Genomic DNA, 72,089 nt, shown 5'->3' with positions numbered 1-72,089 from the left:
AGGGATGCTAGAGAGAGGGTCTCCTGGCAAAGCACCCAATGAAGCCACATGGGGGCAGCAGACGAAGTTGGCTTTGCCCTGGCTCTTTGGGGGCTGATGACCACTGGCACTATCAGTATCTATGAAATGTGCAGAGAGCTAATCCTCATAACAACTTTGTGAGGGGGGCGGTCTATAAGTATTATTAACCCTGTTTACAGGTGAAGAAACTGAGACTCAGGTTTAGCAACTGGCCTCTAGTCATATATCTGGTAAGAGGCAGAATTTGAACTTATGTCTCATCTAACCTCACATCCAGCACTCTACTGTCAGGCTGCTGTCTCCACTTCTTCAATTGCCGTTTATTCAATCCTTATAGTCCCTCATTTATTTCCTTGTCTTTTTGCTTCTCAATTTTATTTTTTCTTCCTCTGGTTCTTTTTTTTCCTTTTAAAGAGTCATTGTTTAGATGACAGGATCTGCTCTCTCCTCCCTCTGTCTTCCCTGCTCTGGGAGAATGCAAGAAGCATCCATCCGGAAATCAGTTCAGTGTCCCAATCCCACCTTTCCCATTAACTAGCTTTAGGACTTAGTCAGAGTCCAATTACTTCTCAGGGCCTCAGTTTCCTCACCTATAAAATGAAGTGGGCTGGATGAGATCATCTCTTCACATGTTTTCTCCTCTTTAAAATGGAGGAATTGGTCTACATGGTCTCTAAGGTTCTTTGTGCCTCAAAATCTCAGTCTTCTGCCCCACCCCAATTCTAAAATCCATCAGTTCTACCACTTCTTACCAAGAGATATTATTCTGTTCATGATTTACTCAATTTTCTCCTTTGATCTGGTGCAAACAAGAAAGGTGGAAGTAGAGAAATAGTGACTAAGGAAAGGTAGTCTCTTTATCAAAAGTTAATGTCATGTAAGTATGGAGGGGCCCCAGGGGTCACCTCTTCTGTCTGTCCTGAGAACCCTGGTTGCATGTGTCCTCCTCCCTCCTCTGCACATATTATGGATTTACTTATCAACACTTATGTTATTTTACTGCCATATGTAAATTCCTTGAATAAAAGACTGATTTCATCTTGGCCCTTGACTCCAATGTTTAGTATGGCACATATGGCCATCAGCAATGCATGAATGAATGAATGCATAAATGAATGCACTATGGAAAGAAGACACTGGAAGGAGAGGCATGGTAAACAATGCTCTCAGGTTAGGAAGCCTAGTGGATAGGGTTTTGCATGTGGAGTCTATGTCCAAATCTTTCTTCAAAAACTTACAAGATATGATAAGGATCAGCCCCTCAACCTACCTCAGAGTTGGTTCCCTCATTTTTAAAATATAATAATAGCAATAATAATAGCATCAACTTTGTAGAATTGTTGTGAGGATTAATATGACGTGCTTTGCCAACTTTAGAACACCATGTGAATGCTAGCTATTACATGTTAATATTATTGCAGAAATTCACAATGATACAGATCCCAAAGCTCGCTGACCTGTCAGATTTTGAATGCGTGGTATCTTTTTGTGGACCCCTTTGTCAGTTGGTTGACATTTATAGATTTTTCTCAGAATTATGCTTTTAAATGCACGAAATAAAATACATAGGATTACAAAAGAAATCAATTATATTAAAATACAGATACCAAATAAAAATAATTTTAGGGACACCAAGTTAACAACCTCCAATGTAGTCCAATGTCCTCATTTTATAGGTAAAGAAACTGCGGCTCAGAGAGCAGGAACTTGCCTTGGGAGGGTTGCAATTTGAACTCGGATTCTCTGCCTCCAAATCCAGCCCTCTTTTTGTGATTCTACACAGTCAATCAGTCACCCCAAGGAGGGACTGGATCGTAGGTCCCCATATTGTTAAAATGACTAAGGGTAATCCATTACACAGAATGACAACGTCTCAGGGTTGGAAGGAATCTCAGTAGCAATTGAGTCCTGAATGAGAACCCTGTACTATATAACACAGTTTTCTAACCTCTGCTTTAAAACTTCCGCCATGAGGGAGGGAACCTTCTCAGGTTGTTCTTCCTACCTTAGGAACACATTAATCACGAGGACATCAGGCTGAAATCTGCTTTTTTGCAGTTTCTTCCCATCCCCCTTGCTTCTGCCCCTTGGGGCCAATCAGAACAATGACAGTATTATACATCCTTGAAGGCAACTCCTATGTTCCCCCTAATTTTTTCTCCTCCATGTTGGAAGCTAGAAAATCAGCTCCCACTAGTTGGATACCTGCAATGGCCCAGCTCACTTGTTTTTGCATGAATCCGAAAGTCTCCTCTCTGATCAACAGGCAACTCTTCTTATTAGAACCATCAATCCCCGAGTGGCTGCTGTTTTCATTTCTACTCCCAGGTCCCTCTAGGATCATTTTTCTTCTCGGCATTGTGGCCTGCAATGTCCATCTGGCCAAGAAAAGATTATAATGGGGTGTATTTTCAGCATGGACAATTAGACGTGCAGCTCCCATTAACAATAACAGGACTCACTCTCCAGATTCTTCCTCAATAAATCTGGCCTTTCCCCTTATGAGCAACAGATGGGTTTTCCATAATGGCTCATTACCTCCTGGCTCTGATATGGTGCCAGAAATGAAATATAAAGTTATTTATGGAGGGAGAAAGATGCACAAGTCAATGTAGATCGTTTCTAGCCATCCTTTTTCGTTTATTTAGTTAGGATTCTTTCTCCCTCCCTCTGAGGATTAACAAGTTAGAGAAGATGGCAGTGTCCCCATTGGGAATGGAGATGGATGGCCCTTCAGTCAGGTTACTTATCCTGATGCGGCCATCCTGTCTCTGGGGTGATGCTACAGTTCCCACAAGCAATGGTAATTGGCATATTTCCATAGAGAAGAGACCCATTTCTCAACAGAATCTCTGGCCTCTGACAGGCCATCTCGGTGAAATCTGGCCAGTGGGGGTGCAAGGTAGTGCTACTTAACCATGTATGATAAAGTTGAGAAAATAAAACAAGTCACTTCTTTAGTTTTTATTTCTTAACTCTTTTAAAGAATGCCAGCATTCTGCAGCCCTTGGTGTCTCAGAGTGAGATTATTTCTCTATCAAGTGGGGAAGAAGGAGAAAGAAGAGAAAAGGCTGACATTTTAGACTATATCTTAGAGTAGTTAACAAATATGAGATGAAAAGAGACAGAGAGTGATGGATACATACAAGAATGCAAGAACTGGACTGACTTAAATGATACATAGAGTTTATAAGTTCATGCTGGATAAGCTTCTGATGGTTAATATTTTTGCATTCAGTCCACAAGGGAAAAAAGGAAGCTAGTATATTTGCATGACTCAAATACATACATTATATGAATAATTCTCTGGCCAATTCTGATGTACAAAGCCTGGTACTGAATGTGTCATTTAGAAATACAACCATTCCCTGAAATTCAAGGGAAGGGCGCACCATATTTGTCACTAACTGTTAAGCTGGTGACAAGAATGCTTTCTGAAAGGCATACGAACTACAACAATTTGGGTTGGCTATTTTGAAGGACATCCCTTGGAGCAAATAGTTATGAAGAGGCAGGCATCCTAATAGGAGATTAAATAGGTATTAACTAATAAGGAATGCTAACAGGTCCTATTTTTTTTTTCAAAACAAGGGATCGCATTGATGGCCATATCCTAAAATTATCTCCTTAATAACAGCAACAATGCATTAAACAGGATCTTCATCTTGTGGGATATTTCTCTAAGAAGAATGATGGTATTAGAACTGAAGAATATAATTATTAACGTATACCACAATAAGTAAACTGAAGACATTGAGCCTGAATCTCTGAAATGTCAGACTGGGTCAACAGAGGAAGGAAATACCATAGAAATGCCATGGTCTCATCTAAGCAAAACCCATCAGGCAACAAGTTGTCAAGGAGAAAACTGTGGGTGAAAATGTTAAGAAACTTACTGACATCCTGAAATCAAATCTCAATAGGAAAAACATGTTTAGAACAGTTAATGTCTCTGAAATACTTACTTTAATGTATATGTCTATGCATGAAAAATAGACCACAATGGGTTTGTAAAGCATCCTAACAAAAACCAATACAATATTAAACACAATGCTTATTGCCCTAAGGAAGGTCTAGAAAAAGTTACTACTTCCTCATCAAAAAGGAAAAAAGAATATAGACATTCTCAGATCAAGAGATATACACGTCCCATATTTCAAGATATTCTTTTGGAGTCAGCATACATCACTTCATTCAACAATAGTAAGCACTGATTCATATCGTTGGATTTGTGTAATCATTAGACATTAGACTATATCGAAACCAAATGTGTCTGACTTTCAGATGGAGCCATGAAGATATAAGAATGAAATCAAAAGACCATTGACAAGCTATATCCCCCTAGTCAGCACTTTGTAAACAAAGCAAGATTGGACAAATAGATGAATAGTAATGTCGATTTCTTTGGAAATGGTATGGTAGTAGCTCAAGAGTAGGTAGATCATTGTCATCAGAAATTATATGAGTTATCCATAAGAACGCTGGATCAGTGTAGAATATACAAAGAACCAATGCAACAGAGACCATTGGTTCAGGAAGCACAACTTGAGCAGCCTCTGAATACATAGGAAGACATGACCTGAGGACTAGAACTGTGTATTAAAATCTTACTGTCCTTCCTGAACTAACTTGATGTGATGCCTTAGCTCATAAACACATATATCCCTCAGTGATTCTCCCTGTTTCTGAGACACTACGCTACTCCAGGCTGCCGTAATCTACTCTCTTTTTCTCTGTTCCACTGATGTCCATTCTGCTCCTTCTTCCCTCAGCCCCTGAAAATAACAAATCCAGGAAACAGCAAAAACCAGTTCTTTGTGCTCCCCACTTCCATGTATTGAATCCTTAAAGTCACTCTCCCCACATTAAGTGAAATGCTGAAAACAAAATAAGCCAACAAAATTGTATGACTCTTTTCCCCCATGGGATAACAGAGCTTACTGGATCCTAAGAAACTTCTGCCTCTCCTAACCAAGTCATTTTCTGACAAAGTTCTGATGATTTTTGCTTCTGAAACACCTTTTGTAGCATAGCAATCCCCTAGCAAATCACCTAGCCTCTCATTTCTGTTCCCTCCCCAATATATTCATTTACCCCTAAGTACAGAATGTTCTTCTCGATGAACAACAATAATACTAAGTAGCATTTTATAGTGCTTTATGGTTTGCAAATCACTTTAGAATTCTCTCATTTTATCCTCACAACAATGATGGGAAGCAGGTGTTTTATTATTATCCCCATTTGACAGATGAGGAAACTAAGGCAGACAGAAGGGACTTGCCAAGGTTCATATAGCTAGTAAGGCCAGATTGGAAGAAAGGTCTTCGTGACTCCAGATCACTTTACCCCTCTGATCCAAAATCTTCAGCAGCTACTTTTTCTCTACTGAATCTGAATTTCTCTGCCTGGTATTCAAGGTCCTCCATGATACAGGGTCAGCATACATTTCCAGCCTTCTACCACTCTCCGTTATATAGTTAGTATACATTTCCCCCTTCTAGCATGAACTCTAAGCTCTGACCAGACTTGGCCATTCTTCTCCCATCACCCATACAATCTGGTGCTCCCACTGCAGAGCTTTTGCTCTTACTATTTGTTCCTTGAGCAAAGACTTACTTTTTTCTTCCTGTCTACCTGTTGGTCGCCTGTCTACCTCTCCTTGGAAGTAAAACTCCAAAGTCACTTCCTCAGGAAGTCTTCCTTTCTTTCATCTTCCCAGTAGTCATATATTCCACCTTAAAGCTCAGATAGTTTAGCAGTCTGCAACGGGCAAGTCACTTAAGAGCTCTGTGCTTTTACAATGTAAATAGAGGTATGGGATTAAAGTACCTTTTACTCTGATCTACTTACCTTGGCAGTGTACTTTCCAGGGATGTACACATTGACACTGAGGTTGATGCATGCATTGCCAGAGCTAACTCTTTGTTTGGGAAGCTCTGAAGAAAGATTTGGGAGAGAAGACTACCAAACTGAAGGTCTACAGAGCCATTGTGCTGACCTCATTGCTACATGCTTGTGAAACATGGACAGTCTACCAGCACCATGCCAGAAAACTGAATCACTTCCATTTGAACTGTCTTAGGAAGATTCTGAGGATTACCTGGCAGGATAAGCTACTAGACACTGAAGTCCTTGCTCAAACTAAACTGCCAAGTATTCAAATTATGCTTCAGAGAGCACAACTCCGATGGGCTGGCCACGTTGTTTGTATGCAAAGTGTATGCTTGCCAAAAAGACAATTTTATGGAGAACTTGCATGGGGCAGGTGATCACATGGTGACCAGAAGAAATGATACAAGGATACTCTCCAGGTCTCTCTCAAGAACTTTACATTTGACTGTGCAACATGGGAGACACTGGCACAGGACCACCCAGCATAGCGTGCCCACATAAGAAAAGGTGCTGCACTCTTTGAGCAAAGCAGAATTGAGACAGCACAAAGTAAATGCAGGAAGTGCAAATTTAAGCTATCCACCCCAAATATTCACATGGACTATCTGTGCCCAACCTCTGGTAGAACATTCCGAGCTCGTATTGCTCTGATCAGACACACTGAAACTTCACTTTATCATGGTGATGTCATTTTGGTCCTCTTTGAAGGTGAAGGACAACAACCAGCCAACCAACTCTGGTCTATCGTCCTATCGTCCTATAATATGATCTTAAATAACATTGTTTATGATAACCATTTGTATTGGTGTTGTGTTTCTTCACTGGAGTATAAATTCTCTGAAAGCAGTGACTCAGTTGAATCCATCAACAAGTATTTATTAAATGCCTACTATGTACCAGCCCCTGTCAAAGGCACTGGGGATACAAATAAGGTTTATGAGGAGGAACAATCATTCAGTTGCTTGTATTGAATTAGATTTTTCCTGAAGGTCTGATTCCCTCTGGGCTTTTAGGCCCCTTCAATGAATAGCAATGAAATACCTGTCCGTATTTTTCAGCCAAGGGTGCTGACTAGTTTCTGTTACACACACACACACACACACACACACACACACACACACACACACACACACACACACACACACACACACACCCAAGTTGAAAACCATGACCCACAGCAGGATTCAGTCAGTCCTATGTTTTAAGTGGCTGATACATTATTTCCCATGGACGTTGAGGAGCTCAGCCAGACTGGGCTACTGGGAGTACTATCAGGTGGATTGTTCCCCAGATCAGCCTGGGAGGTCATGATAGGACAAATCAAGGCATGTCCTCAGTGATGTGCCCTTCATTAAACTAGAGGCTGTATGACTCAATGCCTGGTGCACTTCAGAGAGAAGCAAGACATCTGGACTTTATTCTACCTCTGTTCAATGCCATGGGACCTTCAGCTGGTCCTCAAACATTAGGACCATACAGTTGGAAAAGACTGTAGAAACCATTCCTTTAAAAGATGAGGAAATGGAGGCCTATTGGACTAGTGACTTGCCCAAGGTCACGTGGACAGTTTTAGATGAGAGATTCGAACTCAAGTTTTCTAAAGCTGAAGCCTCTAACATATCACACTGGAACTTTTGGCTCAGGGGAGTGCTGGAGACAACTCAAACCCAACCAGTTCTTAAATTTTCAGAATAAGTTTGTTATAGTTCAGAAATTGGCAGGGCTTGGTTTATCGTTTTGTTGATTGATTGTCTAGACTTAATGGATACATTTGTTTTTCAGGGAACCCACTGTTAAATGGCACAGAGGCCTCAGTTTCCTCCTCAGACAGGATTGTAGCCAGTGCTCTTTCTACTGTACCATGCTTACTTGAGCTCTCTGTAAGAGAGGGATGGCAATACCTTTCCCTCCTTATCCATCCAAATAGAAGAGAAAACATTTGTGAATGAGCAGAGGATTTTGTCAAAAATAAAAGGTATCATCATGGAAGGTATTTCATTAAGTGGATTTTCAAAGTGAAATTTTACTGTGCTCCAGAAGAGGATAAAAGTACCCTGTCAAAGGACTTTTGGTAGGTTTCTGGCAGTGGCTGAGCTGGCAGAGGAGTGCACAGGTAGCTGGGTAACAAACAAGAGAAGTTATCACCTCTTGGGTCACTCCCTGTTGCAAACCTGAGAACCACAGTCTGACAGTTGTTCCCCGGCTCATGATTCTAAGATGAGATGCTGGTCTCAGGCTGGTTTCAAATAGAAAGCTGTCCTAGATCACAGAGGGATGATGCCTGACATTGTGGAAAAAACCCAGGGTTGGAAGAAATGCAGAGGCTGACAGGCTGGTCCCACATGGGCTCCTTGTAAGTCTGCTATCCATCCACTGCAGTGTCAGTGGCTCATTCCCTCCCCTGGAAGAATCTCTTGAAAAACACACTAATATGATCAATAGCATTCTAGGTTCAATTCATTCCTCTGCTTTTGACTCATTGTGTGACCTTAGAAAAGCCACAAACTCCCTGGCCCATATGAAAGCTGGATTATTATAATGACCACGCCTGGCTTTAGAGAAGAGAGAAGAGCCTCTGAGGGGCAGAGCCAAGATGGTGGATTAAAAACAGAGACCTGCATGAGCTCTTCCCCTAAGCCCCTGAGAATACCTATAAAAATGACTCTAAACAAATTCTAGAACTGTAGAACCTGAGGCAAATCTCCATCTGTCACACTGGGCACAGAGCAGAGCACGGTTGGGCATGGGCCATACCAGCACAGACTGGGCTTGAGAAGGCCTCAGGGGACTCAATCACTGGTAGCTGTGTCAGTTTCCAAACTTTTCAATCCACAAATGCCAAAGACAGCATAGGTCAGTGAGAAAACTGTTGGATCTGATTGGGGGAATGGCGCAGTTTTATTGGGGTCTGACCCCAGCCCTAGGGCTGAGGAGGAGGAAGAGGCAGCTCTGGCAGCTGTTACAGCAGCAGCAGAAAAGAGACAAAAGACAATCCCTGCCCTTAAGGAGCTTACAACCTAATGGGGGAGAGAACACCCAATGAAATATACAGAAGATTCTTTCAAAGATTGAGTTAGATTGGATGGTTGATGAGATCTCTGAAATTCTAGAATTCTGTAAACCCTCTGAGAAACACTAGAGATGGTTAATGAACTGGGCCCAGAAATGAATAGGAAGAAGGTAAAGGCCAAGAATTCATTTGAAGTATTGTGTAGTGCTTGTTAATAACCTCCATCATCTCCCTAAAATAACAGCTCATCTTTAAAAATCAATATTCTTCCACTTACACCATATGGCTGTGAATCTTGGAGTACCACATTCTCCAAGAAATTAAAGCTGTGGATTATCCAACAGGTGATGGAGAGAAGGATGAAGGGCATAAAAGGGTGTTGTGCATTACCAGTGAAAAAATGCTCATAGGAACCAAGGTGAGAGATACCACTGAAGTGATATATGACCAGAAATAGTTGTGTGCTGGTCATATAGCTGGAGTGGTGACAGAGATAGCTACTCTACTCCAGTGGTACATATAACATGTCAAGAGATGTATAAGAAAGTTCCCAAAATTCTAGGTAGACTTCCTACAGTGAATTTATGAGAGCACATGGAGAAGAGTCACACTGGATGAGAACTGTTCACTGAGTTATTGTGAAAGAATGAGTACACTATTTCTGCTTGGTCCCAGAAAGCAGAACTAGACTTAGTGGTATGGGGAAGGGAAAGTAGAAAGGAAGAGTGTCTTTCATTCATTTTCTCCAAATAGGACAGCAAAAAATTCCTACTAGCAAAAACTTTGCCAGACTTGCTCAAGTTTTCTTTGCTACTGATAGAAGGCTTGTGAGGCTGTGGAGATATGAGTCCAAACAGAGAGAAAGATAACCCCAAATGCATTTTCCAATTAACCTTGGATCTTGGAGGCTCCATTGGATCATTCAGCATTCCTGCCATCTGAATTACCCTTTTCTGAGCTCCAGGGATGAAAGCCAGACATTGCTGAGATGGTGTTTCCTTGGAATGATGTTTGTTAGCAGCATCAACTGACATGGACACAACTTTCTGGGTTACAGATTTCATTAGGGCACCTGAGTCTACTCTGTTAACTCTATCATGGCCTCGTCAGCAGACATTTGCAGGTCTAGGTTTTCTCCATTCATAACTTCTTTAAGAAACAGCTCTCAAGATAAGTGACCCATCCTTTGATAGTCCTTGTTGAGTGCTTACCTCATCTTTAGTTTTCCCAAGTCCCACTCTAGCTTGGACCCCTAACTCTGACCCTAACCCTAGCCCTAATTCTGAGCAGAACTTTGTTTCTACTTCAGGATTACATGATTTCATTGTATATCGAATCCGTTCCATTCCCAAGAACAATGGTTTCCTTCACTGAAAAGAAGTTGCCATTTTACTGGCCAATGATCACGTGGTGACTCTGGTTCATACTATGCAGGCTGGTCCTCAAACAACTGACACACAATCTGTCACTGGGTCAGGACACACTGCCTTTCATACTTAGTAGGACATATTAGAGCTTGTCAGTCAGCCAACAGTCAGCAAGCATCTATGAAGCACCTAAGATATAGCAAGTCCTGTACTTGGGTTCCAAGAGCATGGCTTTAAAAGTTCAGGGTCACCTCAGTGCCATAAGAAGGAAATTAAGGAAATCTGTGCAATCAAAAGTAAAACTCTGATTTCTTTAAGAAAGATTTTAGCCACAACTCATGAGCAACAATGGCAAAAATGTAATTGTTAAAAGCATATTACCAATCTGCAAGCATTTATTAAGCACCTACTGTATTTAATGCATTATGGTAAACACTGGAGATAGAACAACAAGATTGAAATAGTCCCCGTCCTCAAGGCACTTACATGCTAATGGATATATAGCACAGTAATTAATGCTACTGGTAACAATCATAATCATAGCTAACAGTTATACTTATATTTACTGTGTACCAGGCACTATGATAAGCCCATTACAATGATTCTCATTTAAATCAAGAAGATCTGGATGCATCATGCCTTGGACACTTAATTGGTAATATCATGGGTAAGTCACTTCATTATGTTCCTTAGTAAAGACTTTCTGACCAACTGACTTCATCTTCTAATTCCCAATTAAATTCTCTTAAGTACAGCCTAGTCAATGAATCGAGGGAATTTCCACATGGGTGAACAAAATAAAACTAGATGAATTTCAGCTTCAGTAATTTCAAAGTGCAAAAATCAGTCTTGACCTTGAAATTGTCTTTCTGGGGAGTTGTAATGCAAGAGAAAACATAGTCTGGCAATGGAGGTACCTCATGGTTTCTCCTCTGCACTAATTGTAAAGAAAGCATGAATGGACAGAGAATTAGCAAGGAAACTGGCTGGCTCTTGACATGGGCTAGTGGTCTTTCCTACTATTATTTCACCCCAGCATCTCCTTGACTTCTTATGGGATAGCTGAAGAGGATGACCCAAAATAATGGCAAAGAGAAGGTCTTCATGTGGATCTGATGATCAGTAAGGCCAGCAAAGGAGAAAATGATGTATTTTCATTACTTCTTTGAATTACATTTAGGTGTTTGGGTGCTTCAAGAGGGAAGGAGAGTTGAAATTCACAGAGCAAGCTTGTCAGTCAAAAATATCCTAAGAAAAGGGCAGAGGAATCATGTTTGAGATCTCAAATGCCAAAAAGGACTCCTTTTTACTTTTGAATTTGATCACTCTTGTTGTAATTATAGGCACTTTGTAACCTATAATTAGTTTTCAATAAAGTATACTGAATGTTCCTATCAGGATGCCCTTTTAAGACATTGATGTCACTGGATCTTATATCTAGAGCTGGAAGGATCGCAGATGCCATCTCATCTAAATAACTCATTTTAAAGATAAGAAAACTGAGGCCCAGGGAAATGAAGTGATTTCCCTCAGGTCATAAAAATTGTAAGGGTCAGAGGTAGTATTTAACCCCAGGTCCTCCCTTTTGACCCAGCAATACCACTTCTAGGGCTATATCCCAAAGAGATCATAAAAATGGGAAAAGGACCCATATGCACAAAAATATTTATGGCAGCTCTTTTTGTGGCAGTCAAGAACTGGAAATTGAGGAAATGCTCATCAATTGAGGAAGGGCTGAACAAGTTGTGGTATATGAATGTAATGGAATGTTATTGTGGTATAAGAAATGATGAACAGACAGACTTCAGAAAAACACTGGAAAGACTTATATGAACTGATGCTGAGTGAAATGAGCAGAACCAGGAAAATATTGTATGCAGTAACAGCCATATTGTGGGATGACTGACTTTGATAGACTTAACTCTTCTCAGCAATGAAAGGACCTAAAACAACTTCAAAAGACTCATGATAGAAAATTCCAGTGACATCCAAAGAAAAAAATATGGAGTTCTCTTTTTTGTTTTGTTTTGTTTTGTTTTCATGATTTCGCCTATTCATTCTAATTCTTCTATACAACATAACTATGTGAAAATATCTTTAATAAGAATGCGTATGTAGAGGCTATATCATTGCTGATTAGAAGGAGAGGGAGGTGGAGAAAATGTAAACCTTATTGGAAGTAAGTGTTGAAAACTAAAAATAAATTAATTCCAAAAATAAGCACAGGTCCTCTTCTTTACTGTACCAGTGCATTTCCTTCATGCCCTGATGTCTTATATTTTATTATGCTATTCTAAGATTTTAACAAAATTTCTTCTCCTAAACTCCCCTCCCTGTTAGTGGGGGTTTAATTTTTTCTGACCTCTTTTCCCTCCTCTAGTGGAGGTTAATAGCTTAGTTGATAGAATTCTAGTCAGGAAAACCTAAGTTTAAAGTGTATGCTTTGGACCGTGTGACCACTTCCTCTGTCACTCTCAGTTTCCTCATCTGTAAAATGGCTATAATAGTAGTGCCTATTTCCCAAGGTTGTTTTGAGGATCAAATGAGATAACATTTGTATTTAGTACAATTGCTTCCCCCTTCCCCAGAAACCTTAAAATTTGACAGATGAGGGAACTTAAGTTAGTGACAGCACTTTATTTCCTCTCCTGATTTCTTGGTTTCCCACATCTTCTCATCCTTCATGGGCTTTGAGTACAATGCTCATAGCTGATTAAATTTGTTGGTTGACTGATTCCATTGGAAATTCTTCACAAGACAGTCATCCCTCCCATTTGTTAAAGAATCTAACACGCTCTTCACCTGGAAATTCATGTTGGGAGTGACCACCAGAGCAATTCATGGGAGGAGTCCCACTAGGTGAAAACCCTGTTTTTTCTTGTGAGAAATTTAATAAAGGTTATTAAGCACATGAACAATCAGGGGAAATTCATAACAAATAAATACATCTAAAGGACTTTAACATTATGAAATTATAACCCTAAAATACGGGGCACATAATTATTTTCAAAATAAAGATTTTAATAGATTTTTCTGTCCTGAGCATTTGGACCTATTGACAGGGAGGGAGGGGGAAAAAGGGAAAGAGGGGGAAGTAAGACAGTGGAGAGGCTGAACTTTGGCTTCTGCTTACCACTACCACTTAAAAATAAAAAGAAAATATAAAAGAGACTTCTGATCAATTTTCCACCAGAATGCAAAACAACAAATGAGTCACTTTGTTCCGTATTTATTCTCTCTTTACCTGAAAAGAGAAAATCCAGAGAGCACTCTCTTCTCCTGTCTGATAGACAGAAAAGAGAATGGATATTAATAATGCCTAACATTTCTTTATCACTTTAAGGTCTGCAAAGTAATTTGATCTCTACCACACTCTGAAAAGCGGGAGATATATGTTAATATTATCCCCATTTTACAGATGAGAAAACTGAAGCTGAGAGAGATCACATGACTTATCCAAGGTCACACAGCTAATAAAATACTTGAAGCATTATTCAGCTTCCAAATCTAGTGCCCTCTCCACTGCAGAACCAAGCTGTACCTCAGTGAACAAGGGTGACTTCAAAAGATTTTAAGCCTCACCTACGACTACCAGTCAACCAAGTCAAATGAGAGTTCCCTGCCTCCTTCACTCTGTCCTCTGAGAACCAGAGGTGACATCACCCTTTTCTACATTCTGAACTCTGCCAGATTTGAAATTCAGTAGGAGTGCCCTTTGTTTTCCAAAGAAAGTCATATTCAAATCAAGGGGGTCCTGCTCTATTGACATCAAAAAGCCTCCTTTTCAATACTGTCAACATGAGCCACTGGGAACAACGTTATCTTGAGATCTATTTTCATGGCAGAAATGGGGGTAGAAAGATAAAGGTAAGGTTTTACTTCTTCCTCCTCCCCCAGATTTCAAAGAGCTTGAAGGTAAGTGGATATGAAGGTAAATGGATATGGATATAATTACAATATAGTCAGGGATGGTTAAGCAGGCAAGCTTTCAGAGGCCAAGAAAGAATGATTTTCTGATTTTTTTTTTTTTGCATTAAGAAGAAATAGTAAACCATTGTCTTTATTTTTATTACATATAATTAGGACACTTGAGTGTTTTTCAAATATCATTTCATGTAATTCTAATTTTGAAACATTCAAAAAGAAATAGAATGGAATGTTTTTTTAACGTTGTGGAATCATCCCTTGAGGTGTCTTCTAAGTTGCTTTGTAAAGTCTGAGCAACATTGACATGGCAAGCACAAACATGGACTGGTCTTGACTCTGATCTAGAATATAATCTCCTAGGACTTGTGGTGCCATACAAGTGGTCTGGTCCCAGAAAAGTAGACCTGCCCCAATGAATTGGAGGCTCCCTAGGAGAATGGGATAGAATTGACTCCACATTGAAGCACAAATACCATGGTTCAAGGTTCAATGAGTGACTTAGTGAAAGATGAAGGATGTCCAGGAATCATCTTACCCTTAGAAGATTGGAGATCCTCCCTGAACTTGAATTCTTCCTGAATTCACGGAACAAGAATTAATTTGACATGAATTCCAGGGGACTGAAACAGGTCCCCTGAATCTACAGAAGATATTGTCATATTCACTGCTTATTTCTAGACATTCCATTTGTGATGCCTCTTAGCAGATGGAAAGCCCTTCAAAATCAACATGATATAGAGGAAGAATGGGATTTGGAAGAATCCCAACTCGTTACCTGGATGACCAGAAGTCAATTGCTCTCCCTAATGGGAACTCAGTTTCCTCATTCGTAGTATGAGGGGGTGGTAAGCCTTAACATGCTCTTTAACTCTAAAGTCTCCAAAAGGATCCCAATCAGGGAGCAAAGTTTAGGGGCTAAGGAAAATAAAATTTACTCGGTTAAGTCATACCTGTTACCAGTTTTTCTAGTGTATGAGTTTTATATATATTTCCATTTTGAATTCTGTGTTTATATGAGAGGATGAAGATTCTTGTAAAAAGCCAGGGTAAGTTTCCAGTGGTGATGCCCCATGGACCACTGGATCTGGAATACCCATATAAGCTGGGTTCAAAGCCTGGGTTGGTATTAACTTAATAGACTTAGATGACCTCAGTCTAGGGACTTCAGCTTTCTGGGGCTTTCTCCTCTGTCAAGTGAGATGGCTGGACTAAGTGATCTCTAAGGAGTTTTCCCATTCTAAACCTTATTGAAAGAGATATAAGAATTCAACAGAAAGATGACCTAACTTGGAGTGGAAGCACTTAGGTTAAAATCCTGGTTCTACCACTTACTTCATGTGACCTTGGAGAAGTGACTTAACCTCTCTGAGAAAGGGCACAGTGGAGGGAGAACTAGAGTTGGATTTGCAAGGCCAGGGCTCCAATCTTCTTGTATTGCCACTGTCTGGATAATCCTTTGCTTAGTTCCAGCATTGAAAGCCACTATCCGACATCCATTCCCCACCTGGGTGACCCTAGGAAAGTTGCCCAACTCCTCTAGGCTTCCATTTCCTCATCTGTAAAATGAAGGGTTGAGTCAAATAACCTCTAATATCCCTGTGGTCCTGGCTCTATGATCCATGTTACGATCCTCTATAAAAGAATGACAGGAACATCTCACATTTATGTTTCAATTTAAGGTTTGCAAAGGTCTTCACACCCATCATCTTATTCAGGCTCCACAATAGTTCTGAGAAGACAGGTATGAGGGTTCCTACTCTCCCCACTTTATAAGATACTCAGTTCAATATTCAGCTACACCAGGTCACTCCGAATAAAATATCCCTAAGTTTAAAATATGAGAACCAGGATCCCGTCCTCTCTGGGTGCTAGAAGGATATGAAATATCAGCATTCCCAAAAGGAGCTCAGTTCTCAGGTATGCTATGGCTTGACTGGAAACAGACAGTTCAAAAAAATAAATCTTCAGGAGAGATTCTGTTCTTGAGAAACTTTAAGACCAATTTTATAGTCTCTGGCAGCATGGATAAAGTGGAGTCTCTTGTAGTCTCTGAAGGGTTTTACCATGATTATTCCTGTAAGCTTCCAGAGCATCACTCCTCCGAGAGCCTTCAGGCACTTTATCAACTAAGTTTTAATCCCCATAATGCTTCTGGGTTGCCTGGGTTTCGCCTCACTTAAACTTCCAAGGATGGAAAGTTTCCCCAACTCCCAATGAAATCAGTGATAGAGACTGTCCAAGGATGTGTGTGGATGAAATTCAATTTGTCTGCCATGATTCTGTCCCAACTACAATGTCATCCTTCACTGGAAGCCTTCCCCATCCTTTCTTAATTACAGTACCATTGTCTCCTATTTATCCTATAGATAGCTGGTGTGTTTAGATTTGTTTTCATGTCTCCCCCATCGGATTGTAAGCTCCTTGAGGGCAGGCACTGTCATTTACCTCTTTCCATATCCCCAGAACTTAGCACAATGCCTGGCACATACTTAAAAAATGTTGACTGATTGATTTACTGACACATGAACCGTTAGACTGTCTAACATGTTTAACATGACTTGATCATTCAGGATGTTTTTAATTATTTGCAGCAACAGTAATGACAGAGTAGCCAAGAGAGTGAGGAGAAGTAGCACATCAGAGGAGGATGGGCAGTGGAGTCCAAAAGACCTAGCTTAGTGTTCCTGGATTGAAGTTCTAGAAGCAGAAGGGACCTCAGATAGCATCTAGTCTTTAGGAATTGAAATGTCTTGCCCAATGTCACAGAGACCATTTGCACCAGAAGTGGAATTTGAACCCACATCCAAGTCCTTAAACACCAGAGCCAGTGTCCTTTCCACCACACCAGGGGTTTGTTTTAACCTTTCAGGAGTCATAGACCCCTTTGAAAGCCTGGTGAAGCCTGGTATTTTTTAAATCCCTAACATAAATACATAGGATTACAAAGGAAATTAATTGTACTTAAGTAGTTTTTTTTTGTCGGGGTGGGGGAGGCAAGTTCACCGACCCCAGGTATAGACTTATTTGCCAAGTTGTATGGTTCAAATCTCCACCCTGACATACTGGGCAAGTCATTTAACCTAGACAGCTCTCCAAGACTGTACACATTGCAGACAAGTTGTTGATGAGCAAAACTGGGGGGAATTTCCACATCCCAGTGGAGTTAGGAGTAAGAACTAAAAGCAAGCAAAACCAACAACCAAGTCCAGCAACTGTTCTAATTCCCCTTGGAGTGACGGACTCCTGAGGTTTTGTCTATAGGTATTGCCCTCTATCCTCCATGCTACCAGTGGGAAACTCACAAACCCAAATGTGGTGACATTGTCAAGGTTGGACTCTGAGTCAGTTGCAGAGATGGAATGGAAACATCTTGGAAGGTTGGACCCTGTGTTTTAAATACCCCTTAGGGGAGAGCTATTCAAAGTTGTAACAACACTGAATTTGGACTCCTCTGGAGCACACGCTACCTCTGTGACTCTAAGCAAGACACAGAGACCCTAGAGTCCATAGTTTTCCCAACTATATAGAGGAGAATTTAAGTCCTTCCAAGTTCATTTCCATTTGGTCCTGACTCTAATAGAGTATTCCAGGAGTCTCGTGATCCCGCTCTGTGAAGGTCCCCTCTGCCCCCTGTGGGTGCTTTCAGTGTTATTTAATCATTTACGGTACAGATACAACTCCAGTATGCACAGAAGTGAAGGGTATTTTCTTGTCATTGTTTATACCTCCCAGTTTCTTCACTGCAGAATTAATCTGACTTGGAAGCTGCCAAGTTTATGTCTCTTAAAAATTCAGGGCACACTTTCAACCATAAAAGAAGAAATCAAATCTATCCTACCCTGGTGCATTTTAAAAGTTGATTGAAAGTATCCAAAGAAATGTCTCCTGAAGTTCAGCTTTATTACAAGGGGGAGGAATGTGGAGTGAGGACTTGGTGGGGGGGAGGGGAGACCCTCCAGTAACAAGGTTTTTCACAAGTCATTCTGATCTGAGACAAAGGACCTAACAGAATTCATTTCCCCAGGACTACCCTCACCTCCAGTCATTAAAGGGTTTTGCTCTGGACACGTCTCTAATAACAATCTTGCATGCCACCATATTGGTTTCTACATGGAAAAAAATTCCAGTATAGAATGTTCAATGATGTTTGATAAACAAAGGGTAATTAACTTTGGATTTAAAACATCATTAATTTTTTTTCTTTTCTTTTTATTTTTTGTGTGGTCCAAGGGTTTTTAACCTGGTATCTCATTTCCCCTGTGCCCCTTTATTTAAAAAAAAAAAGCTATTTTTAGTTTTCAACCTTCACTTTAATATGTTTTTGAGTTCTAAATTTTCCCCCTCCCTTTCCCTCTCCAAGAAGGCAAGCAATTTGATATAGGCTATACATGTACAATCCTGTTTAACATATTTCCACATTAGTCATATTGTGAAAGAAGAATCAGAAAGAAAATGAAAAACCATGAGAAAGAAAAAGAGAGAAAATAGTATGCTTCAATCTGCATCCAGATGCCATAGTCCTCTCTCTGGATGTAGACAGCATTTCACATCATGAGTCTTTTGGAGTGGTCTTAGATCCTTGCATTGTTGAAAAGGTTAAGTCTACCAAAATTGATCATCTAACAATATTGCTGTTTCTGTATACAATAATCTCCTGGTTCTGCTTGCTTCATTCAGCATCAGTTCACAGAAGTCTTTCTAGGTTTTTTTCTGGAATCTGCCTTCTCATCATTTCTTTTAGAAAAATAGTATTCCATTACATTCATATGTCACAATTTATTCAGTCATTCCCCAGTTGATGGGCATCCCCTTAATTTCCAATTCTTTGCCATCACTAAAGGAGCTGCTATAAATATTTTTTGTACATGTGGGTCCTTTTCCTTTTTTTTATGTATCTCTTTGGGATTCAGATCTAGTAGAAGTATTACCAGATCAAAGAGTATTCATAGCTTTATGGCCCTTTGGGCATATTTTCAAATTGTTCTCCAGAATGGTTGGATCAGTTCACAACTCCACCAAGAATGCATTAGTGTTCCAATTTTCTCACATCTTCTCCAACATTTATCATTTTCCTGTTTTGTCATGTTAGCCAATCTCATAGGTGTGATGTGGTACCTCAGAGTTGTTTTAACTTGCATTTCTCTAATCAATAGTGATTTAGAGCATTTTTTCATATGACTATAGATAGCTTTAATTTCTTCATCTGAAAATTGTTCATATCCTTTGACCATTTACAGTTGGGGAATATCTGTGATTTTATAAATAAATAATTATATAATATAAAATATTAATATATTAATAAAAATTTATAATTTACAAATAAAATTCCTTTTGAGATCAGGCCTAATGCCCCAAATAATTAGTTGAAGCATAGTAATTTACATTGTGGCTCCTTCTAGGCACACCACATGTGGTTCTCCTAAGATTTTAGATCCACAAAAGTTTGTGACATTGCCAAACTTTTGGAAAGAAAATGAGACTAAATTACGATGTTTCTTTGGTGAGACAGAGGCCCCAGGGAAGTATTAACACAAGAGATCAGGGACTGGTTTCATTTTTGTCTTTATATCTCTATCACATCCTGTCTGGCAAAAATTTAATAAATACTTGTCAATTTCTTGACAGAAGTAAAAGCAGAAGGTGGAAGAAAAACTAAGCCCACTGACCCTTCAGAATAATGCTGGCTGCCATGCTGTAGCAATTGAGGAGATAAATGACAGATTGGTAGACACGAGTTCAAATCTGGTCTCAGACATTTACTGTCTGTGTGTGACCCTGAGCAAGTCATTTAGCCTCCCTCAGCCTCAGTTTCTCATCTTTACAATGGGAATAATAATAACACTTACCTCTCAGAGTCATAAGAATCAAATAAGATTTATATGTAAAGTGTTTCTCAAACGTTAAAATTCCAGAGAATGCTAGTTATGGTTATAGTAACTTTAAGAGTGACTGACGTGTATATAGAGATTTCGGGCTGCAAATCATTTTTCCTGTAAGGTAGGTATGACTTTTATTACCATTTTATGGAGGAAAAAACTGAGGCAAAATGGTCAGTGTTTTGCCCAGGGTCATAAGACCAGTAAATGTGGAATTTGAACTCAGATCTTTCCTGACTTTAACACACCTTCCCTACAACCCCAACTGACTCCCACTGATTTCAGAGACCCCAAGGGTGACTAGAATAAGAGTTAACATGGCAAAGGCAGGGATTGCTCAGAGTAGTTATCACAGTGCTTTCTCTGTTCTTGTTGCCCAGAATATAAATAGATAAATTGAAATGTATTTTGAGCTCATAATAATGTTCAGGGATGTTTATTTTAAACCTGTTTCCTTAACTTATGCCCTTTTCCATAGCACCACCCACTATCTAGGGCTGAAAATTTCCTGGAAAAGAATCTCATGGAGCTCTTCCTTCAATGAATTTCCCACATGGAATTCCCCATCCTTGGCAGAGCTCCACCTTCTAGCTCACTGGCCATCCCAGGCTCTTCCTGGGTTCTCTTCTGGGTACTCTCCAATTTCTTAGTTGGGTGTTTTTAGCATTACACTCAGGATCTCTTCCTGTATCCGAGAGAATCAAATTCAAAGAATATTTTCCCTTGTTTCCTTATATCAGTAAACAAGTCATTATTGATCCCTAGGACTTTGCCTGACACTGTCCCTAACAGAGTTCTTAAGGATGATGATCAGAGATGGCCATGCTCTGAAGGAGCTCTGGGTGGGGACAGGAGTCTATCAGTGGAGCAGCCACACACCAGCCATGCATCAGAAGGTGGTGCTGAGAATTCGAATAAGAAACAGTGTATAATAAAGAGCTGGTGTGTTCATTGAATGCTTTTCTCTATCCAGTGCTCAGCTTAAGCATCAGCGTCTTCAGGAAGTCTTTTGTGATTCTCCCAGTTCCCAGTGCCCTCTCTCCCTAAACTAGCTGCTTCTGGCAGGCTTACACTTTGGAAGAAGGTTTGTGTGCCAGATGAGACTCTGGGTAGCTATTAAGGAGCCCTATCCCTCCTGCCCTGGCTTTGAAAACCCAGATGTTGGTGCTTCTCTCTCTGGTAACTATGTATGTAGTGGTCAGACAGTTGGATCTGTCTATTGATCCGTGACATATGTATTACTTATGGTCAGACAGTTAGAAGCCTTGTCTCTTGGTCTTTATTTCTCTGCTCATATTTTCTCTTTTGGTATATGTGATTAAAGAAGATTGTTGACCTCTCAAAAAAAAAATAAACTAGTTGCTTTTTTTTAGTGTGTTCTCTTCAGACTGATATATGTACATGTTATCTCTTCCAGTAGAATACAAGTTTCTTGAGGGTAGGGATTATTTTTCATTTATCTTTGTCTCATCAGCTCAGTAGGTACTTAAACAATCTCTCTTAAGGACAGGTTGGATCATCTCATCCAACAAGTAAATAAACTCCTCTGGCTCCAGGATCAACTATAAAATCCTCTGTTTGGCTATTAATGCCTTCATAACGTGTTCCCCTCCCACCTCTCCAGTCTTATTACACCTTCCTCCAGGTAGTCTACGATCCAGATCATTGGCCTCCTTCATGTGCTTCAGACAGGATAAACCATCTCCCATTTCTCTAGATCACTGGCTGTTCCCCATGCTTGGAATTCTCTGTCTGCTGGATTTGGCTCCTGGCTTCCTTCTAGCCTCAGTTAAAATTCTACCTTCTGAAAGAAGATTTTTCCAAACCCCTTTAATGCTAATGTCTTCCCTTTGAGACCATTTCTCAAAGTGTGGTCTGGAGACTCTTGATGGACTCTTTCAGGTGTCCTGTGAGGTCAAAACTATTTTCATTATAATACCAGACTTTGAAGTTTTAATATGGTAAATAGCAATATGTACATATCACATAAACAAAAATTCCTGGGGCAAGGTGGAGAGGAATCCTTAATTTTTAAGAGTGCAAAGGAGTCCTGAGACCAGAAAGGTTGAGCGCTGCAGCTGCTTCAGCTTACTCTCTGTATAACTCATTTGTACATAACTGTTTGTATGTTATTTTCCCTATGAGACTAGACCTAGTGGTTTTGCATCAAGGCAGCTAGGAGGCAAAATGGATAGAGCACTGAGTCAGGAAGACCTGAGTTCAAATCCAGCCTCAGACACTTACTAGTTGTGTGACCCTGGGCAAGTCACTTTATCCTGTTTGCCTCAGTTTCCTCACCTATACAATAAGCTGAAGAACAAAATTAAAAACTACTCCAGTATCTTTGTCAGGAAACTATAATTGGGGTCACAAAGAGTCAGACATGACTGAAACAACTGAACAATAACATAGTTTTACAACTGAACATTTAGATGAACCTCCCTGGATGTTTTCTTATCTATGAGATGAGTGGGTTGGACTCGATGACACTTGGGGTCCCTTCCAATTCCAGACCTCTGATTCTTTGATCTCAACTGTCCCATTTTACTTGTGATGCTGTAGGCAAATTATTTAACCTTTTGGGGTTTCAGTTTCCCAATCTGTAAAATAAATGGGTTGGACTAGATGCCTTCTGAGGTCCCTTCCAGCTCTGTATCTATGGCCTTATGTGAAACTATGTTCTAAAACAGAAATCAGGACCTCTTAACCTTTTTGTGTGTCCTGCACCTCTTGAACAATGTGTCTGGTAAAGCCTATGAACCCTTTCTCAAAAAAAAAAAAAAAAAAAACTTTTACATACATAAAATGAAGTGCACAAGATTGTAAAAGAAGCCTGTTATGTAAAAAATACTGCTATCTATCTATATGTAGATACAGATATTAATTTCATGGACCTCTGGTTCAATACCCCTGCAAAGAATTATACAACTTCAGTCTAATATTGTTGGGTACTTCAAGGATCCAGGATTTTACCAACGATATCCCTTGGGTGGGCCTTTGGAACCCTAATGCAGACAGTAATTTTGTCCTTCTTAGATGGTCTCTTGGTGTCATTGAGACCAATGAACTCAGCCCCTCAGGACTAATTCGTTGCAGATCTTCTTAGACCTTTGCTATGCTGGCCCCTAGGGCTCTGACCGGAAGTCTTTCTGATTTGGAAGGATACCTAAAGGGACCCTTTGGTATCTTGAAGATGGTAATCTCGTTTATTTGCTCATTTTAACAATCATGATGAACATGCATGTTATAAACGTGCATAATAACCAGGAGACAGAAGGTCCAGGGCTGCTCTGGTCTTTTAAATGTGAGGAAATGGATAAATGTTTTCTTTTTCTCTGAGAAGCCAGGAGCAGAAGTGGGATGCAAACTCCACACTTCTGATTTTCTCAAGGCTTACACCCCTGAGCCACAAAATGTGGTGTCATTTCTGTCCAGATTTCAGAGTAGCAGATATTTGACTCTCCTAATGTACTCAGAGTGAGTGGGTGAAGCCCTACTTTTCCATGCACTGCAATGGTATTTTTCTTCTTTAAAAACAAAATGGATTTACCAAAATTTGACCATAGTAACAGAACAAAAACCTGAGTTGTTGCCCTTGGATCAAAGTGAACAGTCTCAGTTCACGGAATAAATAGGGTTCGTACTCACACACTCTACACTAAGTAGATTTTTAGGGCCCACTTTCTAGACAAAGGAATCTTTTCTGTATCATTGGATCCCTTTGGAAGTGTGGCAAAGCTTATGGACCTCTTCTCAGAGGAACATTTTTAAATGCAGAGAATAAAATACATAGGATTATAAAAGAAATCTATTATATTGAAATACAATTACTAAAAAATGTTTAAGGTTACGAATTCCAGATTAAGACCATTGGACCACCAGTCCAAGGAGTTTAAGCCAGGATGTGGCAGGTAGATTACCCCTACTTCTGAACCAGGATTCTCCCCAAGGGCCCAGCATTGTTAGGCCAGGACAGACAAAGGATTGATGGAGCCCCAAACTCTGTGTTCCTACACAATCCACACACAGCTGTGAAAGTCATTTACTCCCAGGTTGATCTGAAAAACAGATGGAAGCCATGGGAGGGGCCATGGTCTTTGTTATCACCCCCTCCCCAGAGCAGGAGAGGCTGAGAGAAGCAGCAAATCAGACCAGAAGCAGGGAGGGGCCAATCAGGGCCTTTCTAGGGCCAGGAGCTAGAGATCTGAAAAGTCCTTCCAGGTTTGCTCCTCAGATCCTCTATGTCAACTCCAGAATGCTTGCCACAGTGAGAGGAAAAGCAGGTGTTAACTTACTGCCCTGCTTAATTGAGTTTCTCTTACTGGCTCGCTTCACTCCTCTGCCTTTTAAAGGCTTAAACAGCTGTACTTTAAATGAGTTTATTGTTCTCGAAACAGTATTACAGGGGAAATAATTTGCCTAGTACAACCCCTCCCTGAAGTAGAGAGGATCTCATAGGCAGCCCAGTCTGGATGATTTCATCCTACTTAAAACCAAAATGCAACGTTCTCAATTATGACAAAACTGTCACCATTCAGGGCTGTTCCTAAGATTTTTAACCCACTAGGAAGTCCTCAACACTCATCAGCTCAGAAGTATTTTTCATAACTACAGATAGACATACTGAGGTTGACTAAAGGGTGGTTAGGCCATCACTTAAACAAAAGCACTGTTCCGTAGAGAAGAGCACTTGTGAAATGAAAGAAATATTTGACAGGGAGGAAGAAGACCTGAATGTTTAACTGGGATCTGCCAGTACTCACTATCTGTCCTGGACAAGTCACTGCCCTTCTGAGTGGCTCCTTTTCTTCATCTCTAAAAAAGGGATCTGCTGCCATAGCCCATGGCCTTCTTTCCAGTTCTAAGAGCTAGATTCCCTCATTATAAGCAGAAAAGTTCCAGTTGATCTAGTTATGGTCATAATTCAAATCCCCATGCTTTTTTTTTCCTTCTGGGTAGATCAAATGATTTCTCCACATGTGTTCTTCACACTATCCAGAAGTCCCAGTCAATGGAAATCATTTCTAATTCTAAACCCCAAGGACTTGGGGCTCTAATATCTGTAATGGAAAGACCGCTGGTTCTAGAAGAGGGAGGGCTGAGTGCAGATACTACTCCGAGTGAGCTCAGACAACTGGATTAACTTCTCCCTTCGTCATTAAGGGGATTGACAGAGGATCCTAGACAGAGCTAGAGAGGAGCTTAGAGGCCACCTAACCTACCTTCACCACTTTAGTGATTTGGAAACTGAAGCTGAGAACCTTGTGAAAGGTCACAGAGGTAATGAGCATCCCAGGAAGGACCCGAACTTCGGTCCTTGGACTGCAAATTCAGCTCTCATTCCACTGTACCCTTGATGGCCTCTTGGCTCCCTCCGGCTCTGAATCTATGACCCCTGCTCCAACAGGACCCCGAGCTTTGGGTACAGTGCGTGTGTGAGACGGGGGGTCCGCCCCCAGGTGTTTAATTCACCTGGAGCTGTCCCTCGTCCGCAGAGCTGCTTGAGGTCTGCTCCTCGCCCCCCTGCTGCGCTCCTCCCCACCAAATACGGGCAAGAGACGCCGCGTCCAGTGGACTTTGTTTGCCATCCCCATAACGAAGCGTGGGAGACCATCGGGACCAGAGTGGGCTGAAGCAGGCCAGCGGCGCCACCTATTGGCCACTGTGTGGAAAACTGCAATCGAGCCCCCGAATTCCAGATGAACATGACAGTTCTCTGTGTGGGGAAAGAGGGAAAAGATGAATGAATGAAAGTCAGAAATGAGCTGACTTCTTTTACAGTTGGAATCTTGTCCCTGCCAAAAGGACTTAAGCATTTAGGACGGTGCAGTGTGGGCAGGAGCTCTTTTGTCCCCTGTGTGTGTGAATATATACATATGTATGTATATAGAATACATATATATTTGTGTGTATATATAGGGTGTATATATCTATATGTGCATGTACATATATAACTATAAAATATGTGTTATATGTATATATAGCATATCTATTTAAAATTGTAGAAACATATATGATAAATATAAAGAAAAAACTTTTTTTTTCTTTTTTTAAAATAAAGTCTCCAAAAAAGAACATGGAGGGCAAGAAGCTAACATTTTATGAGACCTTTTTATCTAAAGGAAGTATTGTTCTGGATCTCCCAGGGTCAATGACTACTTACATGAAGGAATCTGGTTCAAATATCCTCATGGTCAGCGTGACTAAATAGAAATTGTAGTTGATGGTGTTTTGCATGAGAAGAGCACCATAGATGGGGTCAGGCGGGATCAGTTCAGGTTCGAATGCTGTTTCTGACATTTCTTAGCTGTGTGATCTGGAGGAAATCACTTTACAACTTGGGGAAATAGTTTCCTCTTCTGCAAAGGGAGGAGGTTGGACTAGGTGACCATTAAGATCCCTTAAACTATTTGGCATTGAACAATGATAGGATGATCACCTGAACAGACATTCATAACTGGAGCTTCCCATCTGGGCTCACTTCCTCAGCTCCAACTCCCCATGGCGGGTTGGGTCCTGAGGGAACACTTGGCTACTCTTCTCAGGTTTCTAGGTGTAGACATGAAAGGTCAAGGACTATAATACTGTAGCTCCAGGACCCCTGTATGCTCCCCATTGTTTATTTCTCTCTCTTTATGTATATATGTAAAATAATGTTATATATAGTACATATGTTATATTATATATGGTTACATGAAACATATATTTACATATCTAAAGAGACAGAGACAGAAGGAGACAGAGGGACAGATAGATATAGAGCTCTCTATATATTTTTGTGTGTATTGTGTGTGTATATGTATATACATATATACATATACATACATACATACATATGTGTGTGTGTTCCCCAATGGAATTGGAAAATATTTAACAAAAATAAAAAGAGCTACAGTAGAACATGGATAATGTTAATGTGTGGTTTTCTAAGTCAATATACAGCCTACAGGGGATCTTATGTACAATTTAATGGCCCTCATTTTACTTTGATGATAGTACCCCACACAGTGAAGTCACATTGTGCCCCCAGCCCCCGCCAAAAATGTAAGACTCTATAAAAAATGTTTGACGACATGGCAGGAGTCAGGTCTCATGCCTGTTTTTTCTCTCTTAGCCTGTATCATAGACCTGTGTATAGAGTAGGCACTCAGGATTGTTCTGAATGATTACATAAATGAAGGTAGTTTCTGGTTCAGGATTCAGATTTCATTTGATACATTTCTGTTTCCTAAAGAAAGTATAAAAGCATAAACATTTAGCAACCAAGGGCTGGCATAAACCACTGTACGTGTTTTGAGTTCCAGGATTTAGGTCAGAGGAAATGAATTCTGCTAAAATCAGCAGTTGAATGAGCTAGGCATTGTTCCTTTTGAAATCTCATAAGATAACACATATGCCTCTTAGCACAAGTCAATAAAAGCTCTCCAAAAAGATTAAGTAAATAATCATGTGTTTTATAGGGTGTCTAGAATACTAATACCTTACGGGAATACATCAAGTTCCCAGGAATCTTAAAATTTTGAACCAAGGCCAGAAGCTCCATTTTGAGTGAAGATCTTGAATCAAAATGTTATTCATGAGCAGAAAATGCCTGCATGGAATATTTAAAGAGATGTGGAAGTTTGAGGAAGTGTTGATGTGGGTATCAGAAATAAACAATACTGAACATGTAAATTCCTTCAGGGCAGAGGCTGTTTTACTTTTTGTCTTTATTTCACCAGCACCTACCCATGTCTGTCATGTAGTTGGTAGTCATCCTTTCATTTTCAGAGGACCAATGACATCACCTGTCACTGGTGATGCATGAATTGGATTTAAGTGAGACAGAGTTACACAAAATCATCAATGTCTTTCTCTCTCTCTCTCTCTCTCTCTCTCTCTCTCTCTCTCTCTCTCTCTCTCTCTTAGAGCCATCAAAGTCCAGTGGCAAGACAAAAGTCAGATGACTAATGATGGCCTGGGATGCAATGGGTGACTTTGTTGTCTTGGATGTCTAATTAAGCTCTAAGTGCTTCATGATGCCTTCTTCAGTCACATTCATGGCTGTTGGAACAAATTGTTCTTCATTCTGCTGGAGGAAGTCTTCAATACTCAGAGCAGACATCTCTTAACTCTCCAGTGGATTTGAGACCTGCTGATTACCCTCAGCATGGTTTTGTCCATCTGCCCAGTTGGTTTACTAGGGTGTGGTTGCTACGCATACTACAGCTTCTTGGAGTCACAGGTGAGAGTTGGGTGACAGGTAGACACCAAAGATGAATGAGCAGCCCTGAAAAAGGGACCAGAAGTGCTAGTCTTCCATGAACATCCAATATGTCTCATACACTACTCCATAGGAAGCTCTTAATAAATTCTTGTTGATTGACTGAGCAGCACCACGGAGAGCATGTTGCATAATGCAAGGAACACAGAGCTTGGAGGCAGGAGGGGCTGAGTTTGAGTCTTGCCCCTGATACTAGCTGGCTGGGTGACCTCGGACAAACTGCTTATCTTCTCAGAGTGTCAATTTTCTCTTTTGTAAAAGGGGCATGATAACATTTGCATGACTCATCCCCCAAATCTTTGTGAGGAGGGAGGACTATCATTCATCAGGTATTAGAGAAATGCATGCTATTTTTGTGGTGAAAGTTTCTTCTGCTGCTGTAAGATGCAAATGTTTGGTTTTCATTCTGTCTCTTGTCCCCGTCTAGCAAATAGCTAGAGGGGAAAATAGAACACTAACAGCATGTTTGGTGCCTTTTCCAGGATTCCTTGGTGCTCATGAGTACCATAGATATCTTTCTTTTTCCACCTTTCACAATCAGAGCTAAAAGCAAAAGCAATATTTCTTGTATGTACTTTCATTGACCCTTCCATGAGTTATGTATGCCTTTTCTCCAAGCTGTTCTCACTACTTTTTCTTTCTTTTTTTCTTTCATTTTATGGCTCTTTGGGCTTCTCTATTTATCCTTTTTACATTCCTACAATTTCTCTGTCCCCATGTGAAAAATTTCAAACTTTAAAAATTTGCCCCATAGATAAAATAGCTCCCTTTCTTCTCCATTCTTTCATGATGCTTTGGTTTCAGCAACCCCTATGACTGCTTGCCATCTTCTCCCCTGAATTCTCCAACACCATCCTTTCTTCCTCCTTTCTCTCTCTACTGGAACCTTAATTCTCACTCTTACCATTGTGTTTCTCTTTGCTTGTCCCTCCTCTCTACTCACTCTCATCTCTTCTGCTGCCCTCCTCCCTTCTTCAGAGATTTACCACCTTCTTCCTTCCCCTGTTTTCAATCTCTGTGCCTTTCTTCTTGCAGCTTTCTTCAACCATAGGCAAGCGCAGTTGTGGGGGAAAAAAGAATAAGTAAGATGCACTTGTAGCCTCTCTGCTATGGCTTTTCCATCTTCCAAAAGCAAAGATTTTTTTTAAATCAAAAAAGCATTTATTAAGCACCTTCTGTATACCATATCCTGTGATGTGCTCTGAGGACTTTGAACATGGCATCAGAAAGACCTGAATTTGAATCCTCCCTCAGTCATGGTTATCCATGTGACCCTGAGCAAGTCACTTAACTTTGTGCCTCAGTTTCTTCAAATATAATGGAGTCTTCTAAGGTCCTATCCAATTCTAAATCTTTGATACTATCAAATAGTTCCTGATCTCAACATGCTTGTATTCTACTGAAAGGAATAAACACAAAATAATATATTTGGAGTAATTTCAAGAGTGAGGCAGGGCTAACAGCCCTGGAGATTAGAAAAAAAAACGTGGGCAAATGATGGCTCCTGAGCAGTGTTTTGAAGGAAGAAAGTTAGAAATTCTCTAAGAGGAAGGTAAAGAGAAAAAATAGTCCATATAGGTTGAAGGTTAATCAATTAATCATTTAGCATTTATTCAGTTCTGATAATCTATAGGTTTCTGTTCTTGGTCTGGATTTTAGTACAAGATTCTACACATAGGTCTACACGAATTAATATAATAGCAGTAATGGCAACAATCCTAATGAGGGACTTGGAGGTTTGCAAAGCACTTTACATATAGTTTCCCATTTATAATAACCCTACCCTATGAGGTAGGCAATATATCTAGTAAATGAGTAAACTGAGGCTGAGAAAGGATAAGGGACTTGCCCAGGATCACATAGTCAATGAGTGCCTGAGGCGGAATCAGAACTCAGGTCTTTCTGACTCCAAGTTATTCTCATCGTAACATCCAGCTCCCTCTGTTCCCATGTTAATCAGGGTAAGGTTAAAGTCATATAACTGCTGCCACCATCTGTTACACTGATTTGTACACTGATTGAATGAGAGCATTTTGCTAGCAAGAATTCTTTCCTCTTTTCACAAATGTGATCATTCCTACTTTTTTCTACTAATAATTATGTCTATGTAGATAGGTGTATAAAATATATGACATATGCATATACATATTATCAGCAAGTAAATTGATTATGTAAAGGGTATAAATAACTGGAGCCTACACAGCTGTGCAGAGCAGCCACCTTGGTGTTTACCAAATGCACTTAGCTCTTCATCAACTTGGCTTTTGATGAGGGAGAAGGTGATGGATGTTATGTGGAAAATTAAAATTAACCATTAAAAAAGAGCTCTTTTTCTTACCCTAGAACAGATGTGTGATTCAATCTGGTGGAGGTTGGGGACTCATTTTCTTAGTTGGCTCAAACTGTGAGAAAAGCAAGTATTATAAACTTTCGTTATGCAGGATTGGGCCTTGAATCATTGCATTATTTGGATTTTGTCTGTGGGAAAAGCTTAGAAGATGGATGGTTATTGTCCAGAATTACTGGCTAATGTCTCTGGCCCATAAAATAGAAAGTAGAGATCTAAAGGTAAGGGGGGATGTGGGTATGGAGCTCTGTACCAAGAAAGATTGACTTTCTTGTTGCAAAGACAAAGGTACAGCATCTCAAGAAGTAGAATTCTCTTTCATTAACAGAATTCTTTAGTATTGAATGGCCACATGGAAGTCAGATTGCAGAAATTTCACTGGTATCTGATTTCTTTCATTGTACTAAAATGAGTTTTGGTGAATAAATTCTAATCTTGTGTGAAAATTTCCTTAAGCAGCCCCCATTACAGAACACCATTACAACAAGTAACTAATGGCTATTGACCCTCTGTATCTATGCGTAGGCAAGGAGAAGGGGAGGTAAGTTCAAATGAATTAAACAAGGATTTATTAAGTACAGACTCTGTGCCAGGCACAGTTCTAGGCAGAAGGGACAAAAAAGCCAAAAAGGAAATAATCCTGGCCCACAATGAGCTTTATGGAAGGGTATGAGGTGAGAAGATAAAGAACAGTACAACATAGACATAAAAAAGTTAACACAACATATGCATGTAGCATGAGTGTCATATTGACCCCTACTTCTTCCTCTCTGGCCTGTGTCTGACTTGTTTCCCCAACCTGCACCCATTCTAACAAGTTGAGGGCCAGTCATAGAGTTATAACTCACTCCCCAAGTCCTAGGGAAAGTTTCTGGGTCAGTGGAGAGAAGGAGATACATAGATATTGTGAAAACAGAAAAAAAAAAATTTGATAACAAATTGTGTATGTGAAGTGAGTGAGAGAGAAGAATGAAAGATGACACCTAGGTTTTGGGCCTGGTTGACCAAGAGGATGGTGATATCCTCAACAGTAATAACATGGCAGAAGAGCTAGTCATTTGGGGGAAAAATAATGACCTCTGTTTCATATATATTGAGTTTGAGATGCCTATAAGACATCCAGTTCTACGTAGCTAAAAGAAACTTGGTCACATGAGGCAGCTCAGGAAAGAGGTGGCCCTAAACGTGCAGCTATGGGAAACTTCTACATGGGGTTAATTGACCCTATGGGAGATAATAAGCATGATAAGAAGGGACAAGAGAAGAGGACCCATGGCCTTGAGGGACACTGGGTGGTGGGTAGTGGGTGGGACCTGGATAAATATTCAACAAGGAAGATTAAGACAGCATGGCCAAGTGGAAAGGAGAAAACCTAGTCAAGAGCAGTATCACAAAAACATAGGGAGAGGAGAGTATTCAGAAGAGAATAGTGGACAGTGTCAAAGGCTGCAGAGGTTGAGGAGGACAAGGAGTAGAATTTAGAAAAGCCCACTGGATTTGCCAATTAAGAGATTTCATAGAGAGTCATTTCAGTTCAATGAGGAGGTCAAAAGGAAAAGACTTTAGAATTTGGGGGGGGGGGGGAAGAAAGGGAAGGCACCAAGTATAGACAGTGTTCTAAAGGGATTGAGTTACAAAAGGGAGGACGTGAGAGCTAGCAGGTAGGGAAAGGTCTTTTAAACATGAAGATATTAGTGAGTTTGTAGGCAACACGAAAGCAGGCAGAGAAAGACTGACGATTAGTGAGAGAATGAGGATGACAGCCAGAGACATTCTGCTGGAGAAAATGGAAAATGATGGGATCAATTTTGCTTGTAGAGGGGTTTATTTGGCAAAGAGAAGAGCCACATTTTCATATGAGACAGGAAGGAAGGAGGAAATAGTAGAGGAAGGGAAAAGAGGAAACTCTGAGAGGGACAGAGTAAAGTATGAGGCAAAGTCCTCCATTAAGAAGAGGGCATTCAATGGGAGGTTTGAGGAGCAATTAAAAGGCTTGGAATATCCTGCATGATGCATGAAGGGAAAATTTGATAAAAGAGATGTAAAAGAGTTGCCTTACTGCAGTGAGGATCTGGTTGAGATTAGATAACATAAATTGTTGTGGATCTAGCCAGTGTGACTGTGATTTCTTCCAGCTGTGTTCAGCAACATGTCAATAAAAGCAAAGGCAGTGGAAGGTGAGAGTAATCCTAGACTGGAGTTTGGCAAAGCATGATTCATGAAAAGACAAGGAGACAAGACGAGATTTAGGTGTTAGCAGATAGTAAGAGTTGAACTGGTTTACCAAGTGATCAAACTGGGAAGAGAGGAGAATGGAATGTCAAGAGGTCAGACTTTGCCCAATGAATGAGTGATAACTGGAGAAGAACAGAGAGGGTGTGGGGATTGAAAGTCAAGGTAAGGATGAAGAACATGGCAAGGATTACAAGACAGAGAGAAACTTGAAATGATAGAAGGTAACCATCAAATAAAGGTATCCTGGAGTTCCTGAACATAAGAGGGAGCACTTGTGAGTGATGGTAGGCACCACCTATATGTGTAGCCAAGGTAGAGAGGAATAGTAGGCCATGGGAACTGAGTAGATTGAGGAACTAGGAAGTTAGAGAATTTGAGGGAGGATCTATATATGTGTGGAAGTCCCCTAGAAAGAGGACAAGTGGTGGAAGGCAGAGAGATAGAGAGCAGGACACTGAACTCATTGAGGAAGGAAGAAAAACATCCTGGGGATGAGTAGAATTTGGGTGAGAAATTTGAATATTGTGACCCTCAAAGAAGAGGTTGCTGAGTGACAATGGTAAAAGAAAAGTCTGAAAGGGGCAATGAGAAGCAAAGAGTAACCCAATTTTTCTGATAGGACCAATGAGTCAGGGACTTGAGATTGGAAGCAGGGGAGTTGAAGGTAAGAGCATAGGGTGGGATATGAATGAAAGTGCATTCAGTACTGGAAAATGTGAGCAAGGATGAAGTCAGATCGCAGTGAGTAGCAGAAGATGAAAGGATTGAGAAAAGAGAAGATTGAAGATGAAAGGCAGAGGGCTCCTTACAAAGCAGGAATTCCATTAAGCACAATGGAAGGGGAAGGTAGATTTAGAGTGGAATACTTGCAGCATAGGGTTGAGGAGGGAGGGAATAGTGGAGCAGGCATCTGGGAATGGAGAATAGGATTTGTACATCCAGGTTTATACACAAGGATTCAGAATCACTGGAATGGAAGGAATAATAATGGGTGACCATATGCTAACCCCTAAAGAATCCAGATAGAGTACTGGCGGTTAGAGGATTCTTTTGAGAAAATAGATAATTAGGATATTCAATACTTTCCCTCTAGGTTCAACTTTGTTTGGGTGGTAATATATTTTGTCTTATGAGACTCCAAGAAGCCAGATTCAAAGAAGGCACTTTGGGGAGATATGGCTGGGGAGAGTTTGGTCAAGACTGAGGAAGTGTTGTTGGTAGATGAGTCTGTTCCTGTAGAGTGTTGCAGAAGACTCCGAGGTACAAAGGATGGAGGTGAGTGGCCTGAATCTGAAACCTAACAAGGAATTATCCTACCTAGATTTTAGGTGGAATTTGTGCATGGGAAAAGATGAGAGACTGACCTCTGGGCTCCTTTCCAACTTCAAATTAGATGATCTTACACTATCTCAAAAACATTGTTATATTTCTTCATTTGCTGAATGTCATTGATTCAAATTACAAATTTTTTTTAAATAGAAATGAAAAATATTCTAAGCATTCTGATTATTGTCATCTTGTTCCTAAGCTCTTCAAGAACTGTTTTAGACTTCTAAATTAATATTTCATGCTAAATATAATCTACCCAGGGGATAGTGAAATATTGAAATAGTGAATAATGAAATATTCAAAAACAATCACACATGATCATTTCAGCATTCAACAGAGATTTTATGGTTGTATCTTCTCTGGACATCTGAACTTTAAGTCTTTGCTGGAATTTAAGTTGGCATTTGCAAAGTAATGACAAAATTTTGGCCACTCATTGATTTGATTTATTCTTCTACTGAATCTAATTGTGAATTTTAATTCTTGACAATTTCCATCCATTTTGTTACTTTAAGAATGTAGTCTGGGGACAGAGTCAAGATGGTGGAGTAGAAGGATGGACCTGTAAAAGCTCTCCCCCATGCCCCATAAAATAGTAAAAAATGGCTCTAAACAAATTCTTGAGCAGCAGAAGCCACAAAACAACAGAGTGAAAGAGTGGAAAATTCCAGCCCAACACAGCCTGGAAAGCTGACAGGAAAAGTCTATCACACAGGGCTGGGAGCAGAGTGCAACTCAGCCTTGACTGAGCAGCTAGCAGGGACAGAACTGGAGCAGACCTTATGGCATGGAATCCCAGAGAGCAGCTGCAGTTCCCAGATTGCTCAACCCACAAATGCCAAAGACAGCTTCAAAGGTCAGTGATAAAATTCTTTCACCTGGGTGAGAAGGGAACATGGTCTGGCCCCGCTGGCAGCAACCACTGCAGTAGCAGTATCCATTTTTGGAACCTTCCACTTAAAGACCCTGGGGAAATTGAGCCTCTGATCTGGGTCTCAGCTCTGAGTGGCAGCTCTTGAGTGAGGAGGAGCACTGGTGTGGTGGAGTTGGACGTGGTTGTGGAGAGGGAACCATACTCACAGGAAAGTTTTTGGTTGCTCCCAGACCAATGCGCAGGCCAGGAGAGGAGTAAACTCCTCTACCCTGTTTATGCTACCTTGGAGGAACTGAGAGATTACAGGTCCCCAGAGTATACCCTCCTCTTAACAAAAGACTCAAAAGTCAAGTAAATGGTTGGGAAAATGCTCAAAAAAGGAGGAAAAATAAGATTATAGAAGGTTACTTTCTTGGTCAACAGATATTTTCTTTCATCCTTCCAGATGGGGAAGAACAATGCTTACCATCAGGAGAAGACATAAAAATCAAGAGGTTTGCATCCAAAACCTCCAAAATAAATATGCAATGGCCTTCAGCCATGGAAGAGCTCAAAAAAGAATTTTGATAATCAAGTAAGAGAGGTAGAGGAAAAATTGGGAAGAGAAATGAGAGCAATTCAAGAAAATCATGAAAAATGAGTCAACAGCTTGCTAAAGGAGATCCCAAAAAATACTGAAGAAAATAACACCCTTAAAAATAGGCTAACAAATGGCAAAAGAGGTCCAAAAAGCCAATGAGGAGAAGAATACTTTAAAAAGCAGAATTAGGCAAACGGAAAAGGAGGTTCTAAAGCTCACTGAAGAAAATAGTTCTTTAAAAATTAGAATGGAGTAGATGGAAGCTAATGACTTTATGAGAAACCAAGAAATTGTGAAACAAAACCAAAAGAATGAAAAAATAGAAGACAATGTGAAATATCTCATTGGAAAAACAACTGACCTGGAAAATAGATCCAGGAGAGACAATATGGGACTACCTGAAAGCCATGATCACAAAAAGAGCCTAGACATCATCTTTCATGAAATTATCAAGGAAAACTGCCCTGATATTCTAGAACCAGAGGGCAAAGTAAATATTGAAAGAATCCACCAATCACCTCTTAAAAGAGATCCAAAAAGAGAAATTTCTATGAATATTGTAGCCAAATTTCAGAGTTCCCAGGTCAAAGAGAAAATAGTGCAAGCAGCTAGAAAGAAACAATTTGAGTATTGTGGAAATACAATCAGGATAACGCAAGATCTAGCAGCTTCTACATTAAGGAATCGAAGGGCTTGGAATATGATATTCCAGAAGTCAAAGGAATTAGGATAAAAACCAAGAATCACCTACCCAGCAAAACTGAGTATAATACTTCAGGGGAAAAAATGGTCATTCAATGAAATAGAGGACTTTCAAGCATTCTTGATGAAAAGACCAGAGCTGAAAAGAAAATTTGACTTTCAAACACAAGAGTCAAGAGAAGCATGAAAAGGTAAACAGGAAAGAGAAATCCTAAGGGACTTACTAAAGTTGAATTGTTTACATTCCTACATGGAAAGATCATATTTGTAACTCTTGAAATTTTTCTTAGTATTTGGGTAGTTGGAGGGATTATACACACACATACATACACACGTGTATGTATGTGTGTGTGTGTATGTATATAGACAGAGGGCACAGGGTGAGTTGAAAAGGAAAGGAGGATATCTAAAAAAATAAAATTAAGGAGTAAGAGAGGAATATGTTGGGAGGAGAAAAGGAGAAGTGGAATAGGGCAAGCTATTTCTCATAAAAGAGGTGAGAAAAAGCTTTTTCAATGGAGGGGAAAAGGGGGGAGATGAAAGGGAAAAAGTGAAGCTTACTCTCATCACATTTGGCTTAAAGAGGGAATAACATGCACACTCAGTTTGGTATGAAAATCTATCTTACTCTACAAGAACATAGGGGAGAAAGGGATAAGTGGGCTCTGGGGGAGATGATAGAAGGGAGGGCAAATGGGAAGAGGGAGTAATTAGAAGTAAATACTTTTGAGGAGGGACAAGGTCAAAAGAAAGAATAGAATAAATGGAGGGCAGGATAGGATGGAGGGAAATATAGTTAGTCTTACATAACGTGACTATTATGGAAGTCTTTTGCAAAGCTACACATATATAACCAATATTGAATTGCTTGCCATCTCAGTGGGGATGGGTGGGGAGGGAGGAAGGGAGAGAAGCTGGAACACAAAATTTTAGGAACAAAAGTTGAGAATTGTTATTGCATACAACTGGGAAATAAGAAATACAGGTAATGGGGTATAGAACTCTACCTTCCCCTACAAGAAAAGAGAGAAGATGGGGATAAGGGAAGGGAGGGGTGTGGTAGAAGGGAGGGCAGATTGGTGGAAGGGGTAATCAGAACACATGGTACTTTGGGGTAGGGGAGGGGAGAGATGGGGAGAAAATTTTGAACTCAAAATTTTGTGGAAATGAATGTTGAAAGCTAAAAATAAATAAATAAACATTAAAAAGGAAAAAAAAGAGAATGTAGCCTGTAGCCAAAATTTGACAAGTGAGGAAAAATGAGAATTGTTTTAATCTGATTAGGATATCAAGGTTTTTAGTTTTTGGAAAATGCTTAGCTTAAGTTTCTTGAAGGTATCTTGTGCCATAAAATATTCAAAATGTATCTTACTTAGATAATTTTGCATTTTGATCTTAAAGCAAATACTCTGATATCTCTGTGCTGGATGTGATGCTATAATGGTTGTGATAACAAACAATGTAAGAAAAAAGTAGCATGATGAGTATTTTAGGGAGATTAGATTACCATGACCAAAGAATTCATTTCTTTGTCACCAATATATTGGTAATAAAACTTTCCATACTTCATGAAATTGATAGCAGCAGATTCTATCACTGGACTCATCTCAAAGACTTTCCAACTTGGTAGAACCTACCTGACTTCAGAATCCATAAACTCAAATTTCAAGAACCAGGGGCCATCTCAAAGGCACCATGAGATATCAGAGGATTTTTGTAAAGAGCATTTCTGCCATTAAGTAAAGGCAAGGTTCAATGCATTTCCACTGCTGCATTGAACATAAGGTCGATCAAATTTTTCTTAGTTTGGGCAGGGTGATTTACTAAAGCCAAACAATGATTTCAGTGATTCACCTCAAGTACCAGATATAGCTTTGAGTTCAACAAAAAGGAAAAATTATTTTGTTTTGTTTTTCCCTCTAGTTTCATAGTCAAGTCTATGTGGTGCCGTTGACCAAACTGGTAATGCTTCTCTCCTGGCTGCAAGGTGATGGCCTTCCCAGAGTCTCAGAGCTAACAGGAGTGTTTGGAAATATGGCCTGGAAAAGGTTAGTCAGAAATCAGGAGGTGGCAGGGGATATTGCTAAATCATCGTACTCTATGTAAACTGTGATGAGGAGTAAAGCTGCCCAGGTAGTCATAGCCAGGTAAACAGAGAACGGAGTGACAGGCTTTTCCCCAGGATACCTGCCATGACACTGAGACCCTATTCCCCACTTTTCTTCACTTTGGCTTCCTAATATATCTTGGCAAGTTATTAGTGTTCCAGGGGAGCATTTGAAAACTAAACTGAGCCTTTAGCCAGAACAACGAGGATTGAAGAGAATCTTAAGCAGCAGGTAAAAAGCAAACCCTTCTGACAGCTTTGGAAGCAGCCTTAAAATCTCCCTTTCTCTGGGAAAAGCTCCTCCTTTCAGCACTGGCTATGCTCAAAAAAGAGCTTTCAAAGGAGAATCTTCAAACATGGTAGACAGGGATTCGTCACTTAGAAAGCCAGGATTACAACAGAAACAATGAAAGCTTTCAGGAGCCCCAAGGAACTGAGGAGCTTCAAGGAAATTCATGTTCAAAGTAAAAAGGAGAGGGAAAGGTAGACAGGGCACAGAGGACTGGGCCCCCTTTTATTTCATTTATTTATTTAACTTGTTTATATACATAAATACTTGTGCATGCTTGGGCACATGCACACGGGCACACATACAAATACACACACTCACACACACACACACACACACACGTCTCTCAACAGCTGAAAGTGGCAAAGGGAAAAGGCCCAAGTGGAAGCAAAGAATGTGGTCAAACAGGGAACATCTGGGCTTGTGAAGATGCCCTTGGTGACCTTCAAACTTCCTATACTTGATCCAAAGACCCACTTGCTCTCACAGTCACACACTGTGACCAAATGATGATGGATCTCAGGATAACTGAGATGAAATGAAAATAACATTTTTCTTGGGAATCTAGTACTTTCTTTCTTCTCTCCCAGTTTTTAGCTATTATAGTAAAAATGTGTTAAGTTTGACTCACCTTTGTACTGATATTTCATGAAACTGTGACTAGTATTTGGATGGGCCCATTAGAGAGTTTTATAATAAGAATCTTCATAGTTATGGTAAAAATAATAACAGCAGTTGACCATATATAGCATTTAACCAACATTATTTCAATTGACCGTAATAATATCCCTGTATGATGGGTGATACTATTATTTCTTCTCCATCTTACAGATGAATAACTTGAGGCCCAGAGAGTGTGAGAGTTTCCTGTGGTCATCAAAGCAATAAGAATCCAAGACAGACTCTAAGTTCAGTTCTCTTGCTATTAGATCAGCCTTCCTCTTGTCTTCATATAAAATGACAGTTAAAGGGTCCTTGACTCATCCACTCCAGACTAGACTGAGATGATATTTTGACATCTTGTGTTGAAAAGAAATAAATATATTTTTAAAAGCTCTCAGGGAAAGAGATTCTACAGCTGAGCCTAGTGTCTTCAACCTTGTATTGTAGTTGATCAATAAACAGTTGTGAAATTAATGAATGAACTTCCCTCAGTAAAAAGCTCTACATGTAATAGACAGACTCATCCGTTTCTGTCAAGCGTCTGTGCTACCTCTTCATGTAAGACAGAGGTGAAGGCAGACTCATTGGGGGAAGGCATCTGGGTGATATGTGATGAGGAGAAGGGATTCTCCACAGGAGGAGCTCCCCAGGAGGATGGTTGTGGACATGGTTGTAAGCATTACTGTTTCAAGGACTCTTGTGTTCCAGGTTCTGAGCTGTCTCCATTCGAGTCTGAGGAGAGATGATGGTCAAAGGGTACTAGTGGTTTGACTACCTGGGTGCACACTGCTTCCTGATTCTCCAGCATGGTACCTTGCTGTTTCAGGTAGCCTGGCTTGTTTACCATGTGAATGGCAGTTAGTTGAGATGACTGACTGGCAGTTGGTTGAGATGACTGAGATGATCAGACAATGACTCTAAAGGCTGTGGTGGAAGCAGGACTCATGGCCTGGGGAGTAGTGCCATTTCCAGGGGTCTTTGCTTCTCTATCTGTTGGTAACAGTTGGTCAACAAGTTATTGCTGGTGGCAATGAGGGAAATAGACCACTTCTCCCTTATAATTTCTCCCCTTGATGATGGCTACAAGGATTGGACTAGAATCAGCTCTGGTGGTTTAGGGGCCCCTACTGTTACCAAAGCCTTGGGGTTTGGGGTCTTGGGCTGTCGCCATCTGAATGCAAGGGGTCAGGATGGTAGTGGAGGTGGTTCAACTTGCCTGGTGTGTGCTTCCCGGTGCCCAGCTGCTTTGGTTAGGCCAACCTGGCCTGCCTAACCATTTGCATTGTTTTGATGGCCTGCAGTCCACAGGAACTGTCATCTAAATGGTGCAATATAAATGTTAAATCCTGACTATCTAACCTTCTTGTGTAAACTAAGGACCCCTGGATCTTGCCACCCACCCCACCACTTCCCAGCCTTTCTAAAGGGTAAACTTCATTTTATACATTTTCTCTTTCAATTAGAGCATGAGTCCAAAAAACCAGGCACTTGCTTTTTTCTATTTGTATCCCTAGCATTTGGCACATAATAAATACTTAATAAATGCTTTTTCATTCATTCATTCACATGTATTTATTAGCTAGAGTAGAGAAAAGGACATGTGTGGTGATGGGTTCCAAGTAATCACATAAAGTCCAGATGTCTCTGGACTAGTCCTTGGGATGTGAAATTTGTACAAAAGTCTGTGTATGTGTGAGTATGTGTATTTTCCATATGGACCAGATTTCTGATTCTTCCCAAAACCAGCTGAAATTAAGGCATAAGAAAAAGACACTTGCCTTATTGTTGGTTTCATTTTCTATATCCCAATCCAATGAGTAAAGAAATCTACAATAAGTAAGAAATGGAGAAACATAGTGTTTGCCATTTTTTTTTGTGAATCTCAACTATGGAAAATCTGGGAGATGACCCTGGACATAGGGATACATGTGGTAAATACAGGGCTCTACAAATACAGAAGAACCAGTGTGCACTTGGATTAAGTCCAATTCAAGTCAGTGGCTGAAGCAAAATGAGCTAAGTCACAGTTAATCAGATAGCTTGAAGCATAAACAAGGCTATGTCCATTCAAAATTATTCATGAGGTCAAAAGAAGAGGAATTTTAGTCACACTTTTCTATATTCCCTAAGATGATAGCCTCTCTCCATCATAAAATCATAGATTTAGAATTAGATGCATCCTTTGAGGCCATCAGGTCCAACATCCCCAACTGTAAGATGGAAATAATAACAGTATGTGCCTCCCAGGTTGTCGAGAGGATCAAATGAATTATTTCTAAAATCCTTAGCACAGTGTCTGGAACACAGTAATCAGTGTATACATACTGGCTTTTTAAAATTTTCTTCTTCATCATCATCATCACCACCACCACCACCACCATTATTTTACAAAGGGAGAACTTAACCATAAAAAGATTAGATAATTTGCATAGGGTTGTGCTGCTAACAAGTGGCTGACATGGAACGTGTAGCGTTAAACCTTATTCTACCAGCCCTTACACAAGATGAGGGATAACGGAGTAGATTTTTATAGTGTTCACTTTAGAAAAGCTCCAGATGACTGAAAGATTTTTTTACTTAATTTCATTTTTTCCCAAGATATACCTGATTCAGAAAAAAAGGAAAGACAACAAACAAGGCCCTAAGGATTCTGTATGCAAAGCCTTGTTTTTTGTGTTTATGTTTGCTCTGTTGTTGTATTGGGCTCAGCCTGTGGTTTCGTTAATATGAGGAAATCTCATTGTAGAAATCCACTTTACCAAGAATCAGTGCATCACCTGAAATGTGTAAGCTGAGAGAGCTCCCTTGGGCTAAGTATGGCTATGTGATTTGCTCAGGGTCACACAGTTCTTAGCAAGACATAAACTGAGCTCTTCTTACCTCCAAGGCTGGACCTCTATCCACTATGTCACATTATCTTTCTTTCCAAAGGCTGATGATCCTTCACTCAAATGCATGAGTGCCTGGAAGCCTTCACAGATGTTCTGGAAGCATGGAGAATCTGGCTCAGAGGCAATTTATGCTAAATTTCTGACCATGCTTCAACAAGAGGGTCTGTAACTAAATTCCTTAAAAGGTTACCGGATCAAATAGATCATTTGATCAAATAGATCAAATAGATTATTTGGCATGCATAACCCTTCATAACCTGTACCCCCTACCTTACACACATACACATACATACACATATACACACACATACACATACATACACACATACACACACATACATACACAAACACATACACACACATACATACAGAGACACATATACACACACATACCTCCTTTCTATTCCTCACACAAAACACTCCATCTCCTGATTCTGGGTATTTTCACTAACTGTCCCTGGGCATATTCTCCGTGGATGCCAGGTATGTCCTCCCTCCTCTTCTCTGCTTTCTGTCTTTCCTGGCTTCCTCTAAGTCCAGATAAAATCCCCCCTTCTACAAGAAGCCTTTTTCATCCCTCTTAATTCCCTCTGTTGATTATTTCAAATTTGTTCTACAGGTAGCTATTTTGGACGTAGATGTTTGCAAGCTGTCCCTCACCAAAAAAATAAAAATAAAAACCAAAAATAAACCCTTTAAGTTCTTGAGAACAGGGGCTGCCTCTGGTCTTTCTTTATTTCCCTAGCACTTAGCACCATGCCTACCATGCAATAGGCATTTAACAAATGTTTACTGAATGATAGTGAGAGATAGAGAGAGGACCAAAGACCATGAGGGCTTCGGACATAAATTCAACTCGGCATGACCCCATTTGGCAAAGATCCTTGGGCAGTTTGCCATTTCCTTCTACAGATCATTTTACAGATGAGGAAACTGAGGCAAACAAGAGTAAGTGACTTGTCCAGAGTCACGCAAGTAATAAGTGTCTGAGACCAGATTAGAACTCAGGAAGATGAATCTTCCTGATCTCAGTCGTGGTGTTCTATGCACAATAGTGCCACCTAGCGGCCTAAGATGAAATTTTAAAAAAGGATCAATGACCCTAAGGCTTTAGGACATGTATTCACTCATCTATAAATATTTAAATACCTGAGAGACAGTGTTGCAATATGACTAGAAAGCCAGGTTTAGAACCGGTAGAATCTGGGTTCAAGTCTCACTTCTGACTAGCTTTGTGTGCCTGAGTAAATGATTTAAACTGTCATTGTTCTAGACAACTCTAAGACTATGAATTGCAGAAAAGGTGCCAAACTGCATTGGTAGAAGAAGTTCCTTTATCTTGGTGTTCCCTATATCATGGAAATCACAGGTGCAATCTATGTTCCTACCTTATCTGCAGTAGAGAACACTCTTCTTACAGACTAAGTACAAAGTTTATATAGGACATAGTCCTTGTCCTGAGTAGCATAGGGGTAAAAAGACATATTAACCATAACTCACAAAGCTATGTAGTACAATGGAAAGGGGGTGAAACAAGGGTCTTTTATAGAAGGGAAAAGTTATTATTATATTACTGAGCAGGGGGAAGAAGGAAGATCTCGAAGAAAACGGGGCATCTCAGTTGGGATTTAAAGGGTGGCTAAGAATTTAAAAGGCACTTAAGTTGGCGGTTTACATTCTAGACATAGGGCATTCCATGAGCAAATACCCAGTAGTGGAAAAATACTTGGAACATTGAGAGGATGGAAAGTTATTCTGTTTAACTGAAGTATCAAGTGCAAGGAAGGAGGAGGAGAATGAATATGAATACCATGAGTTTGGAGGTAACATCTTCCCCTAAATAACCTTAGACACTAAAGAAAGATCCATGGTGTTGCTTCTCCTTTTACTGAAAAAAGTGAGATGAACAAGAATGATTCTATTTGAAGAAGTCTTGACTATCTTAGAGATTTCCTGTCAACTCAGGACTTTCTGATAAGACTACCAATTCATATACATATATATGTATATATGTATGTATATATATATATGTACACATATGTGCGTATGTATTTTTTTCCTTGAACAAATGCCATCTTCTATGTAAATTGGCTTATTTACCATCTTCTGTACCATCAGGGTTTGGATAATCCTCTCATCCCATTTCCTTTCTGATGAAGAATGCTAATTGACTGTGCGTTCCAAATGGACCTGAAAAATTCTCAAAACCCAATCTGTACCCTAAGAAGTGCTGCCAGAAAGCTGTCTTCCTTGTTGGGCTAATAAATTTCTTTTCCTTTCACTCTGGTTACTCACCGTATTTGACTACTAGTCTTGCAGACCTGCTGGTGGGTGAGAATCTCCCTGGGCTGTCAAGGAACCCATGCTAAAAAAAATTCTCTAACAGTTGGAAAGGCACATGGAGCAGCTGGAATGGACCAAGTTGTCAGGGGAAATTTGAATGACTAAACATTACTATGGAAACTCTGGATACCTAAAGAAAAAAAAAATCACAGAATGTCAGCATCAGAAGAAAACTCAGAGTCCATTGAGTCTAACCAATATCTGAAAAGGAATTCCTTCTCCAGAATCCCCTGAGCTCTTCAAGTTCTTCTGAAGCCATATGTCTCAAAGCATAGGTTTTCAAATCCCTAAAGCCAGTTGTTATATCTATCCAGCTATGCCATAAAATACAAGACAAAGATGACTTCATTTTTTTTTTTTGTATCCTCAGTGCCTAGCACAGTAGAACAAAGCAGGTATAGATAACAAAATAATAAATGGTAATAAAATAATGGCACAGTAGAACATACCAGGCATGTATAATAGATAATATAATAAATGCTTGCTGATGATTTGACTAATGATTGATTGCCCATTAAGTTTTCAGTTCACACACACACACTAACCCACCTCCACAATTCTTTCAATCAGTCCCTTTATATCATTGTCTCCAATCTCCTTACTATCTCTCTCTTTGAAGCTAATGTGGTGACTTTCCTTCCCTGCTTTCAGCAGCTTGGACAGCTCCCAGGTGCTGCTCCTATCAGTGGTGGTCCTTGTTGACTATAGCTCCCAGCATTTCTCAAGAAGCATTCTCACACTGAAGTGGTAAATCCCATAGAATATGCCCGCTCTTTCACCTCTTTCCACAGTTCTTTAATTCTGCAGCTGCTGGGCAGGTCAGTACAAACAACTTTTGAGCAAGGCCTCACTTTATCTATACATCTTACAGCCAAATATCCCAGAAGCTTTTATTGATTGTTTTGAAAAATCATATCTTGCACCATCTACATCTCATGGTCAATGAGAGTTGTGCTTAGCCACATATCCCATTCCTACTCAGAAAATGCAGTTCTAGGACCCAGAGACACTCAGGCAAAATCAGGAGCAGTCTGGAATATTCCATACATTCTCAAAATTGATGGAGCAATGGATCATGAAGTCATAAATCTCAAGGGACCTCAAAGATCATCTTGTTAAAGACAGCTGTCCCCCCAGGAGAGTACAAATGACTTTAAGGGAGGAGTGGCTTTACTTTTCTTTGTATTGCCAGTCCCTAGCATAGTAGTCCTAATGGAAGATATGGAAACTGAGACCCAGAGAGATTAAGACATTGGCCCAAAGTCACATAGGCAAAAAGTGTTGGAGACAATATTTGTATTTTTTTCTTTTTAAAATTTATTTATTTTAAAGTTTTCAATATTCATTTCCACAAAATTTGAGTTCCAAATTTTCTCCCCATCTCTCCCCTTCCCCCACCCCAAAACACTAACCATTCTGATTACCCCTTCAACCAATCTGCCTTCCCTTCTAACACCCCCTCCCTTCCCTTATCCCCATCTTCTCTCTTGTCCTGTAGGGCAAGATAAATTTCTATGCCTCATTACTTGTATTTCTTATTTCCCATTTGTACACAAAAACAATTCTCAATGTTTGTTCCTAAAACTTTGAATTTCAACTTGCTTTCCTTCCTCGTTCCTCACCCATCCCCACTGAGAAGGCAAGCAATTCAATAAAGGCTGTACAAATGACTTCCATAATAGTCATGTTGTGTAAGACTAACTATATTTCCCTCCATCCCATCCTGCCCCCCCATTTCTTCTATTCTCTCTTTTGACCTTGTCCCTCCCCAAGAGCATTTACTTATAATTGATCCCTCCTCCCATTTAGCCTCCAGTCCATTATCATCCCCACCCTGCTTATTCCCTTCTCCCCTATTTTCCTGTAGTATAAGATAGGTTTTCATACCAAATTGAGTGTGCATGTTATTTCTTCCTTGAGTCAAATGTGATGAGAGTAAGCTTCACTTTTCCCCTCTCACCTTCCGCCTTTTCCCCTCCATTGAAAAAGCTTTTTCTTGCCTCTTTTATGAGATAGCTTGTCCCATTCCATTTCTCCCTTTCTTTTCCCAATATATTCCTCTCCCATCCCTTAATTTTATTTTTTTAGATATTATCCCTTCCTATTCAATTCACCCTGTGCTCTCTGTCTCTCTGTCTCTGTCTCTCTCTGCTCTGTGTGTGTGTGTGTGTGTGTGTGTGTGTGTGTGTAATCCCTCCAGCTACCCAGATACTGAGAAAAGTTTCAAGAGTTATAAATATTATCTTTCCATGTAGGAATATAAACAGTTCAACTTTAGTAAGTCCCTTGTGATTTCTCTTTCCTGTTCATCTTTTCATGCTTCTCTTGATTCTTGTGTTTGAAAGTCAAATTTTCTTTTCAGCTCTGGTCTTTTCATCAAAAATGCTTGAAAGTCCTCTATTTCATTGAATGACCATGTTTTCCACTGAAGCATTATACTCAGTTTTGCTGGGTAGGTGATTCTTTGTTTTAATCCTAGTTCCTTTGACTTCTGGAATATCATATTCTATGACCTTAGATCCCTTAATGTAGAAGCTGCCAGATCCTGTGTTATCCTGATTGTATTTCCACAATACTTGCATTGCTTCCTTCTAGCTGCTTGCAATATTTTCTCTTTGACCTGGGAACTCTGAAATTTGGCTACAATATTCCTAGGAGTTTCTCCTTTTAGATCTCTTTCAGGAGGTGATCAGTGGATTCTTTGAATATTTATTTTGCCCTCTGGTTCTAGCAGTTTTCCTTGATAATTTCATGAAAGATGATGTCTAGGGTCTTTTTGTGATCATGGCTTTCAGGTAGTTCCATAATTTTTAAATTGTCTCTCCTGGATCTATTTTCCAGGTCAGTTGTTTTTCCAATGAGATATTTCACATTATTTTCCATTTTTTCATTCTTTTGGTTTTGTTTTGTAATTTCTTGGTTTCACATAAAGTCATTAGCTTCCATCTACTCCATTCTAATTTTTAAACAACTATTTTCTTCAGTGAGCTTTTGAACCTCCTTTTCCATTTGGCCATTTCTGCTTTTTAAAGTATTCTTCTCCTCATTGCCTTTTTGAACCTCTTTTACCAATTGAGTTAGCCTATTTTTAAAGGTGTTATTTTCTTCACCATCTTTTTGTGTCTCCTTCAGCAAGCTGTTGACTCACTTTTCATGATTTTCTTGCATTGTTCTCATTTCTTTTCCCAATTTTTCCTCCATCTCTCTTATCTGATTTTCAAAATCCTTTTTGAGCTCTTCCATGGCATGAGACCATTCCATATTTATTTTGGAGGTTTTGGATGCAAAACACTTGACTTTTATATCTTTCCCTGATGGTAAGCATTATTCTTCCTCATCTGAAAGGATTGGAGAAAATACCTGTTCACCAAGAAAGCAACCTTTATCGTCTTATTTTTTTCCCTTTTTTGGGCATTTTCCAAACCAGTTACTTGACTTTTGGGTCCTTTGTCAAGAGTAGGGTATATTCTGGGAATCTGTAAGATCTCAGTTTCTTCAAGGTGGTATAATCAAGAGAGAGGAGTTTACTCCTCAATGGCCTCCAGTTCCACCACACGAGCACTCCTCCTTACCTCAGGACTGTGCTCAGAGCTGAGATTCAGATCAGCTGCTCAATTCCCCCAGGGTCTTTGAGCTGAGGGCTCCACAAATGGATGCTGGCTGCTGCCTGCTGTGGCCACTGCCACTGCAGCCACCACCCATTGCTGCTGCTGCTGCCTCCCTGCTACCTTGGATAGGGGATAGGGGAGGATCCTACTCTCTTATCTCTGAAGTGAAAAAGCTTTCTCACTGACCTTTGAAGCTGCCTTTGGAACTTGTGGGTTGAGGGATCTGAGAGCCTCAGCTGTTGCTGGGGATTCCTCCCCCGAGTCCTGCTCTGATTCTTCTCCTCCCTGTACTGCACTCCTCTCTGTGCCCAGTGCAGCAGACCTTTCCCGTTGGCCTTCCAAGTCACCCTGGGCTGGAAATCTCCACTCCATTATTCTGTGGCTTCTTCTCCTCTAGAATTTGTTGAGAGTCATTCTTTACAGGTATTTTTATGAGCTGTGGGTGAAGAGCTAGAGTATGTGCATCTTTCTACTCCACCATCTTGGCTCTGACCCTGAAGACAATATTTGAACCTGGTCCTCTGACTATGGGTGAAACAGAGGAGTATAAAAAGGAGAAAGAGGAAGAAAATAAGAAATAACTCACTGATAAATAGAGAGAAATGTGGAAAGTCTTATGTAAACTCACATAAAGTATAGTAAGCAGATTCAATAAAAATTGTACATGACTATTAGAATATAAGCAGAAAGAATAATAATAGAAAAATTAATGTTGTAAAGTTGCAGAGAATAAGGTTGACCCCAAAGAAAATATATGAAAATGTATTTCCATATGCACACACTCTTTTGCAGAGTTAGGAGGACAGAACACGGTATATGTTGTCCTGGAGGTGGGGGAGGGGTGTATGGATCAGTTTTGCTGATTTTTCCCCATTATTTTTCTTTTTAAAAAATGCTTTGCTGTAAGGGATGGCACTCTTGGAGTGGAGGAAGGAGAGATGTAGGAGGGCAGTTAGGCAATGGAAACTCAAAATATATCATTAAAATGTATATTACCAAAAGAAGGACCTCCATCATTAGGTGTTTCAGTCATGGTTTTTTCCCATTGTTTGTGTTTTTTCTCAGTTTATTCTGTTCCCAAACAATTATTTCTTAGCCTCTGATGGAAAGTGAGGGGATGGAACCCAAGCAGCGACTATTAGAGATGCTTCAGTCATGCAATAGCGCGGCTGAGTTCATTTCACCCCATTTTCTACTTAATTATCTTTGTCAGGGATTTTGAAAATCAATTAAAATGATGAAATTTGCAGGAAACAATAATAGTTCACATTTACAGTGCAACTGAAGATTTCCAAAAGGGCTTTGCATACATTATCTCATTTGAGTGTCACATTGGATCCTGGCTATTTCTTTCTCCATGTCACTGCTCTGTATCGTTCAGATGAGGACATGGACACTGTGGGCTGTGCAGGGTTACAAAGTTTGTGTGTTTAGTGCAGGACCTGAACCCAGGCCTTTCTGTTTCCAAATCCAAGGCTCTATTTACTGCTTTGCTAGTGGAATGAGTTTTCAACTTGAAATCAGGGGAGTAAGACCTGGTTTGAATCCTGCTTAAATTAGCATAATATAGAATGAGGGAATTGGAAAACTTGAGCTGAATCTTGTGTTAGATATTTAAAAACTACATGATCCTCAGCAAATCATTTCACTACTCCATGCCTAAGTTTCCTCATCTGTAGAATGGACATAATAACCATTGCTATCCCACAGAGTTGTTGTAGATTTACATATATAAAACACTTCTCAAACCTTAAAGGATTAAATGAATTCTAGCTATTATTATTAAGCTCTCTGAATTCCAGCTTCTTCATCTATAAAAAGAGACTAAGACCTACAGAACCTGCATCACGAGGTTGTTGGAAGGATCATAGTTCACCCCATACCCTCCCTTTACATATAAGCAAACTGAGGCTTAAGTGATTTGCCTAGTGTCACACAGATACGAAGTGTCTGAGGCAGGACTTGAACCCATGTTCCCTGCCTCTTACTCCAATGTTTTCTGCCCCAACCCCACACTTCCATGCTGCCTCTAAATGCATTATGGTGGATCAGATGAGGTCCGCTGGAGACTTCAAAGCACTATAGATAGAAGTATCTGTGATTATTATTAAGTGCAAACTCAACTTTGATAATGCTCCTAGATTGATTGATTGATTCATTCATTCATTCATTCATTCATCAACCACTTATTACATGAGGAAAATGAGTTATTAGAAATAAAAATAATCCTATCTCATTGATCTCAGGGCAACCCAGGGCTCTGCACAAGTGATCAAGTATTCTAACTTTCCTAAACTAATGGATATCAGTGGAATGTCCCACAGAGCACATGTATGCTCAGGAACTGCTCATAGACGGTGAGTTTACCACTTCTTAGGTTTTTTGTTGCTGACAGAAGTCACTCCTGTGAATTTTTATTGTGCTCAGAATGACATAACTCTTTCATGTTTCTTTTTAAATGCAGTCCCTTGGGCCTCTTTTGTGTACTTAGCCTATGTTTGAACACTTAAAAAAACAAACAAATTACAGGGACAGAAACAAATAATTTGTGTATTAGGTATAGCTTAAGATAATTTTGAATGATTGTACTTAATTATTGCTTAATTTCTATGGTTGCACTTATTAATAATACCTCAATTTCTTTAGTAATTTAAGATTTATCAAATGTTTTCCCTGTGAAGTAATGTTTCTATGAAGTAGGCAGCAAATGCTTTTTGGGGTTTTTTGTTTGTTTGTTGGTCTAGAATTGTGATTTCGTTGGAGTGGGATTTCTATTTGGGAAGTTCTCTCCCCTGGTGCAGATCTGCACCCCTGTGTAACTTATAGCCAGAGAGAAGCCCCAAATGGCTCAGTGCCTTGACACAGCCGCATAGCCAATAAATGTCAGCCACGAGATGGGAACACAAATTTGTCAGAAAGCCAAGACTGCTCATCTAGTGCCAAGACTGCTCATGTAGCTGCCACTGAGTGATGCAGTCTCTCTGGTGCCATGGGGCCAAGGCACATGTCCAGCTCCATGGGAGGTATTCCAGGCCACCCAAACAACCCCCTGATCATCCCTATTAAGCAAACACAGCTCTTACCCCTTACTTTACATCAAGATGAGGTTCATAGAGTTGATCTGATTTATTCAGTCACACAGCTATGAAGTATCAGGATTAGGAAACCAACAAAGGCTTCTTGGCCTCAAGACCAGCATACTCTCTTTCCCCTATACCAGGCTTATTGTCTAAAGAAAGCTTCATGCTTTTCTAAGCCAAAAAAAGAAAAGACTGAATGGCAAAAACCCTACCATGTAATTCTTGTCTAAGGGCTCATTGTATAACTGGGTCAAGCTGTAATCACTTCTAAAATTGAATTTCTGTAAGGTCTGTCTAGATATATATCTCTTTCTATCCAATACATACATAGATACAATATACATATGGAGAGATATATACATGTACGTACATCTGTGCATGTGTATCTATATATAGATAGACTATTAAAATATATCTTTATTTACTTAGAATTGACAAGGCTTGGAGTGTAGAAATACAGAAGAACTTTGGTACCCTTTGTGAAAAGAGTGTCCAAATCCTATTGCCTAAACAGATGCTGAGGTTATTGTAGGCAGGAAGTGAAGGGCGGGGGGTGTAGAGGTTGGGACTATGCAGGGTGTGAGTGACTTCAGTTGGAAAGGCCAGATGTTTTCCAGTTTTCTCTGGGAAACCCAGACCCTAGAGACTGGCCTACAAAGAGCCTCCAGGGACCAGTAACCTGTGACTGTTCTACTGCGTGGATGCTAATCTCTTCCCACAGCAGATGTTCCCAATGATAGGGAAATGTTGAAACTTAAAGCTGATTTGCCTGATCAAGCCCACACATGGAAGCCCAGGCTGGGAACAAAGAAAGTTGGTTATTTTTTTTCCAAGCCTCCATTTTAATTTTCAGACATGCCCAGCAGTATTATGTATTCAGGTGACATGGCATCCATCCATTTTGGAATCGGAGGACTTGGATCCCAATCTCTGGTCTGCTACCTGTGTGACCTCAGGAAAGTTGTTTAACCTTCTATATCTCAGTTTCTCTTTCTATAAAATAAGGAGAACTCCAAGGTCTGTTTCAGTTCTAAATTAACAGTCCTATTGTCCTTCCTTTGTCTTTCTCCCTTTTCCCCTCCCTGAAAAATTACAGTGGGGACTAGGGAGTTGTGGGAACATTAGCTGTAATTATTTGATCAAGTGACTGAGCTGTATATATGTGTGTACATATACATATACATATGTATATATACATATACATACACATATACACACACATATACATATACATATGTATATATACATATACATATACACACATACACACACACACACACACATATATATATATATATATGCATATATATCCACAAGGCACCTTGAAGTATCAAAGGGAAGACCATGTCAGAATAAGGACCTTCCGATGCCATGAAAAGTCATGGCAGATTTGCATATCTTTGCGCATGAAGCCTAGATCATTCATATGTGGGAATTATGTGGAAGACTTCTTAGGACAATCATTGAATGCAAGTGGGCTCAAGATGGTGTGTGTATTTGTAGAAAAATATGCCCCAGGTCAATGGGAAAAGTGTTCTCATGTTATTTTTCTTACTGTACCATTTCATGAAGCACCTTTCCTTTGAATTAGTGATTTTACAAGGCTAACACATAGGCTAATAGGTTTTTCAGTTTTTGTGGAACCACAGAACACCTTGATCCTGGGGCAGCTTGTCTGAAGGAGATATATGAGAGGGTGTGCCCACTGGGACTAGGCATATATGTTTTACTCCCCCTGTAATAGGAGTAAATTAGACTAGTGGTCTAATTCAGAGCTGAGCTGAAGCACCTGGCTATTTAACAAATTCTTCTCGAAGGAATAAATGTCAAATATATTTGAATATTACCCATAACTGAGCTCTGAAGCCAGCTAGAATTGTTTGCTCTTCTAATTCTCTGTCTACTGGGATTGAATAATATAAGGATAAATATAAGTACAATTATACATAATTGAGTGTTTGAGAGGATTACCCACAGTGCCAGGCACATTGGACTCATGGGACTTTAGGATGGGATGAGTCCTTCAAGATCAGCGGCTCCAACCTGCTTTTACATCCCTCAGGCAGGAAGGGGTAAAGGACAGGATGACCCTGGCAGATGTTCACTCTATGGGGGGGAGGGAGCTTGGTTTTCAGAATCAGAAGATAAGCAAAGGAATGGCCAGATGTTGAGAAAATGGGACAAACCAGGGAGGCATCCGAGCAAAAGGGTCGGCAGATTCAGTTGTCTGAGAGTTCATAAGGAGTCAGTGAGTCCTCTCCCAAAGCAACAAGAACAGAGACCTAGGTAAATGTGAGCGATTAAGGCAAGGCAAAAGAAGAAAGGACCAGGGCAGGAACTCAGAAATCCCACAAATCAAGGATTTCCCAGCTCAGTTGAGGCCAGCCACGACACTGGAGGTTGCTGAAAACCCTAGAGGAGTCTTTCTGGGGCAGCTAAGTGACACAATAGATCAAATGCTGGCCCAAGAGTCAGGAATATCTGAGTTCAAATCCTGTCCAGACATTTACTAGCTATGTGACTCTGAATAAGTCACTTAATCTCTGACTGCCTCAGTTTCCTCTACTGTAAAGATAATATACCTATTTCACAGGGTTGTTAAAGATTTGATGAGACAATATCCATTTATATTACTGTAGTCATGATACAGGCATTCTGGAACAACATAGTGTCTGATGAATTCCAATTGTAGGGAAGCCAAAGGGCAAGGAAGAGCCATATGGTGAAAGTAATTGGGCTGCCACATGCTACCAGTGATGACTGCAGTGCAAGAAGTGATCAAGGATATCATCTAGGAAGTGTATGAGCAGGAAAAAGCAGTGAGGCTGGTCATGTGGGGAGAATGAGAGCTAACATCTGGACCACCTAAGGAATGCCCTAGCAACCAGAGATCGATAAACGATCCAATGGGGAGAGGATGTTCTAAGGGAGAATGTGCAGGAAGACATTGGTCAACGTGGTGCACAGCATGACATATGTGACTTATAATCCTCACCACTGGTGGAAGGACCCGAATCAGGATCATCGCTACTAAAGATCATGTACTACAGTGTACAAACAGGAGTTAACAGGTCTAATTCTATATAGAACTAGACATCTCCTAGATGCCTCCCCCCACTATCTGTACCTCCTTCACTCTGTCTCATGCAAAGGGATGGCCCGTCTCAGAAAATATTGTACCCTACTTACCAAAATACACACAAGAATCATATAAGTAAAATTAAAAACAAACATTTGCAGAAAATAAAAAGACAGACCTAAATAATTGGAAAATATTAATTGTTCATGGGGAGGCCAAACAAATATAATAATAATATTATATAAATTGATTTACTTATTCAATGCATACCAAACTATCAGAGTTACTTTATAGAACCAGGCACAAATAATAACATAATTCATAAGGAGCTAGGAGGGTCAAGAGTCTCAAGGGAAAAGACTGAGAATGAAGGGGACCTAACAATGCCATATCTCAAAGTATGATACAAAGCAATTATTCTCAAAACAATTTAGTACTAATCAAAAAAATAGAAATTAATTAATTGGAAAAAATTAGGTGCATCCTATACAAAACCATATGTATCTATTAGCCTAGTGTCCAATAAACACAAAGACTCCAGCTATTTGGATAAGCGCTCACTATTTGATAAAATCTCCTGGAGTAACTGGACAGCATTATTCCCAATTCATAAGTTATCCAAGGCAGTAGACAGTTCTCAAAGTGTGGTTTGAAGACCCCTGGGGAATCTCCAATACCCTTTCGGGAAGTCCATGAGGTCAGAACTATTTTCAAAACAATGCTAATATGCATTAATTTCTAATACGATAAATACTGATAGGTATAACTCACATGAACAAAAGCTTTCGAGAAGTCCTCAATGTTGTTATTGTTGTTTTTTAATGTAAAGGGGTCCTGAGACCAAAAGGCTTGAAAACCACTAGTCTAAAGATATGCACAGGGACTCTCAAGGGAGGAGACCCAGGTTATCTATAAGCATATGGGAAAATGCTCCAAATTATCAATGTTGTTCAGACATTTTCCAGTCATGCCTCACTCTTCATGACCCCATTTGAGGTTTTGTTGACAAAGATTCTGGAGTGCTTTGCCATTTCCTTCTCCAACTCATTTTACAGATGAAGAAACTGAGGCAAACAAGGTGAAGGGACTTACCCAGGGTGATGTAACTAGTGTCTGAAGATTTGAACTCGAGGAGATGAGTCTTCCTGATTCCAAATCCATGTTATATCCATTGCTATTCCTTCTTTCCTATTTAGAGACATGCCAATTAAAGCAGTTCTGAAATCCCACCTCACGTGTGTTAGGTTGACATGGAAGACAAAAAAGAAAAATAATAAAGATTGAAGGGGCTGTGGGAAAACAGTCACAATAATACCTCTGCTGGTGGAGCTATAAATGGGTCCAATCATTTTGGAAAGCAAATTGAAATGATACACAAAAAAATCACTACACAGTGTATGCCCTTTGACCCAGTCACATTACTATAATTATTCAATTATTTTTAGTCATATCCAACTCTCCATGACCTCATTTGGGGTTTTCTTAAGATACTGGAGTGTTATGGATAAGGAAACTGAGGCAAACAGTGTTAAGTGCCTTGCCCAGTGTCATATAGCTGGTATGTGTCTGAGGCTGGATTTGAATTCAGATCTCTCTATACCCAGAAAGTGGAATTTTAGATAAGCCTTGACCCATCTGTGCCTGCTCATCCTGTGTGGTTTTCATCTTAATCTTCCCATAAGTTTGCTAGGGGGACAAGGGGGAGTAGAGAAGTCCACTCAAAGTGCTGGAGGGTTTCCTCGAGTTTCTCTGACAAAAGGAGTCTGTGGGTTATCCATGGGTTAAAGTAACACAAAATAATGAAGAAAGACTGCTAATAGCTGATGGAATCCAGAAAGGTGTCATGTAAGACCGGACAACTGGGCTGCACTTGGAAGGTGGTTAGGGATTTTGAATCATTAATATTAGTCTTTCTTTGCAAAACCTTAAGGTATGGAGAGAGAATAGCAGTATGGAGCATTCTCTCTTTTACCCAACAGAAATCTAGAGAAAAAGCCAGTTATTTCAAGGTAACCTAAGGCACACTGTTGGAACAGGAATACACAGAGATTGTAAGTGCGCGATGCAGTGTGGACTCACTCCTGGGAACATGTATGACCATTTTATTACCCCTGTACATAATTTCCCACTGAATCAATGAAGGCCAATGGGCCTTTTCCAGGTTAGGAGCAGGGAACTATTGGTGGAGAGTTTGGAGAGAGAAGGAATTCTGAGCTGCACTCAGATTTCCTTTCTGGTTCTCCCTGGAGGGAAATTCAACATCTGCTCCTTCCCCACCATGTAGGGATAGCTCCCTTACAATTCTATTAAATTAATTTGGGATAAAGAACCCCTTTGGACAAACAAAATTTGGGTTTTTCTGAGAACTGGCCAACTTTTCATTTTTTTAACACCTTCTGTCGATTCTTGTCATTAAAAAATATATATCACTAGAGAGCTGATGTCCCCATTTCTGCCTTGTCACCTGTCTCCCCTTTTCCCTCCAGCAGACTCATTAAGTTTTGTCTGCTGCACAGAGAGTCAGTCATTCTGCCTAGGAGTGCCAAGGGGCACACTGACCATCAGGACTCATTAGGTCAATGCATCAGGCTCATTAGATGTCATGCCCAGAATGCCATCTAAATTAGCAATGAGTTTGACCACCTGAAAGTAATTCACAAAGGCAGTCAGCTGTGCTGTTTTCCCATCTCTAATTCACCTGCCAGATTCATTTTCCTGTGGAGGACAGTGATCAGTCATGACAACACATGTCCCTCAGTTTCTTGTGGATCTGATCAGGTGCTATGGTCCTTCCTGACTAAATGGTCTTTAGATGACATGCAAAAAAACAAGGAATTCCAAACCGTGGAGGGATTTAGAATGTGCAAGGGAAGAAAATGTGGGGCCCTAAAAATGTGAGATAACTTGTTAATAAAACACATTTCAAATCAATGGATACTTTCTTATAGGCAGCTTGGCATGATGGACCACTGTATGTAGAATAAGGAAACCTTGGGCCAGAATCCTGACTGTCACTTGCTGTCTGTATGACCCCTTCAAGTCATATAATCTCTCATAGCCTCAGTTTTCCCATTTGTAAAATGAGTGCCTACCTTATAGCTATTTTCTGCAAGAATCAATGAGACAACATATGTAAACATTTTTAAATTCTGAAGTGCTCTATAAATGCCAAGTAATTTAATTTCTGAGATCATCTTGTTGATAAGGTGCTTGTCAAGGGCGCCACAACTAGTAAGTGGCAAAACCAGGTCTCTGATTCAAAATCCAATATTCTTTCCATTCTGATAATTCCATCCCAACTATCCATCTAGTGTAGATTCCAGAACCCTTGCTTGACAAACCATCCCACAGGGGATGAGTGCCAAAATGATTCTCCTAAAATTCCCCTTTCCTCCTCTTGTTGCTGGCATACGTAGCTTTTCTCTTCCCAAGAGAGTCAGTTTGGCCCACTGGAGAGAGGGCTATCCTTGGGGTCAGAAACAAATAAATCATTTATTAAACACCAACAAGTCTCAGGCAGGATGACAGGCACTGGAAATCCAAACACAGAAGCAAAATATCCCTTCCTGTCAAGGAACTGACAGTCTAATTGAGAAGACACCACATCTATATGTTTGCTAGAACCAGTTACCATATTTTATATTAATTATAACTTCAAATAGGGTGAATTTGTATAGTTTTAACCACTTCAGGGGTTTCATTACTCACACTAATCAAGACCTAACAGTATCACAAGATGGTTCCTAAGTTAAGTTTGGGAGGAAGCCAGGGATCCCAAAAGATGAAGGGGAGGAAGGCATGAGGTACAGCCAATAGAAAAGCACAGAGGTGAGAGATTGACTTCAGACTCTGCCTCTCACACATACTGATTATATCCCCCTGGTAAACTATTTAGTATTCCAATGCTCCAGGCAACTCTGTAATATAAATTACGTAAGGGTTCTGATCAGTATCAGTGGATTGAGTTTCCATTATAGGAGTTTCCCCATACTGATGAAATAGATGAAATAGAATCCCAGACTTTGTCCTCTCCCCCCACCTCAAAATCCAGCTTTCTGTAACTCTCCAAAATTAGATTCTAAAGTTCTGGAGATCAGAGACCTTGTTTTCTATCCCTTTATATTCTATTTAGAGCTCAGGCCACTGCTGTGGCTTACCATCTTGCATGTACACAGTAGGATCTCGATAAATATTTCATGAAAAAAAGATGGAATCTCATTTCACTTGCCCTTATATGTATATATTCAGGCCACCATGTTAAAAAGTTCTAGGGGAAGAGGAAAAGAAAATGAGCCACAGTTATTAAAAATGAAACTTCTGGGAAATCAGTGGACAAGACTGCATTTGGATGAACAGGCAAGCCTTACCCTAAGGGCTCTAACCAACAACATTGGATTCTAGGGCTGGAAAGGCTCCTTGTGATCATGGATTCCTACCTGCCATGTCATTTTAAAAAGAGGAAATGGAGGTGCAGCAAGTCAAAGGAGTTTGCCCAGTGTCAAACGAGGTCTATGAAGAGCTCAGTCACTGAAACCCAGCTCCTTGGACACCATATTGAATGCTCACTAAGCTGCCTTTCCTGGCAAAACTTGCCATTAATGTGATTCAGGAAGAATGTGAACATATATAGAAATCTTGGCAGCAGCCTATTGCTGGGGAAGCAGCTCTGGACTCAGAGCCAGGGGACCTGGGTTGGACTCCTGGTTCTACTGTCTGTGATCTCTATGACCTTGGGCAAATTATTTAATCTTCCTGGACCTCAGTTTCCCTATTGTGTATAATGAGAAGGTTAGATTAAATGGCTTCTAAGGTCCCTCCCACCCCTAAGTCTATGATCCTATAATTCAGGCAGCAGTTAGACTTCATAAGACAGGCTAGGAAATTTGGGTAAAAGCCATTCATTTTTGTTCCTCAACAACACTTTGAAGGAAGAGGCAACATAACACAGTAGAAGGGAGGCTGGCTTCACAGTCAAGAGACTTGTGTTAAGCCCCAGCTGACCATCACTTATCTGTGCCTCAGTTTCCTCATCTGTAAAATTCAAGAGTGTAACCAGAGGCTTCTAAGATCCCTTCCAGCTCTAAGACTATAGCCCTATAATTATGTGTTGATCCACTTGAACCAGGGGTGGGGAACCTTATGGCCTCAAGGCCATGTGTGGCCCTCTCAGTCCTCAAGTGTAGCTCTTTGCAGCCCAAATCACAGAACAAATCCCAGCAGGAAGTTTGGATTCAGTCAAAGGGCCTCACCTGAGGACTGAGAGGGCCACATGTGGCCTCGTGGCCTCAGGTTCTTCACTCCTGTAGCTTAAACTATACCCATAATAGAGCAGTGGGTAGCACATGCCATCTACTCTGCCCAGTGAATTTTGTACACACTGGGACTGGTCCAGGTTGGTGCAGACCCACAGTGTCCACTGGTGATGCAGATAGATGCTCTGCCTATTATACCCTATCTATCACTTTAAGAGATGAAGAAGACTTGGAAAAGTTTGATAGACAATTGACGACCTTTGTTGTGGTTCTGCCCCCAGCCCTATCCCCCACCAAAGGAACCTCCCTGTAGCCTGGCAGTTAATGGAGAGTCTAGACAAGGTAGAGATAAATTGATAAGATAACCACAGAGTCCTATGTCTTTCTTTTGGAATTAATCCAGACACCATAAATCTTGATTGCCAGGCTGAGAGGAGAGGTTTTGAATTAGCATTTCAATCAAGCAATATTGAAGCCCTCCCACTCTCATCTTCTCATCTCCCCCCTCCCCATCCACCTTTCCACCATATGCCAGAAGCTTCAGAAACAAAGCTTTGAGACAGTTCTAAGGGTCCATATGTGGGGACTTGTCCTGTGGTCCAGTGAGAACCCCACTGGAAAGCCATCATTCAGCTCATGCCATGTTCTAGAAAAGGCTTGACCTTGCTTTCTTTTTGGATACATTCTATACATAATCAGAAGTGTACATGTTGTCTCTCCCATTGGAAAGTAAATTCTTTGAAGGCAAGAGCTTCCATTTTTGTTTTTGTGTCCTCCGTGTTAGCTCTGTGCCGAGGCACAGAGTAGGCATTTAATAAATGCTTATTTGATAAATTATTAAGCTAGTTATGCATCCCCCTCTTTTTTTCTCTTTTATGGATGTTGGCCAGCTTGACCAGGTTGCCCTCCTTCAGCTCCCACCATCTATCGTTCCAGCCAGGTCTCCCTTCAGATCTTGTATGGGATTATGGGGTTGATAAATTGTATATCAGTAAGTCCACCCAATATAAACATCTAAAAGGATCCAAGGATGCATATACCCAGGCTACCTCCCAGATACCAGAGTCCCAGTGTTGTTTCTGATTATGAGAGATGAAGTAACCCATTTGATAGTGCCAGTAAACCACACTTGCCCAGGAATACTGATTCTGAGTGGCCTGGAGAGGTGGGCCAGGATTCTAAGTATGAAGAAGAAGGGGGCTGGAATCTACTACAAAGTCTACTACTACGGACATGAGGCAAGTAGAACTCAGACACCATTGTCTCCTTAGATCATAAATAGGTCAGATAAGGATAAACATAATGGTGGCAGAGTTCTCTTGACATCATAGGCTAACCTCATGGATTTATCATTTTAGTTGGGTTTTTCCTCCCTCTGGCAGATGGAGTCTAATCTAACTAGCCTTCATCAAGACCATAAAATATCTGCCATGATGGTATCTCTTTATGCTTTTCAAAGTTCATGAGGGTACATATATATATATATATATATATATATATATGTATATATATATATACATACATACACAGAAACATATATATATACACACACGATATCATAGAGCTATGTGTACACACATATGTGGGGGAAGGCCTCTGCTGTTTCCTCCTTTAATCTCCCAGTGAGCAGGTAGCATCATCAGAATCATACATGGCATCTCTTTTCCAGACAGTGCGGATAGCATTCATTCAATTCATTCATTCCATCAATAAGACATTAAGTGCCTTGGTATTGTTCAGTCATTTTCAGTCATGAAAATGCGTCCCTATTTGGGACTTTTTTGGTAAAGACACTGGAGTGGTTTGGCATTGCCTGTTCCACCTCATTTTATAGCTGAGGAAACTGAGGCAAACAAGGTGAAGTGACTTGCCCAGAGTCACACAGCTGATAAGTCTCTGAGGTCAGATTTGAACTGAAGTCCTCCTGATTCCAAGGCCAGTGCTCTATCTACTGCACCATGTAGTTGCCCTTAAGTGCCTACTGTCTACTGTCACTGTGCTAGGTACTAGGGGCAAAGATCAAAAGCAGTCTTTTCCCCCTCCAAGTTTATACTCTGTTGCTAACCCAGGGGCATTGGGGAAATAAATACAACAAGCACTTACTCTTTACTTAACTATAAACCAGGTATTCCCTAAGCACTATGGACACTTACCCAACTCCCCCCAGGTAGTATCACAAAGATCTGAGAGAAATTTGAGGAGAAATGTGGGTGCTCCACTGAGCTCTTAGACTGAGTACTTACAGGAGTATCCCAGAGATATTGCGGATTTAGTTCCACATCATGGCAATAAAGTGAATATTGCAATCAAGTGAGTTACAAGAATTTTTTTCATTTCCCAGTACATATAAAAGTTATGTTTGCACCACACTATGGTCTATAAAGTGTGCAATACTATGTTTTTTAAAAAGAGTACATTGTAAAAGAAATGTACAAACCTTAATTAAAAAACATTTTATTGCTAAAAAATAGTAATCATCATCCGAGCCTTCAAGAAGTCATAATCTTCTTGCTGGTGGAAGGCTTTGCCTCCATGCTGACGTTGACAGCTGCTGACTGATTGGGTGGTGGTTGTTGAAAGCATGGGTGGCGGTGACAATTTCTTAAAATGAGACAACGCTGATGCCTTGACTCTTCCTGTCATGAAAATCTTCTCTGTAGAATGCAGTGCTATTTGATAGCATTTTACCCACAGTAGAACATCTTTCAAAATTGGGGTCAATCTTCTCAAACCCTACCGTTGCTTTATCAACTAAGTTGTTGTAATATTCTTCAATATTATTGTGTCTCAGGGAATAGGGAGTTCCAAGAAGAGGGAGAGAGACAGGGAACAGCCAGTTGGTAGAACAGTCAGAACACACACAACATTTTTCAACTAAGTCCACCATCCTATCTGGGTGTGGTTTGTGGCACCCCAAAGCAATTATAAAGCAATTACATCAAAGATCGCTGATCACATGTCATCATAACCAATGAAATAATAATCCAAAAGTTTGAAATATTGCAAGAATTACCAAAATGTGACAGAGATACTACGTGAACATATGCTGTTGGGAAAATGGTGCTACTAGACTTGCTTAATGCACAAACCTTCAATTTGTAACAACAAAACACTCTATCTGCACAGCACAATAAACAAAATATATCTGTACTTGGGTAGAAGGCCCACAGCCTCAGTATCTACATGAGACAGGACAACAGGTTTTGGGGTCACCTTCTCTGGAAACGGAGTCATTTTTTGAAACTTCTTGGACTTGAGAAGGTGGGCATCTTGGATCCCAGAGAAAAGCGCTAGAGCCCAAAGCAGCTCCATAATAGAGCTTGATTAGCTAACTCTGCTCTAGAGCTGTGACTCTTGCCAAGGTCTGGAAGCTCTGGAGTTTCCTCACTGAGATGGTGACGCAACGTCCCAGAGAGACAGGCGGAGGAGCCACAATAAGGAGCAAAGCTGATGCCCCCTGCTCCATGGGGGCTGGGCAGGGCAACAGGAGAAACAATCAGCAGAGGAAGGACCAAAGGAAGCCATGTCTGGTGAACTACCAGTGACTGAGGCTAGAACTCTAGAACAAGCCTCTGGAGAGAAGTCCCGAAATGGATAACACCTTTTCTTGCCATAATCTCTTTGATGAGCTCTTTCCAATGTTCTTAGACCTATGGACAAAAACTTCTTCTCCATTGGTTTGGTGAATGCTGTGCTTTTAAAGGAAGTTGATGGCAATAATACTCTGGGAACCATATTATCATAAGTTTCCCATATTGTCTTAGTTGGTGCTACAACCTGGGGGGAGGGGAGGAACAATTTCTACAAGGGGCTTTATTACAAAATTAGCAAAAGCTAAGTAAATAGGATGATATTAATGGACATTTTCATCAAATTGTAATAGCCTGGTATATTGCCCTTCCTGGCACAAAGGACACATACGAAGATACAGATATGGATATATATATATATACATATAAATTTATATATGTATACATATATAGATAGAGAAACTAGGATAGATAATATATCTATATCTTAATAGACTTAAACAGACAGACAGATACATAGATCTCATAAGCTGACCTGGTATTCATGTTGACTGGTCAGGACTCCTTATTCCTCTGGAAACTGATAGAGAAATAGTCATTCAGCAAAATATGAGTGAACATCTTGATGTACCTACCTTACACATATATGTGTAAGTATAAATAGACAAATATGTATATGTACAAGATGTCCAAAAATCATATTATAATCTTAGAGTTATTTAAACATATACATATATACATATTAGTATACATGTACATACATGCCACATTGTATACATACAGATGTGTGTGTGTATCCTTTCCTATAGGGTGTATTTTCCTAAGTCCCGATAGGAGGCACTCTCCTGAGTTAAGGCAATTACCATTCATCTCAATGGGACAAACTGTCACACAATTCTGAATCCCCCCCTTAAATTACATTTAATACCATCTGATATTCAGAGTTTACATAATTGAACTGTTAATGCAACAAACCATAAAAAACCGACTAATAAAGACAGAAGAAATCAAGGAAAACAATGCATATGATACCCCACTCCCTGAACAAATTAGCCTAAGCAGAAGGGCTGAATATAAGAGCACATGAGAAGAGTCTGGAGAAGGGTCCCTTGTACATTTCCTTTCAGGGGAAGGGGTCCATAGGATTACTGCTGCTTTAAGCCAGCCAATCAGGAGTGCTCTGAGAGCTTAATACAACATTCATCAACTCTATGCACTACTGTGAAGCTGTCCACCTAGTGACACTTTGATGGAAGGGTAATGGGGTAGGAGTCAGTGGTACTCGGCCACTCCAAAAGCCTAGGAAAAGCAAATGAGTCCTGATAAATGCAACCTAAAGTAAGATATTAATTCACACAGACTATGTGATCCTGGGCAAGTGACTTAACCTCTCAATGCTCTAAGCAACTTGAGAAGACCATAAATTTCAGAGAAGACACCATTTTCTTGATAGAGGGAGTGTCACTGCAATTCCTTGTAACATTTAAATCAGAATGGAGTTGGACCTCTGATTTCCCTGGTAAAAGTAACTCTCAAGGATGTTGTCGATGGAATTCAGCACCTTCTCTCCGATCTGCTTCTGAGTTGTCTAAAGACCTGGGTCACACAGCTAAAAGCATTTTATGTACATTATGTACAGTTGATGTGAGAACCTGCAAGTAACTGTTGGGGATCAGGATACAGCCCAGGTCTCTCTCAGCTTCAAGTTAAGGCAGTAACAAATGAAGTTATGACTTCCCACTTCTCCTCAGACCATGTTTCCTGAGGACCACTCTCTTGTCTACATCTGCCCCTGCAACATCATTGAGCCATGCTCTCCAGACGCATTGCAGTCCCCAGTTATGCATGTCCTTGGTCACTTATGGTGTGTGAACTCCTACAAACCTTTCTTCATAGAGGGCAAGTCATTCTTGATTTTTTTTTCTGACTATGCCACTGACTTCTGGGATCCATACACTATATTATCTGCCTAGAGTCTTCTATGCCCTAAATGCCATATACACCAGCTTATGACAAGCAAAAACTCAATTGAATTTGTCTTCAATGAACCGCACAGAGTAAAACCTAGGGTCGAAGTCAGAGCTAAGAGAAAGGACAGACTCTTCTGGATGTGAAGTCTGTTTCAAAGGCACCCTGCCTGCTAACTTGGGCCAGCTTTAAGAACCAGATAAATAGGTCACAGAGCTAAAGCTCTCATTAGAACGGGACTCTAAATAGATCAGTGACAATGGAAGGGACCTCTAAATCTTGACACAGTTCAGAGCCTCTATGAGTATTCATCTAACCTCTTTGCCATCTATGCTGAACCTTGGAAAATTGGCTATATTTTTTATTGACACTGTTTGTATAGCCAGTTATGTTTTGTTTCTTTTTTTTTCTAAAAAGGGAGGGTTTGTATTCTCTCACCTAAGTCATCCTTTAGAAAGAGACATCTCTGGCAAGGATTTTATTGACTCCTCACTTCTCTTTCCCTATTGGAAAGGCTTCTCAGTCAGAACTGGTGCTACAGATATATTATTAAATGGTGATGGAAGAGGAAAGTAGATTATGGCAAGCGGCGAAGGTGATAGACAACAATGAGCGTTTACTCCTTACATACTGTGCACTGGCATGTGCTAAGCAATGTGGATGCAAATACTAGCAAAAAGAAAAACATTACCTGCCCTGAAGGAGCTTACATGCTAATGGGGGGAGGAATAACACATAAAAAGGAACTGAAAGAGGAGCTTCATTGTGATGAATCTAGAGAGACAGAATCATAGCTGGGAGGGGAAGGAAGCATCTTGGGCCTGGGACCAATCCCTGAAATAAAGTTGCCAGAAGCATCTCACCATCAGATATGGAGGCCAACATGGCAGAAGGATGTTTCAGGGTGAGAAAACACCAGATACTGCAGCTAAGTAAAGATAATGTTCAGATAGTCAGATTATGACTGAGAGGGAGGGGATTAGGAAAAGCTGTAGGGAGAACAAGAGGGCAGTTTATAAGGGACTGATGGGTTAGGCTATGGAAGGGAAATTGGACCTCTCCTGTTTGAAGCATGAGAGCTACAAAGAAGAAAATACAGGTTTGACGTGAGCTATCCCATGTACAACTACCTAAGGAGGCAGTATTACTCATTTTGTTCAGCCATTTTCAATCATGTCTGACTCTCCATGACCCCATTTGGGGTTTTCTTGGCAAAGATCCTGGAGCATTTTTCCATTTCCTTCTCTAGCTCATTTCACAGATGAGGAAACTGAGGCAAACAGGGTTAAATGATTTGCCCAAGGTTACACAACTAGTAAGTGTCCAAGGCTGGATTTGAACTCAGGGAGATGAGTCTTGCTGACTCCAAACCCAGTGCTCTATCCACTGCACAAAGGCTGGATGGCCAACTTCATGCAGATAACATCTTTTACCTTGTATGGGTTGTCCTCGACATGATCTGAACATCTCTTCCATCTCTAAATCCTGGGATTCCATAGATGGTGATAGAGTTCTCACCTTCTTTTCACCTTTTCTGGAACTGAGGAGGATAGGACACCCCATCAACCACTGATTCATCCTTCTGCCTAGTGCTCTTTGTACACAGAGCTGAGAATGTGGAGGCAAACCTTTGAAACAAAGCCAGAATCTTTCTCTCAAGGACCATAAACAATATGTTGTTGGACTTTTTTTAGACAAACAGGAAAAAAACAAACCTTCCTTTTTGTCTTAACATGAAAAAAATAATATGCAAGTTAGTGGAGATAAACTTCAGATAATAATAAGATTTTTGACCCCTTCATGACCAATACAGAAGCTCCAAGTTTATTGAGGGAAAACTATTGGGTTTTATCAGAGCAGCTTAGAATTATTTAATTTTAAGATATTATTATCACGTAACCTAAGCAGACCAAGGACAGAAAAGCCAAGGTACCCCCAAAGCAGTCATGCCAGCACTTTTTTGTAGAAGCAAAGAACTGGAAACAAAGCAGGTGCCCATCAGTTGGGGGATGGCTAAACGAATGAATATATATACATATACATATAATATATATGAATATACCAGAGGATTGCTATATCGTAAGAAATGAGGGAAATGAAGATGATGAATGAAAAGACTGCTATGAACTAATGCAAAATAAAGAAAACCACGTAAACAATATATAAGATAAGTAAAACGATGCAAGCAGAAAGAACAAATAAAACTAAAGCAAAAATGCTGTCATTAGAACTGTAATTATAATCACGCTTAGCCCAGCAGGAAGGCAAGCAGACAATTACTATTTATTAAGCACTTACTGAATGCCACACACAGTGCTAAATGCTAGAGATTTAAATACAAGCAAAAAGAAGAAAAATAGTCCTTGTCTTCAAGGAGATTACATTCTAAAGGAGGAAAGATGACATTTATTCAAGAGATATAAAAGGTGGGGTTAAAAGAAGAGAAGGTACCCATATGGGAAGGGGTATGGGAGTGAAATCCAGAGTCAAACCACAGCTGGGAAAGAAATAAGGCCAAGTAGGTCTGGGCCCATCCTCAAAATGGAGGGAAGGAATTAGCCAATGGAAGAAAGGGGCTAGCATGGCTGAGGGGTGGTCCAGTTTGAGAAGATCCCAGGTACAGGGGGAAGTTCTAGTGTGAGAAGGCAGTTGAATTACGGCATTTTTCCCTCTATTTGATTTAAAATTCCTCGGTGACTGGTCCCATATCTTTTAGTTCTTTTTTTTTCATTTCTAAACTTATCATTCTCTCATTCATGAATTAGCCTGACCAGCTGCTCATCTGAGTAAATTAACTCAGGTCACTAAGTTACAGCAGAGTGTCAGAGATAGCCCAGCTCGAGATAAAGAGATGGCCTTAGATCCCAAATTCAATCTCTCACAAATACTGACTGTGTTACCCTGGATGAGTCTCTACACATGTAAGTTAAGAAACCATTGCAGATCTCTGTTGGAAGAAGGAATTTCATCACTGGTGAAACCACCCACAAAATAAAAAAAAACCTCCTCAAATGCTTAATTTAGTATTGATGAGCAATTTTAGTTATTTCTACCTAAACCCAAATAACCAACATGAGAATACAAAGTAGAGACAGTCCCGTAACATGGAAAGAACTCTGGATCTGGTAACTAAGGACATGCATTCGAATGTCAACTGCCTATGACTTAGGTCATCTTTGAACTATAGTTTCCTCATCTATAATAGGAGAAATGGAGGAAGGAAGGGAACAAACATTTATTAAGCCCCTGCTGTGAGACAAGAACTAAGGTAAGCATTTTACAAATATTATCTCATCTGAGAAGATTGGAATGGATGATCTCTCAGGTCTTGTCCAGTTCTAAATCCTATGATTCCTAGGAAGGGAATCTGTCTTATTAAATGTTCCAGACCTACCTGTGAGCTGCAAGCAGTGCTCAAAACTCGCCACTGTGCCAAAACCAGATTAGAAGATGACAAACAAAATGAATAAAATACGATGCAACATAATGTTAATTTGTAGTTTCTAAGGCAATATGCCACCCGCAGAGATCTTTTTTATATGAGTTGGATACCACCGCTCCAGCCACTGGCAGGATGGAGAACTGTTCTGGTTGTAGTAAGACCTCTTGGAGTCTCAGGAGATTGTCTGATGTCCCCTACAGCGTGACATTCTAAGAAGGCGCAATAAAGGCTTTTTCAAATTGGCAACTGAGGCTACCAGTTCTAGGATAACAGGTCTCTAAGAACAGAGTTGAGAGCTCAGATGGATGACACTAGAACAGACTTGGATATAAAAGGTAGAACTGGATTCAATAAACTGTCCCTTATCTCCCAGAGTTGTCATGAGAATAAATGAGATAATATTTGTTCAGCACTTTAACTGACCTTAAAGTGTCATCGAAATGATGGCTATTATTAGGTTGGAAAGGACAGATCGCAAATAGTTGATTTAAAATTAATTGAGGTTTGCATGATTTTTTTAAAATGTAAGTTGAGAGAGTACATGTTGAAAAAGGTCCTTATCTTGACCCGGATTGTTTCATTTCCATTCTAAAGTCATCCTTCCCAGATTCAATATTCATACAAAGAACCATGTAAAGGAGCCCCTGACTTCGTTGTAACGGATGCCACCTACGTTATTTGTCCTTGACTCACTCCTTGCAGGGTCAAGATCTGGACAATAGCACCCTTAAGCAGGTTTCTCCAAACTTGGCCCTTGGTGTTTCCTTTCTACTTTTTTCTCCTGTTCTGGCCTCACTTCCTGGCAGGTCATTGATGGGAAACAAAGGTTACAAGTTTACAAGAAAGCTTCCCCAGAGCCCAATGGTTAGATAAGTGCAACAATAACACAGCAAGACATTCCAGTCCTGGGAAAGTGAGTCCAAGGAGATAGTTCTAGAGATCCACACCTGGCATGATCGGTGCCCAACAATCTCTTGACCTTCCTAAGGACATAGATGTTGAATTAGTGGGGACATCCATCCAAGCCCTTCGTTTTAGAGATGAACAAGCTGATGCTCAGAGAGTTACTTCTTGGTCAGGGTCCAACACAGGGAGGAAGTAGCAAAGGCAAGACTTAAACCTAAGCCTTTCTGATGGATGAAAGGCAATGTAGCCTAATGGTTAGACAGGTGACCTTGAAACCAGGAAGACCTAGGTACACATCCTGCCTCTGCCATGTATTGATCAGGTGACAATAGGCAAATCTCTAAGAATGAAAACAGCAGAGGAGATGCCACCTGAATGATAGAGGGAAACTGCTTACAGGGAGCTCACTAGACCAATGAAGTCCTAAGTCCAGTCCTTCTCTCCAGACTGATGTTTAGATTGTAGTCTGTTCTTTGGGCTTTCTTGAGAGTTTACTCTGCTTGTATGCCTTTTGCACTCAAACTTTACAAGTAGAGCTATTACAGAACTAGCATCAAAAATGAGAGTTAGTGGCCAGCTAGGTAGCGCCAGGGTGCACAGAGCACAGGGTTTGGAGTCAGGAAGACTCATCTTCCTGACTTTGAATCCAGCCTGACACTTACCAGCTGTGTGACCCTGGACAAGTCACTTGACCCTGTTTGCCTCAGTTTCTTCATCTGCAAAATGAGCTGGAGAAGAAAATGTCAAACTACTCCAGTATCTTTGCCAAGAAAATCCCAAATGGGGTCACAAAAGTCAGACATAACTGAAAATTGACTGAACAACAGTGGCGAGTAGAAAACAGGGTATCTAGAAAGGTTGAGACCTCTCCCCCCAGAGAATCAGTTGTTAGAACCAGATAAATCCACCAAGAAACTTCGCAACTTAGAAGGCTGGGCTAAAATTTGAAAGATTCAGTTTCAAGGTAAAGTACTGCTTCTAGGTGCAATGACTCAGTGATAAAAGCCAAGGATTTAGGACCGGAGGTAACTTTCAGCAGCAGTTGATGTGAAAAGGAATTCTGTTTTAATCACAGACCTAATAAACAGAATTAGGCTGATGTGACTGCTTTTTTAAAAAAAGTGTTAACTGACATCTAGTATTTATCTCACAAAAATGAATCATATCCCTGACTTTGAAACCAGTCAAATACAGTTAAGAGGACTGTGCTCCATTCTGTAACCAAACTTTATTTTTCTTTAAACATTTGATCTCTCTACCTCAAACAGGCTGAAAGTTCTGAGATTAATCACAATGCCACTATGGATTGACTGGCAGCTTTGACCTACTCTACTTCCAGCCTGGATTGATCCCCACTCCCACCCTCCAGGTAGCCCAGTGACTGACCATGGTAAGGCTGGACATATCTGAGTAGACACCAATTGGCTTAGCCCTCTGTGCCTCAGGATTCCAAAGTTCAAGTATATCTAGCACTTAGCACAGTGCTTGGCATGCAGTAGAAGCTTAATAAATGTTCATTGACAGCCTCCTCAGTAGTTGAAATTACAGGCATGCACCTCCATGCCCAGCTGTGGGCAGCATTTTAAGAATCTTAACAAATAAGCATGTTCAAGTTCTACCCACCAGGATGATACAAATTTCCTACAACTATTGTTGAACAGTTGAGTCTGACTCTTTGTGACCCCGTCAGGGGTTTTCTTGGCAGAGATACTGTTGTGATTCGTCATTTCTTCTCCAGCTCATTTCATAGTTGAGGAAACTGATGCGAACAAGGTTGAATAACTTATCCAAGGTCACAGTTAGCAAGTGTCTGAGGTCAGATTTGAACTCAAGAAGAGTAGTCTTCCTGAGTCCATGCCCTGTGCTTTAAGCAACATGGCACCGCTTAGCTGCCCTTCTAGAACTGTAGAACCACAGAAACTGAACTTTGAGGGACATTAGAAGGCATGTACAGGACTGAAAGCCCTGGAGTCCAGAGAACCTGAGTTCAAATCTGACCTCAGACATTTACCAGTAGTGTGACCCTGGGCAAGTCACTTAACTTTGACTGCCTCTCAAAAAAAAAAGGTATGTAGTTCAGCCCCCTAATTTTACAGGTGAGGAAACTGAGGCCCAGAGTGGCTAACGGACTCACTCAAAAGTCTTACAGAGAGTGGCAATAATAGAGATTTGAATCCAAGTCCTTTGAGGCCAAATTCAGGATCTTTTTTCCCCTACTGCACCATCCTCACTCTCAGAGTGAGCAAAACACTGATGAGAGAAAGGCCCCTGTCCTAATACACTGGTTCTGTTCTGGTCCAGAAGATAAAAGCAGGTGCAAAGTGGACTGAATCTGGCCTGAGGACCTGAGTTCCTATTCTGTCTCTGGGATTTTACTACATCTTTGATTTGGGGAAATCTTAAGACCTGGCTCCATCATTCCCAACATGAGGAGGCAGGGAGAGAAAGGGATCATATGATTTCTAATGTCCTTTCCAGACATAAATCTTATGGTCCTACGGTCTTGTA

Source organism: Notamacropus eugenii, chromosome 3 (assembly GCF_028372415.1).
Source record: "Notamacropus eugenii isolate mMacEug1 chromosome 3, mMacEug1.pri_v2, whole genome shotgun sequence".
Lineage (NCBI taxonomy): Eukaryota > Metazoa > Chordata > Mammalia > Diprotodontia > Macropodidae > Notamacropus > Notamacropus eugenii.
Note: the sequence above shows the minus strand (reverse complement) of the source record.